General features: G+C 42.2%; 7 pseudogenes; all 7 read right to left on the reverse strand.

Moving 5' to 3' along the window:
• Nucleotides 1-3,532: 3,532 nt before the first annotated feature.
• On the reverse strand, nt 3,533-5,821 carry LOC120323947 (annotated as a pseudogene).
• Nucleotides 5,822-11,265: 5,444 nt separating this feature from the next.
• On the reverse strand, nt 11,266-12,315 carry LOC120323953 (annotated as a pseudogene).
• Nucleotides 12,316-21,082: 8,767 nt separating this feature from the next.
• On the reverse strand, nt 21,083-23,371 carry LOC120323948 (annotated as a pseudogene).
• Nucleotides 23,372-28,935: 5,564 nt separating this feature from the next.
• On the reverse strand, nt 28,936-29,985 carry LOC120323954 (annotated as a pseudogene).
• Nucleotides 29,986-38,696: 8,711 nt separating this feature from the next.
• On the reverse strand, nt 38,697-41,006 carry LOC113995916 (annotated as a pseudogene).
• A 5,520-nt stretch (nt 41,007-46,526) lies between these two features.
• On the reverse strand, nt 46,527-47,576 carry LOC120323955 (annotated as a pseudogene).
• Nucleotides 47,577-56,287: 8,711 nt separating this feature from the next.
• On the reverse strand, nt 56,288-58,591 carry LOC120323946 (annotated as a pseudogene).
• Between the last annotated feature and the right edge of the window lie 3,843 nt (nt 58,592-62,434).

Consider the following 62,434-nt stretch of genomic DNA (forward strand, 5'->3'; position numbering starts at 1 on the left):
ACGGTGGGTATAATGGGGAGGAGGACGGCAGTAGCTGTTGAAATGAGTTGAATGAGTAGATGGCCTGCTGTGAGGTTAGCTGTGAGGCGGACTCCCAAGGCTACGGGGCGAATGAGGAGGCTTGTTGTTTCAATTATAATGAGGGCAGGGATTAGGGGCGTAGGGGTACCTGCTGGTAGGAGGTGACCTAGAGAAGCTGAAGGTTGGTTTCGTAGGCCCGTTAGTAGGGTGGCGAATCATAAAGGAAAGGCGAGGGCTAGGTTTATTGATAATTGAGTAGTAGGTGTGAATGTATAGGGTAGGAGGCCTAATAGGTTAATTATTAGCAGTATAGTTATGAGTGATGATAAAATTAGAGCCCATTTGTGGCCTTTCTTGTTTAATGGGGATATTAGTTGTTTTGTGATTAGGTGGAAGAATCAGAGTTGAAGAGTTGAAAGACGGTTTGTGACTCATCGACTGCTAGGAGATGGAAGTAGGAGAGTAGGGAATAACAGTGAGATGAGGATAAGGGGGATTCCGAGGAGTGTTGGGCTTATGAATTGATCAAAGAAGCTTAGGTTCATGGTCAGTTTCAGGGGTGGGTTTTTATAGTGGGTAGTGTTTTGTTAGAGGGCGGGTTAGTTGGAGTAAATTGTAAGAGTTTAGGTTGAAGGATGAGGGAGAAGGTGAATCATGAAGCAAGCATAATGAAGAGTCAGGGTGCTGGGTTTAATTGGGGCATGTCGTTAAGGAGGGTGAGTAGTCCTCTTTCTCTAGCTTAAAAGGCTAGTGCTGGTTCATAGCTTCTTAACGATTAGGATGTTAGAAGTGAAGATCAGTTTTCGAAGTCTGCTAGAGGGGCTGATTCTACTACGATGGGTATGAAGCTGTGGTTAGCTCCACAGATTTCTGAGCATTGACCATAGAAGATTCCAGGACGGGTTGTGATAAAAGAAGTTTGATTCAGTCGTCCTGGAATTGCATCGGTTTTTACACCAAGGCTAGGAACAGCTCAGGAGTGGAGGACATCGTCAGCTGTGACAATGATTCGAATTGGGGATTCTATTGGAATAACGATGCGGTTGTCAACTTCTAGGAGACGGAAATGGCCAAGGGGTAAGTCTACAGTTGGTAATATGTAAGAGTCAAAAGATAGGTCTTTAAAATCTGTATACTCGTAGGATCAATATCATTGATGGCCGATAGCTTTAAGAGTAAGGTCAGGCTCGTCGATTTCATCTATTATGTAGAGGATTTGAAGGGATGGGAGGGCTAGCATGATTAGGACGATGGCGGGTAAAATTGTTCAGACAAGTTCTACTTCTTGTGCATCGACAGTATTAGAGGATAGTTTTTCTATGAGTATAAGAGCTAGGAGGTATAGGACTAGGCTACAAATGGCTAGTGCGACTATTAGGGCGTGGTCGTGAAATTCAATAAGTTCTTCTATAATAGGGGATGAGGCGTCTTGAAAACCAAGTTGAGAGTGATTGGCCATAGTTTGGGAGATGGGATGTACTGGGTTTTCACCTGTGATTTAGTCTTGACAAGACTATGTAATGGTTTTACTAACAACCCATAAGAAAGAAGCATGAGTGGTTTGATGCGGTTGGCTTGAAACCAGCTTGTGAGGGTTCGACTCCTTCCTTTCTTGTACTTGAACAAAAGCTGGTTCTTCGAAGGTATGGTAGGGGGGAGGGCAGCCGTGAATTCATTCAATGTTTGTGGAAGTAAGTTCTGGCTGTACTACTTTACGTTTGGATGCAAGGGCTTCTCAGATAATAAATATTAGTATAATCACGGCAACTATGGAGATGAGAGAGCCGATGGAGGATAAGGTATTTCATAGGGTGTAAGCATCTGGGTAATCTGAGTATCGTCGTGGTATGCCAGCAAGGCCTAGGAAATGTTGTGGAAAGAATGTTAGGTTAACTCCAAAGAATATTACTCCAAAGTGGGCTTTGGCTCATGTAGTGTGAAGGGTATAGCCTGTGAAGAGAGGGAATCAATGTGTAAAGCCAGCTAAAATGGCAAATACTGCTCCTATGGATAGGACATAGTGGAAGTGTGCAACTACATAATATGTGTCATGTAAAGCAATGTCTAGAGAGGAGTTGGCGAGAACGATGCCTGTTAGTCCACCAATGGTGAAAAGGAAGATAAAGCCTAGGGCTCATAGTATAGGTGGGTTTCATTTAATTGTTCCGCCGTGCAGAGTAGCGAGTCAGCTGAAGACTTTAATGCCAGTAGGAATTGCAATAATTATGGTGGCGGATGTAAAGTAGGCTCGGGTGTCTACGTCTATTCCAACTGTGAATATGTGATGAGCTCATACAATGAAGCCTAGGAAGCCAATGGATAGTATGGCTCAGACTATGCCTATGTAGCCAAAAGGTTCTTTTTTTCCAGCGTAGTAGGCTACGACATGGGAGATAATTCCGAATCCTGGTAAGATAAGAATGTAGACTTCTGGATGGCCGAAAAACCAGAATAAGTGTTGGTATAAAATTGGGTCTCCGCCTCCTGCAGGGTCGAAGAATGTGGTGTTTAGGTTACGGTCTGTTAGGAGTATTGTAATGCCAGCGGCGAGGACTGGTAGAGAGAGGAGAAGTAATACTGCAGTAATTAAGACGGATCAAACGAATAAGGGGGTTTGGTATTGTGAAAGGGCAGGTGGTTTTATATTAATTGCCGTAGTGATAAAGTTGATTGCTCCGAGAATAGAAGAGACACCTGCTAGGTGAAGAGAGAAGATGGCGAGGTCTACTGATGCGCCTGCGTGGGCTAGATTTCCAGCTAGGGGTGGGTATACTGTTCATCCTGTTCCAGCCCCGGCTTCTACTGTAGAGGATGCTAGGAGTAGGAGAAAGGATGGGGGAAGAAGTCAGAAGCTTATATTATTTATTCGAGGGAATGCTATATCGGGGGCACCAATTATTAATGGAACTAGTCAATTGCCAAACCCTCCGATTATAATGGGTATTACTATGAAGAAAATTATAACAAAGGCATGTGCGGTGACGATTACATTATAGATTTGGTCGTCACCTAAAAGGGTTCCCGGTTGTCCTAATTCTGCTCGAATAAGAAGGCTTAGGGCTGTGCCGATTATACCAGCTCATGCACCAAAAATAAGGTAGAGTGTGCCGATATCTTTGTGATTGGTGGAGAATAATCAACGGTTGATGAAAGTCATAGGTAAGATGGCTGAGTGTTGAAGCGTTAGGCTGTAGTCCTTTTTACAGAGGTTTGATTCCTCTTCTTATCGATTCTGTAGTGAAGTTCATGTTGAGTTGCAAGCTCATTGATGTGCATTAGATATGCGCCGGAATCTGGTAGGCAGAAGCCTGTTGGTTAGGGCATTTAGCTGTTAACTAAAGTTTTATGGGATCAAGGCCCATCTGTCTAGGAAGAGGTTCTAGCTTAGTTAAAGCATCTGAGTTGCATTCAGGAGATACAGGTTAATATCCTGTGGATCTTAGCAGGAACTAAGGGGGATTAACCCTTATCTAAGGCTTTGAAGGCCTTTGGTTTGAATAACCTAAGTTCCTAGGGGATTGTGAATATTATGGGGGATAGTGGTAGGAGTAAAATTGATAGAGTAGTGAAGGTTGTGGTTAGGGGGTTGGTTGGTTTGTTAGTTTGCCATTGTTTTATATAGTTAGTGGAGTTTGGGGGTAGTGTGATGGTTGCACAGTAGGCTAGGCGTAGGTAGAAGAAAAGTCCGAGTAAGGAGAGTAAGGCAATAGTTGTGGCTGTTATAGTCAATTCTTGTTTAGTCAGTTCTTGAATAATTAATCATTTAGGTAGGAATCCTGTCAGAGGAGGGAGACCTGCGAGGGAGAGGAGGGTGAGTATAAAAATTGTAGATAATGAGGGGATCTTAGTTCATGTGGTTATCACGGTGGATAATTTAAAGGTGTTGGTTGTGTTAAGAATGAAGAAGATAGCGGAAGTTGTGATAGTGTAGAGATAGAAGGTAATTAAGGTCAGATTGGGGTTATAGTTGAGAATAATAGTTATTCATCCAAGATGAGCGATGGATGAGAAAGCCAAGACTTTACGAGTTTGTGTCTGATTAAGTCCTATTCAACCTCCTAGGGCTGCTGAAGCGATAGCTATTAGGGATAGGAGGGTAGAGTCAAGTGATGGGGAGGTAAGATAAAATAAGGTAATTGGTGGAAATTTTATGATTGTGGCCAGTAGGAGGCATGTTGTTATGGAAGAACCTTGAAGGACTTCTGGAAATCAGAAGTGGAATGGGACTAAGCCTAGTTTGATAGAAATTGCAATTGTTAATAATATGCATGATATGGGATGGGTTAGTTGGGTGATATCCCATTGGCCAGAAAATCATGCGTTGGTCATGCTGGAAAATAAGAGCAGTGTGGATGCGGTTGCTTGGGTTAGAAAATACTTAGTAGAGGCTTCAATGGCTCGTGGGTGGTGGTTTTTAGAGATTAAGGGGAGAATAGCTAGAGTATTAATTTCTAAACCGACTCATGCTGTTATTCAATGGTTGCTTGAAATTGTAATAGAGGTCCCCAGGAGTAAGCTTATTGTGGAGATTAATTTGGCTTGAGGATTCATTAGTAGGGGAAGGGGTTGAACCATCATTTTCGGGGTATGGGCCCGATAGCTTAATTAGCTGACCTTACTAGAGAATAATATAGAGGGAGTATGGAGGATTTTGATTCCTTTAGTGTAGGTTCGATTCCTACTTTTCTAAGTCTAGGAAATGAGAGGATTGGTGTACCTCTATGTTCACTTTATCATAGTGACCCTTGTAGGTTCAGGCACATTTCCTTGAGGTGCCTTAGGTAGGGGGGTAAGCCTGCATACGAGATGGGGAGGCTGGTGTGCCATAGGCATAAGGCTAGTGTTAGGGGTAAGAAGTTTTTTCAGAGTAAATGTATGAGTTGATCATAGCGGAATCGAGGGTAGGAGGCTCGGATTCATAAGAAGCCTGCGGAAAGGAGAAGGGTTTTTGTGGCTAGAGTCAAAGGGAAGAGCTCTTGAGGGAGGTTAAGTGAGTTAGGATTTAGGAATAAAATGGTTGTGAGTGCATTTATTAGTATAATATTGGCATACTCAGCGAGAAAGAATAAGGCGAATGGGCCTGCGGCATATTCTACATTAAATCCCGAAACTAGTTCAGATTCCCCCTCTGTGAGGTCAAATGGGGCACGATTTGTTTCAGCAAGTGAGGAGATGTACCATATTATTGCTAAAGGTCAGGAGGAGAAAATGAGGTAAAGGGGTTCTTGAGTTGTAGCAAGGGTGTTAAGGGTGTAGTTACCGCTTAGAATAATTACAGATAGGAGAATAATAGCCAGGGTGACTTCGTAGGAAATGGTTTGTGCGACTGCTCGGAGGGCGCCAATTAGGGCATATTTTGAGTTGGAAGCTCATCCTGATCATAGGATTGAGTAAACTGCTAGGCTGGATAGGGCTAGGAGGAAAAGTATTCCCAGGTTTAGGTCAGAGAGGGGAAAGGGTAGAGGGAGGGGTACTCAGATTGTAATTGCTAGGAGAAGGGCTAGGATAGGAGTAGCTATAAATAAATAGGGGGATGAAGTCGATGGACGGATTGGTTCTTTGATAAATAGTTTTACCCCATCTGCTATGGGCTGTAGGAGACCAAATGGCCCTACAATGTTGGGTCCTTTTCGAGCTTGTATATAACTTAAGACTTTACGTTCAACTAGGGTAAGAAATGCTACGGCGATGAGGATGGATAGAGCATAGGATAATGATATGATGAGGTAAGTCAGAGCAGAGTGAACTACCATATGTTTAATGTGGAGCTAGGGAGAGGATTTGAACCTCTGGGTAAAGGGCTTAAGCCTTCTGCATTTACCAAGCTCTGCCACGCTAGCGGTCCTTTTCTAGGAAGAGGTATATGGTAGAGCTCTGAGTAATTCAGTTGGGTTCATTACTGGGTGCGAAGGCGTGCTTGTGGCATAGGCCTTACTTCTTCGGTCCTTTCGTACTAGAAGGAGTTATAGCATAGATAGAAACCGACCTGGATTGCTCCGGTCTGAACTCAGATCACGTAGGACTATTAATCGTTGAACAAACGAACCCTTGGTAGCGGTTGCACCACTAGGATGTCCTGATCCAACATCGAGGTCGTAAACCTCCTTGTCGATGTGGGCTCTTGAAGGAGATTGCGCTGTTATCCCTGGGGTAGCTAGGTTCATTAATCAATTGTATTGGGTCTGGTTACTATTAGTACGTTGATGAGTAGTTCTTGGTCAAGATGGGTTGTCTGGTTTTTGGAGGTTGAGTTTATCTCCAAGGTCGCCCCAACCAAAAAATGCATACCAATAAAATCCTAGGGGAGTGAGTCCTGTGGAGGGTTATTGTTTATGGAGGGTGGTAGCAGATTTTAAAGTTCCACAGGGTCTTCTTGTCTTATGAAGTTATTCCTGCTTTTGCACGGGAAGATCAATTTCACTGATTATCTGTAGGAGACAGCTAAGACCTCGTTAAGCCATTCATACAGGTCCCAATTTATGGGACAATTGATTGCGCTACCTTTGCACGGTTAGGATACCGCGGCCGTTGAACGTATTGTCACTGGGCAGGTTTCACCTTTAATACTTGGTTTAGCTAAAGGCTATGTTTTTGGTAAACAGTCGGGCCTTGGATTTGCCTAGTTCCTTTTACAGATTTTAATCATCTTTGAGAGGCGCTCCGTAGGTGGGTTAACAGAATCTTGGATATAGGGCCTTGTTAGGGTTAGAAGATATCCTGTGGTTTGTTAATAATGAGATAATGTAAGCTTGCGCCATAGAGGGAGTCCCTAGTTACTTATTTTAGCATTAATTCTCTTATTTATTATAAGTTGGCCTATTGGGGATGAGGGAGTCATAAGAAGGTTTGGATTTTTAGGTGTTGAGCTTTGACGCACTCTTTAATGATGGCTGCTTGAAGGCCCACAATGAAGATACAATTTAATTTATCCGCTGGGGGAGAGTGTATTCTTTTTTAAAGGAGCTGTACCTCCTTTAAATAACCCTTAATTCGTCTCATGAAGGCTGAGTGTGGTCCTAGGGGGTGAATTAAGAGAGAACTAAGATTCGTTTCATAGGCAACCAGCTATCACCCAGCTCGGTTGGCTTTTCACCCCTACTAACGAGTCATCCCACTCTTTTGCAACAGAGACGGGTTTGCTCAGTGAATAGCTGCTCGTAAGTAGCTCGCTTGGGTTTCGGGGGGGCAAGCTTAAATTGACGTTTTGCTTGGGAAATTCTTGCTAAATCATGATGCAAAAGGTACAAGGATTAGTCTTTGCTGTTTAATGCTTGGCTTGTCATTGCTATTTCATTTTTCCCTTACGGTACATAATCTCTATCGCGTCTTGAGTTGACCTTTCTATCGCCTATACTAGGTTGAATGAGAGAATGCTTTGATTTAGTGGGCGGCATGATTTAGTTAATACAATTTGGTAAAAGAGCTAGAGCTAGGCTTCAAGGCGATCTGGTACAAACAGATATCTTTCAGGTGTAAGCTGAATGCTTTAATTATAGCTACGTCTTGATAGACTAAGTGCACCTTCCGGTACACTTACCTTGTTACGACTTGCCTCATCTCTAGCTTTAGAAGTCATTATGAATAAAATTAGGCATAGCTTGTGAGGAGGGTGACGGGCGGTATGTACGTGCTTCAGAGCCAGTTTAAAGGAGGCATCATTATCCTGCTTTACTGCTAAATCCGCCTTTTAGGAGTGATTTCACACTTCTTGTCGTAAGGTTTTCTATGTTAGAAAATGTAGCCCATTTCTACCATCTCATAGGCTATACCTCGACCTGTCTTACTAGCGGGGGGGTTGCTATTGTGCTCACTGCTGTACCCTCAGTTTAGGGGTGGGCTGACGACGGCGGTATATAGGCTGATTTGGCTAGGGATGGTTGGATGTATCGTGGGTTATCGATTATAGAACAGGCTCCTCTAGGTGGGTTTGGAGCACCGCCAAGTCCTTAGAGTTTTAAGCGTTTGTGCTCGTAGTTCTCAGGCGGATGCTTAAGTGGCAAAAGCATCAGGATTTAGGGCCAGGCATAGTGGGGTATCTAATCCCAGTTTGTGTCCTGGCTTTCGTGGAGTTTTGTTGGTCATAGAGCTAAGGTCATTTTATGGAAGTATTAGATGCATCTTATGCTTATAACAGCTTGGTTGCATTTCAGCCTTAGTTTAAGTGATAATGAAAAACCACTCTTTACGCCGTATAAAGTTAATTTGGGTTTCTTGTGTGACCGCGGTGGCTGGCACAAGATTTACCAACCCTGATAAGTTGCTTTAACTAAGTCAAGTTTACACTTATTGCTTAATATTAATTACTGCTGAGTACCCGTGGGGGTGTGGCTAGGCAAGGCGTTTTGGGCTACAATCTGGATGGTGTGCCTGATGCCTGCTCCTGCTGTCTTTTTAAGGTATTGAGGGCATTTTCACTGGAATGCGGATACTTGCATGTATATATTTGGCAAGAACTAACTGTAAGGTTAGGACTAAGTCTTTTTTGTCCTTGGGTATGTGTAATAGCCGTCTTAACATCTTCAGTGTTATGCTTTATTGTAAGCTACAAGAACCTAAGTTATTTTGGGTTTAGTGGTTGTTATTGGGGTTTACGTTTTAGTTGTGGAACTGGTAAATGTAGGTTTGAGATTGGCTTGGTTAGTGGATTTTTGGTCGTGGGAGGTGATTTAATGGATAACAAAAATATGTTGATTGGGGAGTTGGAGGTGTGAGGAGGAGTTTGATTGGTTGTATGGAGCAGATGAGTTTGTTAAGGTTGTATGTTCTTGTAGTTGAAATTACAACGGTGGTTTTTCAGGCCAAAGGTCTTGGATAGAGGCCAAGCAGGAATTGTTATGACGTATTTTATACTTTTTTTAAGTGTTAGTTTTGTTTTGGGGGGGTTAGCAGTTGCTTCTAATCCTTCTCCTTATTATGCAGTAGTGGGACTAGTGTTGGCGTCTATTGTGGGGTGTGGATGGTTGATGAGTTTAGGGGTGTCTTTCGTGTCGTTAGTATTGTTCTTGGTATATTTGGGCGGAATGTTAGTGGTTTTTGTATATTCAGTTTCATTAGCAGCAGATCCGTTTCCTGAGACTTGGGGGGATTGGCGGGTTGTGGGGTATGGTGTTGGGTTAGTTTTAGCGTTGGGGGGAGGGGCATTTATTATAGGGTTATCCGAGTTACGGTGATTAGGGTTGGGTACGGTGGATAGTGGAGGTGTTTCGTTTGTTCGGTTAGATTTTGAGGGTGCGGCTATGTTTTATTCTTGGGGGGTGGGACAATTTTTAGTTGCAGGTTGGGGTCTGTTGTTAACGTTGTTTGTTGTGCTAGAGCTTGTGCGAGGGTTGTCCCGGGGGGCAATTCGGGCAGTTTAGGGGGGAGGAGGTTCAGGAAATAGTTTAATGAAAATACCAGCTTTGGGAGTTGGTGATAAAGGTTTAATTCCTTTTTTTCTGAGAGGGGAGGGAAGATTTGGGGTTAATCATTGGAGGAGTATGTAGGTGAGGTGTTGGTTGGGGTAATGAGGTTGAAAGAGGGAGGGTAGGTGATTAGGATAATTAGTTAAGTAGATAGATGAGTGGGAGGAAAATAGTGGGGTGAGTTTGTGTATAATGAACGAATGAACAAACGAATGATGAAAGGAAAATAGTGGGGTGAGTTTGTGTATAATGAACGAATGAACAAACGAATGATGAAAGGAAAATAGTGGGGTGAGTTTGTGTATAATGAACGAATGAACAAACGAATGATGAAAGGAAAATAGTGGGGTGAGTTTGTGTATAATGAACGAATGAACAAACGAATGATGAAAGGAAAATAGTGGGGTGAGTTTGTGTATAATGAACGAATGAACAAACGAATGATGAAAGGAAAATAGTGGGGTGAGTTTGTGTATAATGAACGAATGAACAAACGAATGATGAAAGGAAAATAGTGGGGTGAGTTTGTGTATAATGAACGAATGAACAAACGAATGATGAAAGGAAAATAGTGGGGTGAGTTTGTGTATAATGAACGAATGAACAAACGAATGATGAAAGGAAAATAGTGGGGTGAGTTTAGTTGGATAAAAAATTTTAACGAATTGATGATGCAAACTTAGTTAATTGGTAAATTAGGGGAATGGAATGTTTGTAAAATTTAAAATTTTTGTAAAAAATTTTTAAAACAAAAATTAATGATGAAAAGCGGAAAGGTCCCTAGATCATTGCAAAAATGACAAAATTTTTGTGATTTTTTTGCAAAATTGACAAGAAAAAATGAGAAAAATCATGTCTTGCGTGCATTAATTAAACTGCAACTTGATGAGAGACGTAATTGAAGAGCCAAGCCAATAGCGCCTGACGGTGAATCAGTGCAACAGCATGAGACCGAGTAGCATCCTGCATACCATATCATTAATTTACACGCGAAAGTGAGAAAACCGCTCGCCGACCATAAGGCGCACACGTCCACCATATATGGTAGCCCACTGGCGGAGCACTCTGAAGGGCTTATTGAGATCTACCCCAAAAAAAAAAACCAAAAGTTTAGAAAAGAGAAAATGCCGCGATCACGAGGTCCGAGTTGGCCAAGCATCCCCAACCATTAGTAACGGAGCGCAAGTTTAGGAAAATTAAGCAAGTTATGGCCCTGACCGAGGAACCAGAGGCGACAAAGAGCAAGTTATGAGAGCGGGTTTTTAGGGGCAGAAGAAAGAATACACCTGAAGCTGGACATGATAAACATTACTAACGCCGGGTTGCTGGTTTCTCGTGAGGGGTACGATTAATAAATAACCCAGCACTTCTTGGTCAGCGCGTAGAGCAAGGTTAAGTGGTGAGGGGTCCTGAACGGTGGATTCTAGGTCCTGTGACGTTCCTCGTATTGTAAAGGAATTTATGCGAAAATTAACGAGTTTAGGTTTTAGTTCGTTTAGCGGAATTATTCCTAGAACATGACATGGTATGGGGTTAAGTAGAAATGTGCCTAGGTATGTTTATGTCTTGGTTTGGGTTGTATGGGAGAAAGCATGAAAATTTGGTTGGTTTTGCAATAATGGTGTACCCGATTTTCCTACATGGATGTTATGTCTAATGTGGTGGAGAATGTAATGCAAAGTAGTACATACCATAGGGTATGGGGGGGAGGGGGGGGCCCCTCCCCTTGATGGTCGTATTGATTAGAAAGTTGGGGTGCTTGAATATTTTTAGAAAACTCTAAGAAGGGGGTGACCTTCAATCTTTGGTTTACAAGACCAATGTTTTTTATAAACTATTAGAGTAGTTAGAGGTTAAGTATCTTATTTTCTAGGAGACTGGTAATGGGGAATAGAATAAGAATAATTGTGAAGTAAGTAGCTGAGGCAAGTTGTCCAATGATGATAAATGGATGTTCAACCGGTTGACTACCAATTCATGTGAGGATTAGGAGGTTTGTCACTAAGATTCAAAATAGGAGTTGAGAAAGAGGTCGGAAGGTTATTGTTCGTTGTTTTGACATGTGGAGAAATGGGGTTAAAAATAGAATTAGGACGGAGGCAGCGAGGGCTAGGACTCCTCCTAGTTTGTTGGGGATTGATCGTAGAATAGCATATGCAAATAGGAAATATCATTCGGGTTTAATATGAGGAGGTGTAACTAATGGATTTGCAGGAGTAAAATTTTCTGGGTCTCCTAAAAGGTTAGGGGAGAATATAGCAAGTGTTATTAGTGGGATGAGAAGGAATAAAAGGCCTAGAATATCTTTTACTGAGAAGTAGGGGTGGAATGGGATTTTATCACAATCTGAATGGATGCCTAGGGGGTTGTTTGAGCCTGTTTCGTGTAAAAAAGTTAGATGAATGAAGGTGAGGCCTGCAATTAAGAATGGGAGGAGGAAGTGAAGAGCAAAGAATCGGGTGAGTGTAGGATTGTCAACTGAAAATCCACCTCAAGCCCATTCTACAAGTGTTTGGCCAATGTAAGGGATAGCTGAGAATAGGTTAGTAATTACTGTGGCACCTCAGAATGATATTTGGCCTCATGGAAGGACATACCCTACAAAGGCAGTTGCTATTAAAGTAAGCAGAAGAATAATTCCTGTGTTTCAGGTTTCTTTATATAAGTAGGAACCATAGTAGAATCCTCGTCCAATGTGGAGGTAAATGCATATGAAGAAGAAGGAAGCACCGTTTGCGTGAAGGTTACGGATGAGTCAGCCGAATTGAACGTTTCGGCATGTATGGGCAACGGATGTAAATGCTAGGGTGATGTCTGCGGTGTAGTGTATTGCTAATAAGAGGCCGGTGATGATTTGGATTATTAGGCAAATACCTAGAAGAGATCCAAAGTTTCATCAGGCGGAAATGTTTGATGGTGTTGGGAGGTCAATTAGGGAGTTATTGATTATTTTTAGAAGAGGATGATGTTTTCGTAAATTAGGGGCCATTAATTCTTAGTTCTGTGTAAATAGAATTATAATTAAGATAGATAGGGCGAAGGATCCTAAATAGGTTTTGATTAGTCCAGAGTGGAAAATAGTTAGGATTTTGGATGTTTTGAGTTGAAGGGTTGCCAGTCCCTCTGGGCCTATTTTCTTATATCAGGATAAGTCAATTAAGTGGGATGCAATGTTTTGGCCGTTGCTTAGTAGCTTAGAGGAGCTAAGGCGATGTATGATTGGGTTAAAATACCCTAGGGTGTTTGAGAAGTTTATAGTCATATTTTGCTTAGGGGTGGTGAAGGTATGTGTGAGTTTTGATAGTTCTAGGGCTAGGATAATACCTAATATTGTGACAATAATGGCTGCGGTTTTTGAGGTCAGTGGTATGGTCATGGGAGGGGTTTTTACAGGGGAGATGTAAGAGGTGATTAATAATCCAGCTGTGATACTTCCAAGAGCAAGACGGGTGATTGGGTTTGTAACTGCTGGATTGTTTTCATTGATGGGGGTAATGGGAAGGACCCGGGTGTAATCAGTTTGTACTAGTAGGGTTATACGTAGGCTATATGTTGCGGTAAAGGATGTAGCTACGAGGGTTAGAAGGAGTGCCCAAGTGTTTAGGTATGAAGTGTTGAGGTTTTCAATAATAAGGTCTTTTGAGTAGAACCCTGCTAGGAATGGTGTTCCTATGAGAGCTAGATTTCCGATTGTAAGGCATGAGGTAGTTGTGGGAAGTAATTTCTGAAGTCCTCCTATTTTTCGAATATCCTGTTCACCATTAAGACTATGGATGATAGACCCGGAGCAGAGGAAGAGTATGGCTTTGAAGAAGGCATGGGTGGAGATGTGTAAGAAGGCCAGTTGAGGTAGGTTTAGGCCAATAGTAACTATTATTAGACCTAATTGGCTGGATGTAGAGAAAGCAATAATTTTTTTGATGTCGTTTTGGGTAAGAGCGCATGTAGCGGCAAATAATGTGGATAAGGCACCCATACAAAGGCACATAGTTAAGGCGATTTGATTGCTACATAATATGTGGTGAGTGCGAATAAGAAGGAAGATTCCGGCGACTACTATTGTGCTGGAATGAAGTAGGGCAGATACAGGAGTTGGTCCTTCTATAGCGGCTGGGAGCCACGGGTGGAGGCCAAATTGGGCAGGTGGAGGCCAAATTGGGCCCTGTAGCTGCTAGAATAAGCCCTATGAGAGGGAGAAGGGGTGTTTGATTTAAGGAGAATGATTGCTGAATCTCTCAGGTATTAGTAGAAGATGCTAGTCATGCTATGGAGAGAATTAATCCAATGTCTCCAATACGGTTATAAAGTACGGCTTGAAGTGCAGCGGTATTGGCTTCTGCTCGGCCATGTCATCATCCAATTAGGAGGAAGGATATAATTCCAACTCCTTCTCAGCCGATAAATAGAAGAAATAGGTTGTTAGCGATGATTAGGATGAGTATAGCGATAAGAAAGATTAGGAGGTAAAGAGAGAATTTTGTGGTGTAAGGTTCTGAAGCTATGTATCATGTTGCAAATTGTAGAATAGCTCATGTTACGAATAGTGCAATGGGGAAAAATATTAAGGAGTATTGATCTATTTTAAGGTTAAGGGGAATTTTAAAGTTTGTAATGAATTTTCATTCTCAATAGAAAGTAGTGTTTTCCATGTTAGAATAGATGGAAAGGATTATAGGAATTAAACTGATTATAAAGGAAGTTTTAACAGTATGTATAATAGTAGATGGGGAGTTCTGGTAGTTTTTAGATAGAAGGGGGAGTAGAATAGGGGTAAAAAGAATGGTTAAGGTTAGGAATATGGATGTATTAAGAATTAATGGGAGGTCCATTACTTTTACTTGGATTTGCACCAAGATAAATGGCTCCTAAGACCAGTGGATTGCTATTATCCTTTAAAAGTAAGGGGGCTGAGGTCTTAAGCTCAGATGCAAGAGTTAGCAGTTCTTGTTGGTTAAACCTCCCCTCGGCAGGCAAGAAGAGTTTAACTTCTATTTTTAGGATCACAGTCTAATGTTTGGTTTAAAACTATGCTTGCATGTGGGGATTCCTGAGATTAGCTCTGGTTTTAAAATAAGGAGGAGGGAGGGTAGGATGTGAAGTGTTATAAGAAGATGTTCTCGTGTATTCGAGTTTTGGGTGGTAGTAATGTAAGTTGGAGTTGGTCCTCGTTGGGTTATAAGGAGTATGTAGAGGGTATAGGCTGCAGTCAATAAGGTTGCGGCTCCGGTCAGGATAATGGTAAAGGTAGATCAGTTGAAGAGAGCAATTATGATAGTTAATTCAGCTATTAGATTGGTGGTTGGAGGAAGGGCCATATTAGTTAGGTTGGCTAGAAGCCATCAGATTCCTGTGAGAGGTAAGAGGGGTTGTAGGCCTCGTGTTAGGAGGAGAGTGCGGCTATGTATGCGTTCATAATTTGTATTAGCTAGGCAAAATAGTATGGAAGAGGTAAGTCCATGTGAAATTATCAGGATTATGGCTCCTGAAAAGGATCAGTGGGTTTGGATTATTGTTGCAGCAATGACTAAGCCTATGTGGCTTACTGAGGAGTAGGCAATTAGTGATTTAAGATCGATTTGGCGCAGGCAGATAGAACTTGTTATTAATGCTCCTCATAGGGCTAAGGTTAAGAAGGGGTAGTGAAGGTAGTCTAGAAGGGAATTTGTGATTATTGAAACACGTATAATACCATAACCTCCAAGTTTGAGGAGGAGTGCAGCTAGAAGTATAGATCCTGCGATTGGTGCTTCTACATGGGCTTTTGGGAGTCATAGGTGAAGTCCATAAAGAGGAGCTTTTACTATGAAAGCGAGTAGTAGGGCTAGGCTTGATATGAGGCCTGTTCAAGAATCTGTAAGAGAGGGGTGTGAAAGTTTTATTAGGGTAATATGTATGGTTCCTGTTTGAGTGTGAAGATATAAGATGGCAACTAGTAGGGGAAGAGAACTAATTAGTGTATAAAATAAGAGGTAAATTCCAGCACTTAAACGTTCTGGTTGGCTGCCTCATCGTGTAATTAGAATTAGGGTGGGGATTAGGGTGGCTTCAAACGCGATATAGAATAATATCAATTCTAGAGCTGAAAAGGCTAGGATGATAAATGGCTGAGTAAGGATTATGGTTGTGATAAAGATATACTTTCGTGTAGGAGGTTCTTGTTGGAGGTGGTTTTGGCTAGCTAAAATTATAAGAGGAAGAAGTCAGCAGGATAGGACTAGTAGGGGGGATGAGATTTGGTCGGTGCCGAGTCATGGGGATAAGTTCTTGGTAGGGTAGTAGGTTAAAGGAAGTCATTGTAAGCTGGCTGCTGCGATTAGGAAGCTATGAAAAGTAACATTAAATCATAAAAATTTTGAGGGTGATAAGAGGGTTATGGGGAGTAATATAATTGTGGGGAGAATGACTTTTAGCATTGCAGGAGGTTTAGATTGTGTAAATGATCTGAGCCATGAGTTCGGGTGGAGGCTACTAGGATTGCTAGGCCGGCGCCTGCTTCACAGGCTGAGAATGCTAGTATGAGAACAGGCATTAAGGAAGGGGAGGTTGTTTGGGTTTGGATAGGCCACATGGATAGTGCAATGTATATAGATAATAGTATGCTTTCTAAGCATAGTAAGGCGGAAATTAAGTGTATTCGATGAAAAGCTAACCCTAGACTACTTAGGGTGAAGGCAGAGTAGAAGCTTAAGTGTAGGAAGGTCATTAAGAAAGTCACGGAGTAGGACTGTGGTCTGTTGAGCCGAAATCAACTGTCTTTATTAGACTAACTTTCTGTAGTTACTCTGCTCATTCTAAGCCCCCTTGAATTCATTCATAGATTAATCCAAGCGTGAGGAGTAAGATGATAGCGAAGGTCGAGGTCAGAGTGGTAAGGGGAGAGAGGAGTTGAGTGGCCCATGGTAGAGGTAGTAGGAGGGCAATTTCCAGGTCGAACAAGAGAAATAGGATTGCAACAAGGAAGAATCGGATTGAAAAGGGGAGGCGGGCGGAGCCTAGCGGGTCAAAGCCACATTCGTATGGGGATAGTTTTTCTGAATCTGGGTTTATTTGAGCCAGTCAAAGGTTCAATGAGGTTAGAATAATACATAGTGATAGAGAGATTATAAATATAAAGAGGATTATGTTAATTGCCTTTCTCTGGCTTTTATCCAGATTTTAGAGATTGGAAGTCAATTGTAATAAATATACTAGAAGGGCAAGATCCTCATCAGTAGATTGTTATGTAGAGGAATAGTCAGATAATATCAACAAAATGTCAGTATCAAGCCGCTGCTTCAAAGCCAAAGTGGTGGTTGGGTGTAAAGTGGTATTTGATGAGACGGAGGAGGCAGATTAGGAGGAAGGATGATCCGATGATTACATGGAGGCCGTGGAATCCTGTAGCCACGAAGAAGGTAGATCCATAAACTCCATCGGCAATTGAGAATGGGGCTTCATAATATTCTATTGCTTGAAGTGCAGTAAAGTAAAATCCCAGTAAGACCGTTATAAGTAGGGCCTGAGTAGCTTGGTTTCGATTACCCTCTGTAATGCTGTGGTGGGCTCATGTGACGGTAACTCCTGAGGCCAGGAGAATGGCAGTATTAAGTAGGGGAACTTCTATTGGATTGAGGGGTTTGATTCCCATAGGGGGTCATTGCCCTCCAAGTTCTGGGGTAGGGACTAGGCTGGAGTGGAAGAATGCTCAGAAAAATCCTAGGAAGAAGAAGGCTTCAGATGTAATGAATAAAATTATTCCGTAGCGTAAGCCCTTTTGGACTGTAAGGGTGTGGTGGCCTTGGAATGTGCTTTCTCGTACGATATCACGTCATCATTGGATTATTACTAGAATTATGGAAAGTAGGCCTAGAAGTAAGAGTAATATGGAATTGTGATGAAATCATATGGCCAATCCGGAGGTAGTAAGGAGAGCAGCTGCTGCTCCGGAAATGGGTCAAGGGCTTGGGTCTACTATGTGGAAGGAGTGGGCTTGGTGTGTCATTAGGGGTTAAATGTTTTCTTGTAAGTAAAGGCTTAATAGGAGAACAAAGACATAGGCTTGGATTATTGCTACGGCTACTTCTAGAATTGTTAAGAGGAGAAGAATAACTATAGTTAGGAAGGATACGGTGGGTATAATGGGGAGGAGGACGGCAGTAGCTGTTGAAATGAGTTGAATGAGTAGATGTCCTGCTGTGAGGTTAGCTGTGAGGCGGACTCCCAAGGCTACGGGGCGAATGAGGAGGCTTGTTGTTTCAATTATAATGAGGGCAGGGATTAGGGGCGTAGGGGTACCTTCTGGTAGGAGGTGACCTAGAGAAGCTGAAGGTTGGTTTCGTAGGCCCGTTAGTAGGGTGGCGAATCATAAAGGAAAGGCGAGGGCTAGGTTTATTGATAATTGAGTAGTAGGTGTGAATGTATAGGGTAGGAGGCCTAATAGGTTAATTATTAGCAGTATAGTTATGAGTGATGATAAAATTAGAGCCCATTTGTGGCCTTTCTTGTTTAATGGGGATATTAGTTGTTTTGTGATTAGGTGGAAGAATCAGAGTTGAAGAGTTGAAAGACGGTTTGTGACTCATCGACTGCTAGGAGATGGAAGTAGGAGAGTAGGGAATAACAGTGAGATGAGGATAAGGGGGATTCCGAGGAGTGTTGGGCTTATGAATTGATCAAAGAAGCTTAGGTTCATGGTCAGTTTCAGGGGTGGGTTTTTATAGTGGGTAGTGTTTTGTTAGAGGGCGGGTTAGTTGGAGTAAATTGTAAGAGTTTAGGTTGAAGGATGAGGGAGAAGGTGAATCATGAAGCAAGCATAATGAAGAGTCAGGGTGCTGGGTTTAATTGGGGCATGTCGTTAAGGAGGGTGAGTAGTCCTCTTTCTCTAGCTTAAAAGGCTAGTGCTGGTTCATAGCTTCTTAACGATTAGGATGTTAGAAGTGAAGATCAGTTTTCGAAGTCTGCTAGAGGGGCTGATTCTACTACGATGGGTATGAAGCTGTGGTTAGCTCCACAGATTTCTGAGCATTGACCATAGAAGATTCCAGGACGGGTTGTGATAAAAGAAGTTTGATTCAGTCGTCCTGGAATTGCATCGGTTTTTACACCAAGGCTAGGAACAGCTCAGGAGTGGAGGACATCGTCAGCTGTGACAATGATTCGAATTGGGGATTCTATTGGAATAACGATGCGGTTGTCAACTTCTAGGAGACGGAAATGGCCAAGGGGTAAGTCTACAGTTGGTAATATGTAAGAGTCAAAAGATAGGTCTTTAAAATCTGTATACTCGTAGGATCAATATCATTGATGGCCGATAGCTTTAAGAGTAAGGTCAGGCTCGTCGATTTCATCTATTATGTAGAGGATTTGAAGGGATGGGAGGGCTAGCATGATTAGGACGATGGCGGGTAAAATTGTTCAGACAAGTTCTACTTCTTGTGCATCGACAGTATTAGAGGATAGTTTTTCTATGAGTATAAGAGCTAGGAGGTATAGGACTAGGCTTGGCTAGTCTATGAGTATAAGAGCCTAGGGGCTAGTGCGACTATTAGGGCGTGGTCGTGAAATTCAATAAGTTCTTCTATAATAGGGGATGAGGCGTCTTGAAAACCAAGTTGAGAGTGATTGGCCATAGTTTGGGAGATGGGATGTACTGGGTTTTCACCTGTGATTTAGTCTTGACAAGACTATGTAATGGTTTTACTAACAACCCATAAGAAAGAAGCATGAGTGGTTTGATGCGGTTGGCTTGAAACCAGCTTGTGAGGGTTCGACTCCTTCCTTTCTTGTACTTGAACAAAAGCTGGTTCTTCGAAGGTATGGTAGGGGGGAGGGCAGCCGTGAATTCATTCAATGTTTGTGGAAGTAAGTTCTGGCTGTACTACTTTACGTTTGGATGCAAGGGCTTCTCAGATAATAAATATTAGTATAATCACGGCAACTATGGAGATGAGAGAGCCGATGGAGGATAAGGTATTTCATAGGGTGTAAGCATCTGGGTAATCTGAGTATCGTCGTGGTATGCCAGCAAGGCCTAGGAAATGTTGTGGAAAGAATGTTAGGTTAACTCCAAAGAATATTACTCCAAAGTGGGCTTTGGCTCATGTAGTGTGAAGGGTATAGCCTGTGAAGAGAGGGAATCAATGTGTAAAGCCAGCTAAAATGGCAAATACTGCTCCTATGGATAGGACATAGTGGAAGTGTGCAACTACATAATATGTGTCATGTAAAGCAATGTCTAGAGAGGAGTTGGCGAGAACGATGCCTGTTAGTCCACCAATGGTGAAAAGGAAGATAAAGCCTAGGGCTCATAGTATAGGTGGGTTTCATTTAATTGTTCCGCCGTGCAGAGTAGCGAGTCAGCTGAAGACTTTAATGCCAGTAGGAATTGCAATAATTATGGTGGCGGATGTAAAGTAGGCTCGGGTGTCTACGTCTATTCCAACTGTGAATATGTGATGAGCTCATACAATGAAGCCTAGGAAGCCAATGGATAGTATGGCTCAGACTATGCCTATGTAGCCAAAAGGTTCTTTTTTTCCAGCGTAGTAGGCTACGACATGGGAGATAATTCCGAATCCTGGTAAGATAAGAATGTAGACTTCTGGATGGCCGAAAAACCAGAATAAGTGTTGGTATAAAATTGGGTCTCCGCCTCCTGCAGGGTCGAAGAATGTGGTGTTTAGGTTACGGTCTGTTAGGAGTATTGTAATGCCAGCGGCGAGGACTGGTAGAGAGAGGAGAAGTAATACTGCAGTAATTAAGACGGATCAAACGAATAAGGGGGTTTGGTATTGTGAAAGGGCAGGTGGTTTTATATTAATTGCCGTAGTGATAAAGTTGATTGCTCCGAGAATAGAAGAGACACCTGCTAGGTGAAGAGAGAAGATGGCGAGGTCTACTGATGCGCCTGCGTGGGCTAGATTTCCAGCTAGGGGTGGGTATACTGTTCATCCTGTTCCAGCCCCGGCTTCTACTGTAGAGGATGCTAGGAGTAGGAGAAAGGATGGGGGAAGAAGTCAGAAGCTTATATTATTTATTCGAGGGAATGCTATATCGGGGGCACCAATTATTAATGGAACTAGTCAATTGCCAAACCCTCCGATTATAATGGGTATTACTATGAAGAAAATTATAACAAAGGCATGTGCGGTGACGATTACATTATAGATTTGGTCGTCACCTAAAAGGGTTCCCGGTTGTCCTAATTCTGCTCGAATAAGAAGGCTTAGGGCTGTGCCGATTATACCAGCTCATGCACCAAAAATAAGGTAGAGTGTGCCGATATCTTTGTGATTGGTGGAGAATAATCAACGGTTGATGAAAGTCATAGGTAAGATGGCTGAGTGTTGAAGCGTTAGGCTGTAGTCCTTTTTACAGAGGTTTGATTCCTCTTCTTATCGATTCTGTAGTGAAGTTCATGTTGAGTTGCAAGCTCATTGATGTGCATTAGATATGCGCCGGAATCTGGTAGGCAGAAGCCTGTTGGTTAGGGCATTTAGCTGTTAACTAAAGTTTTATGGGATCAAGGCCCATCTGTCTAGGAAGAGGTTCTAGCTTAGTTAAAGCATCTGAGTTGCATTCAGGAGATACAGGTTAATATCCTGTGGATCTTAGCAGGAACTAAGGGGGATTAACCCTTATCTAAGGCTTTGAAGGCCTTTGGTTTGAATAACCTAAGTTCCTAGGGGATTGTGAATATTATGGGGGATAGTGGTAGGAGTAAAATTGATAGAGTAGTGAAGGTTGTGGTTAGGGGGTTGGTTGGTTTGTTAGTTTGCCATTGTTTTATATAGTTAGTGGAGTTTGGGGGTAGTGTGATGGTTGCACAGTAGGCTAGGCGTAGGTAGAAGAAAAGTCCGAGTAAGGAGAGTAAGGCAATAGTTGTGGCTGTTATAGTCAATTCTTGTTTAGTCAGTTCTTGAATAATTAATCATTTAGGTAGGAATCCTGTCAGAGGAGGGAGACCTGCGAGGGAGAGGAGGGTGAGTATAAAAATTGTAGATAATGAGGGGATCTTAGTTCATGTGGTTATCACGGTGGATAATTTAAAGGTGTTGGTTGTGTTAAGAATGAAGAAGATAGCGGAAGTTGTGATAGTGTAGAGATAGAAGGTAATTAAGGTCAGATTGGGGTTATAGTTGAGAATAATAGTTATTCATCCAAGATGAGCGATGGATGAGAAAGCCAAGACTTTACGAGTTTGTGTCTGATTAAGTCCTATTCAACCTCCTAGGGCTGCTGAAGCGATAGCTATTAGGGATAGGAGGGTAGAGTCAAGTGATGGGGAGGTAAGATAAAATAAGGTAATTGGTGGAAATTTTATGATTGTGGCCAGTAGGAGGCATGTTGTTATGGAAGAACCTTGAAGGACTTCTGGAAATCAGAAGTGGAATGGGACTAAGCCTAGTTTGATAGAAATTGCAATTGTTAATAATATGCATGATATGGGATGGGTTAGTTGGGTGATATCCCATTGGCCAGAAAATCATGCGTTGGTCATGCTGGAAAATAAGAGCAGTGTGGATGCGGTTGCTTGGGTTAGAAAATACTTAGTAGAGGCTTCAATGGCTCGTGGGTGGTGGTTTTTAGAGATTAAGGGGAGAATAGCTAGAGTATTAATTTCTAAACCGACTCATGCTGTTATTCAATGGTTGCTTGAAATTGTAATAGAGGTCCCCAGGAGTAAGCTTATTGTGGAGATTAATTTGGCTTGAGGATTCATTAGTAGGGGAAGGGGTTGAACCATCATTTTCGGGGTATGGGCCCGATAGCTTAATTAGCTGACCTTACTAGAGAATAATATAGAGGGAGTATGGAGGATTTTGATTCCTTTAGTGTAGGTTCGATTCCTACTTTTCTAAGTCTAGGAAATGAGAGGATTGGTGTACCTCTATGTTCACTTTATCATAGTGACCCTTGTAGGTTCAGGCACATTTCCTTGAGGTGCCTTAGGTAGGGGGGTAAGCCTGCATACGAGATGGGGAGGCTGGTGTGCCATAGGCATAAGGCTAGTGTTAGGGGTAAGAAGTTTTTTCAGAGTAAATGTATGAGTTGATCATAGCGGAATCGAGGGTAGGAGGCTCGGATTCATAAGAAGCCTGCGGAAAGGAGAAGGGTTTTTGTGGCTAGAGTCAAAGGGAAGAGCTCTTGAGGGAGGTTAAGTGAGTTAGGATTTAGGAATAAAATGGTTGTGAGTGCATTTATTAGTATAATATTGGCATACTCAGCGAGAAAGAATAAGGCGAATGGGCCTGCGGCATATTCTACATTAAATCCCGAAACTAGTTCAGATTCCCCCTCTGTGAGGTCAAATGGGGCACGATTTGTTTCAGCAAGTGAGGAGATGTACCATATTATTGCTAAAGGTCAGGAGGAGAAAATGAGGTAAAGGGGTTCTTGAGTTGTAGCAAGGGTGTTAAGGGTGTAGTTACCGCTTAGAATAATTACAGATAGGAGAATAATAGCCAGGGTGACTTCGTAGGAAATGGTTTGTGCGACTGCTCGGAGGGCGCCAATTAGGGCATATTTTGAGTTGGAAGCTCATCCTGATCATAGGATTGAGTAAACTGCTAGGCTGGATAGGGCTAGGAGGAAAAGTATTCCCAGGTTTAGGTCAGAGAGGGGAAAGGGTAGAGGGAGGGGTACTCAGATTGTAATTGCTAGGAGAAGGGCTAGGATAGGAGTAGCTATAAATAAATAGGGGGATGAAGTCGATGGACGGATTGGTTCTTTGATAAATAGTTTTACCCCATCTGCTATGGGCTGTAGGAGACCAAATGGCCCTACAATGTTGGGTCCTTTTCGAGCTTGTATATAACTTAAGACTTTACGTTCAACTAGGGTAAGAAATGCTACGGCGATGAGGATGGATAGAGCATAGGATAATGATATGATGAGGTAAGTCAGAGCAGAGTGAACTACCATATGTTTAATGTGGAGCTAGGGAGAGGATTTGAACCTCTGGGTAAAGGGCTTAAGCCTTCTGCATTTACCAAGCTCTGCCACGCTAGCGGTCCTTTTCTAGGAAGAGGTATATGGTAGAGCTCTGAGTAATTCAGTTGGGTTCATTACTGGGTGCGAAGGCGTGCTTGTGGCATAGGCCTTACTTCTTCGGTCCTTTCGTACTAGAAGGAGTTATAGCATAGATAGAAACCGACCTGGATTGCTCCGGTCTGAACTCAGATCACGTAGGACTATTAATCGTTGAACAAACGAACCCTTGGTAGCGGTTGCACCACTAGGATGTCCTGATCCAACATCGAGGTCGTAAACCTCCTTGTCGATGTGGGCTCTTGAAGGAGATTGCGCTGTTATCCCTGGGGTAGCTAGGTTCATTAATCAATTGTATTGGGTCTGGTTACTATTAGTACGTTGATGAGTAGTTCTTGGTCAAGATGGGTTGTCTGGTTTTTGGAGGTTGAGTTTATCTCCAAGGTCGCCCCAACCAAAAAATGCATACCAATAAAATCCTAGGGGAGTGAGTCCTGTGGAGGGTTATTGTTTATGGAGGGTGGTAGCAGATTTTAAAGTTCCACAGGGTCTTCTTGTCTTATGAAGTTATTCCTGCTTTTGCACGGGAAGATCAATTTCACTGATTATCTGTAGGAGACAGCTAAGACCTCGTTAAGCCATTCATACAGGTCCCAATTTATGGGACAATTGATTGCGCTACCTTTGCACGGTTAGGATACCGCGGCCGTTGAACGTATTGTCACTGGGCAGGTTTCACCTTTAATACTTGGTTTAGCTAAAGGCTATGTTTTTGGTAAACAGTCGGGCCTTGGATTTGCCTAGTTCCTTTTACAGATTTTAATCATCTTTGAGAGGCGCTCCGTAGGTGGGTTAACAGAATCTTGGATATAGGGCCTTGTTAGGGTTAGAAGATATCCTGTGGTTTGTTAATAATGAGATAATGTAAGCTTGCGCCATAGAGGGAGTCCCTAGTTACTTATTTTAGCATTAATTCTCTTATTTATTATAAGTTGGCCTATTGGGGATGAGGGAGTCATAAGAAGGTTTGGATTTTTAGGTGTTGAGCTTTGACGCACTCTTTAATGATGGCTGCTTGAAGGCCCACAATGAAGATACAATTTAATTTATCCGCTGGGGGAGAGTGTATTCTTTTTTAAAGGAGCTGTACCTCCTTTAAATAACCCTTAATTCGTCTCATGAAGGCTGAGTGTGGTCCTAGGGGGTGAATTAAGAGAGAACTAAGATTCGTTTCATAGGCAACCAGCTATCACCCAGCTCGGTTGGCTTTTCACCCCTACTAACGAGTCATCCCACTCTTTTGCAACAGAGACGGGTTTGCTCAGTGAATAGCTGCTCGTAAGTAGCTCGCTTGGGTTTCGGGGGGGCAAGCTTAAATTGACGTTTTGCTTGGGAAATTCTTGCTAAATCATGATGCAAAAGGTACAAGGATTAGTCTTTGCTGTTTAATGCTTGGCTTGTCATTGCTATTTCATTTTTCCCTTACGGTACATAATCTCTATCGCGTCTTGAGTTGACCTTTCTATCGCCTATACTAGGTTGAATGAGAGAATGCTTTGATTTAGTGGGCGGCATGATTTAGTTAATACAATTTGGTAAAAGAGCTAGAGCTAGGCTTCAAGGCGATCTGGTACAAACAGATATCTTTCAGGTGTAAGCTGAATGCTTTAATTATAGCTACGTCTTGATAGACTAAGTGCACCTTCCGGTACACTTACCTTGTTACGACTTGCCTCATCTCTAGCTTTAGAAGTCATTATGAATAAAATTAGGCATAGCTTGTGAGGAGGGTGACGGGCGGTATGTACGTGCTTCAGAGCCAGTTTAAAGGAGGCATCATTATCCTGCTTTACTGCTAAATCCGCCTTTTAGGAGTGATTTCACACTTCTTGTCGTAAGGTTTTCTATGTTAGAAAATGTAGCCCATTTCTACCATCTCATAGGCTATACCTCGACCTGTCTTACTAGCGGGGGGGTTGCTATTGTGCTCACTGCTGTACCCTCAGTTTAGGGGTGGGCTGACGACGGCGGTATATAGGCTGATTTGGCTAGGGATGGTTGGATGTATCGTGGGTTATCGATTATAGAACAGGCTCCTCTAGGTGGGTTTGGAGCACCGCCAAGTCCTTAGAGTTTTAAGCGTTTGTGCTCGTAGTTCTCAGGCGGATGCTTAAGTGGCAAAAGCATCAGGATTTAGGGCCAGGCATAGTGGGGTATCTAATCCCAGTTTGTGTCCTGGCTTTCGTGGAGTTTTGTTGGTCATAGAGCTAAGGTCATTTTATGGAAGTATTAGATGCATCTTATGCTTATAACAGCTTGGTTGCATTTCAGCCTTAGTTTAAGTGATAATGAAAAACCACTCTTTACGCCGTATAAAGTTAATTTGGGTTTCTTGTGTGACCGCGGTGGCTGGCACAAGATTTACCAACCCTGATAAGTTGCTTTAACTAAGTCAAGTTTACACTTATTGCTTAATATTAATTACTGCTGAGTACCCGTGGGGGTGTGGCTAGGCAAGGCGTTTTGGGCTACAATCTGGATGGTGTGCCTGATGCCTGCTCCTGCTGTCTTTTTAAGGTATTGAGGGCATTTTCACTGGAATGCGGATACTTGCATGTATATATTTGGCAAGAACTAACTGTAAGGTTAGGACTAAGTCTTTTTTGTCCTTGGGTATGTGTAATAGCCGTCTTAACATCTTCAGTGTTATGCTTTATTGTAAGCTACAAGAACCTAAGTTATTTTGGGTTTAGTGGTTGTTATTGGGGTTTACGTTTTAGTTGTGGAACTGGTAAATGTAGGTTTGAGATTGGCTTGGTTAGTGGATTTTTGGTCGTGGGAGGTGATTTAATGGATAACAAAAATATGTTGATTGGGGAGTTGGAGGTGTGAGGAGGAGTTTGATTGGTTGTATGGAGCAGATGAGTTTGTTAAGGTTGTATGTTCTTGTAGTTGAAATTACAACGGTGGTTTTTCAGGCCAAAGGTCTTGGATAGAGGCCAAGCAGGAATTGTTATGACGTATTTTATACTTTTTTTAAGTGTTAGTTTTGTTTTGGGGGGGTTAGCAGTTGCTTCTAATCCTTCTCCTTATTATGCAGTAGTGGGACTAGTGTTGGCGTCTATTGTGGGGTGTGGATGGTTGATGAGTTTAGGGGTGTCTTTCGTGTCGTTAGTATTGTTCTTGGTATATTTGGGCGGAATGTTAGTGGTTTTTGTATATTCAGTTTCATTAGCAGCAGATCCGTTTCCTGAGACTTGGGGGGATTGGCGGGTTGTGGGGTATGGTGTTGGGTTAGTTTTAGCGTTGGGGGGAGGGGCATTTATTATAGGGTTATCCGAGTTACGGTGATTAGGGTTGGGTACGGTGGATAGTGGAGGTGTTTCGTTTGTTCGGTTAGATTTTGAGGGTGCGGCTATGTTTTATTCTTGGGGGGTGGGACAATTTTTAGTTGCAGGTTGGGGTCTGTTGTTAACGTTGTTTGTTGTGCTAGAGCTTGTGCGAGGGTTGTCCCGGGGGGCAATTCGGGCAGTTTAGGGGGGAGGAGGTTCAGGAAATAGTTTAATGAAAATACCAGCTTTGGGAGTTGGTGATAAAGGTTTAATTCCTTTTTTTCTGAGAGGGGAGGGAAGATTTGGGGTTAATCATTGGAGGAGTATGTAGGTGAGGTGTTGGTTGGGGTAATGAGGTTGAAAGAGGGAGGGTAGGTGATTAGGATAATTAGTTAAGTAGATAGATGAGTGGGAGGAAAATAGTGGGGTGAGTTTGTGTTTGTGTATAATGAACGAATGAACAAACGAATGATGAAAGGAAAATAGTGGGGTGAGTTTGTGTATAATGAACGAATGAACAAACGAATGATGAAAGGAAAATAGTGGGGTGAGTTTGTGTATAATGAACGAATGAACAAACGAATGATGAAAGGAAAATAGTGGGGTGAGTTTGTGTATAATGAACGAATGAACAAACGAATGATGAAAGGAAAATAGTGGGGTGAGTTTGTGTATAATGAACGAATGAACAAACGAATGATGAAAGGAAAATAGTGGGGTGAGTTTGTGTATAATGAACGAATGAACAAACGAATGATGAAAGGAAAATAGTGGGGTGAGTTTGTGTATAATGAACGAATGAACAAACGAATGATGAAAGGAAAATAGTGGGGTGAGTTTGTGTATAATGAACGAATGAACAAACGAATGATGAAAGGAAAATAGTGGGGTGAGTTTGTGTATAATGAACGAATGAACAAACGAATGATGAAAGGAAAATAGTGGGGTGAGTTTGTGTATAATGAACGAATGAACAAACGAATGATGAAAGGAAAATAGTGGGGTGAGTTTAGTTGGATAAAAAATTTTAACGAATTGATGATGCAAACTTAGTTAATTGGTAAATTAGGGGAATGGAATGTTTGTAAAATTTAAAATTTTTGTAAAAAATTTTTAAAACAAAAATTAATGATGAAAAGCGGAAAGGTCCCTAGATCATTGCAAAAATGACAAAATTTTTGTGATTTTTTTGCAAAATTGACAAGAAAAAATGAGAAAAATCATGTCTTGCGTGCATTAATTAAACTGCAACTTGATGAGAGACGTAATTGAAGAGCCAAGCCAATAGCGCCTGACGGTGAATCAGTGCAACAGCATGAGACCGAGTAGCATCCTGCATACCATATCATTAATTTACACGCGAAAGTGAGAAAACCGCTCGCCGACCATAAGGCGCACACGTCCACCATATATGGTAGCCCACTGGCGGAGCACTCTGAAGGGCTTATTGAGATCTACCCCAAAAAAAAAAACCAAAAGTTTAGAAAAGAGAAAATGCCGCGATCACGAGGTCCGAGTTGGCCAAGCATCCCCAACCATTAGTAACGGAGCGCAAGTTTAGGAAAATTAAGCAAGTTATGGCCCTGACCGAGGAACCAGAGGCGACAAAGAGCAAGTTATGAGAGCGGGTTTTTAGGGGCAGAAGAAAGAATACACCTGAAGCTGGACATGATAAACATTACTAACGCCGGGTTGCTGGTTTCTCGTGAGGGGTACGATTAATAAATAACCCAGCACTTCTTGGTCAGCGCGTAGAGCAAGGTTAAGTGGTGAGGGGTCCTGAACGGTGGATTCTAGGTCCTGTGACGTTCCTCGTATTGTAAAGGAATTTATGCGAAAATTAACGAGTTTAGGTTTTAGTTCGTTTAGCGGAATTATTCCTAGAACATGACATGGTATGGGGTTAAGTAGAAATGTGCCTAGGTATGTTTATGTCTTGGTTTGGGTTGTATGGGAGAAAGCATGAAAATTTGGTTGGTTTTGCAATAATGGTGTACCCGATTTTCCTACATGGATGTTATGTCTAATGTGGTGGAGAATGTAATGCAAAGTAGTACATACCATAGGGTATGGGGGGGAGGGGGGGGCCCCTCCCCTTGATGGTCGTATTGATTAGAAAGTTGGGGTGCTTGAATATTTTTAGAAAACTCTAAGAAGGGGGTGACCTTCAATCTTTGGTTTACAAGACCAATGTTTTTTATAAACTATTAGAGTAGTTAGAGGTTAAGTATCTTATTTTCTAGGAGACTGGTAATGGGGAATAGAATAAGAATAATTGTGAAGTAAGTAGCTGAGGCAAGTTGTCCAATGATGATAAATGGATGTTCAACCGGTTGACTACCAATTCATGTGAGGATTAGGAGGTTTGTCACTAAGATTCAAAATAGGAGTTGAGAAAGAGGTCGGAAGGTTATTGTTCGTTGTTTTGACATGTGGAGAAATGGGGTTAAAAATAGAATTAGGACGGAGGCAGCGAGGGCTAGGACTCCTCCTAGTTTGTTGGGGATTGATCGTAGAATAGCATATGCAAATAGGAAATATCATTCGGGTTTAATATGAGGAGGTGTAACTAATGGATTTGCAGGAGTAAAATTTTCTGGGTCTCCTAAAAGGTTAGGGGAGAATATAGCAAGTGTTATTAGTGGGATGAGAAGGAATAAAAGGCCTAGAATATCTTTTACTGAGAAGTAGGGGTGGAATGGGATTTTATCACAATCTGAATGGATGCCTAGGGGGTTGTTTGAGCCTGTTTCGTGTAAAAAAGTTAGATGAATGAAGGTGAGGCCTGCAATTAAGAATGGGAGGAGGAAGTGAAGAGCAAAGAATCGGGTGAGTGTAGGATTGTCAACTGAAAATCCACCTCAAGCCCATTCTACAAGTGTTTGGCCAATGTAAGGGATAGCTGAGAATAGGTTAGTAATTACTGTGGCACCTCAGAATGATATTTGGCCTCATGGAAGGACATACCCTACAAAGGCAGTTGCTATTAAAGTAAGCAGAAGAATAATTCCTGTGTTTCAGGTTTCTTTATATAAGTAGGAACCATAGTAGAATCCTCGTCCAATGTGGAGGTAAATGCATATGAAGAAGAAGGAAGCACCGTTTGCGTGAAGGTTACGGATGAGTCAGCCGAATTGAACGTTTCGGCATGTATGGGCAACGGATGTAAATGCTAGGGTGATGTCTGCGGTGTAGTGTATTGCTAATAAGAGGCCGGTGATGATTTGGATTATTAGGCAAATACCTAGAAGAGATCCAAAGTTTCATCAGGCGGAAATGTTTGATGGTGTTGGGAGGTCAATTAGGGAGTTATTGATTATTTTTAGAAGAGGATGATGTTTTCGTAAATTAGGGGCCATTAATTCTTAGTTCTGTGTAAATAGAATTATAATTAAGATAGATAGGGCGAAGGATCCTAAATAGGTTTTGATTAGTCCAGAGTGGAAAATAGTTAGGATTTTGGATGTTTTGAGTTGAAGGGTTGCCAGTCCCTCTGGGCCTATTTTCTTATATCAGGATAAGTCAATTAAGTGGGATGCAATGTTTTGGCCGTTGCTTAGTAGCTTAGAGGAGCTAAGGCGATGTATGATTGGGTTAAAATACCCTAGGGTGTTTGAGAAGTTTATAGTCATATTTTGCTTAGGGGTGGTGAAGGTATGTGTGAGTTTTGATAGTTCTAGGGCTAGGATAATACCTAATATTGTGACAATAATGGCTGCGGTTTTTGAGGTCAGTGGTATGGTCATGGGAGGGGTTTTTACAGGGGAGATGTAAGAGGTGATTAATAATCCAGCTGTGATACTTCCAAGAGCAAGACGGGTGATTGGGTTTGTAACTGCTGGATTGTTTTCATTGATGGGGGTAATGGGAAGGACCCGGGTGTAATCAGTTTGTACTAGTAGGGTTATACGTAGGCTATATGTTGCGGTAAAGGATGTAGCTACGAGGGTTAGAAGGAGTGCCCAAGTGTTTAGGTATGAAGTGTTGAGGTTTTCAATAATAAGGTCTTTTGAGTAGAACCCTGCTAGGAATGGTGTTCCTATGAGAGCTAGATTTCCGATTGTAAGGCATGAGGTAGTTGTGGGAAGTAATTTCTGAAGTCCTCCTATTTTTCGAATATCCTGTTCACCATTAAGACTATGGATGATAGACCCGGAGCAGAGGAAGAGTATGGCTTTGAAGAAGGCATGGGTGGAGATGTGTAAGAAGGCCAGTTGAGGTAGGTTTAGGCCAATAGTAACTATTATTAGACCTAATTGGCTGGATGTAGAGAAAGCAATAATTTTTTTGATGTCGTTTTGGGTAAGAGCGCATGTAGCGGCAAATAATGTGGATAAGGCACCCATACAAAGGCACATAGTTAAGGCGATTTGATTGCTACATAATATGTGGTGAGTGCGAATAAGAAGGAAGATTCCGGCGACTACTATTGTGCTGGAATGAAGTAGGGCAGATACAGGAGTTGGTCCTTCTATAGCGGCTGGGAGCCACGGGTGGAGGCCAAATTGGGCAGATTTTCCTGTAGCTGCTAGAATAAGCCCTATGAGAGGGAGAAGGGGTGTTTGATTTAAGGAGAATGATTGCTGAATCTCTCAGGTATTAGTAGAAGATGCTAGTCATGCTATGGAGAGAATTAATCCAATGTCTCCAATACGGTTATAAAGTACGGCTTGAAGTGCAGCGGTATTGGCTTCTGCTCGGCCATGTCATCATCCAATTAGGAGGAAGGATATAATTCCAACTCCTTCTCAGCCGATAAATAGAAGAAATAGGTTGTTAGCGATGATTAGGATGAGTATAGCGATAAGAAAGATTAGGAGGTAAAGAGAGAATTTTGTGGTGTAAGGTTCTGAAGCTATGTATCATGTTGCAAATTGTAGAATAGCTCATGTTACGAATAGTGCAATGGGGAAAAATATTAAGGAGTATTGATCTATTTTAAGGTTAAGGGGAATTTTAAAGTTTGTAATGAATTTTCATTCTCAATAGAAAGTAGTGTTTTCCATGTTAGAATAGATGGAAAGGATTATAGGAATTAAACTGATTATAAAGGAAGTTTTAACAGTATGTATAATAGTAGATGGGGAGTTCTGGTAGTTTTTAGATAGAAGGGGGAGTAGAATAGGGGTAAAAAGAATGGTTAAGGTTAGGAATATGGATGTATTAAGAATTAATGGGAGGTCCATTACTTTTACTTGGATTTGCACCAAGATAAATGGCTCCTAAGACCAGTGGATTGCTATTATCCTTTAAAAGTAAGGGGGCTGAGGTCTTAAGCTCAGATGCAAGAGTTAGCAGTTCTTGTTGGTTAAACCTCCCCTCGGCAGGCAAGAAGAGTTTAACTTCTATTTTTAGGATCACAGTCTAATGTTTGGTTTAAAACTATGCTTGCATGTGGGGATTCCTGAGATTAGCTCTGGTTTTAAAATAAGGAGGAGGGAGGGTAGGATGTGAAGTGTTATAAGAAGATGTTCTCGTGTATTCGAGTTTTGGGTGGTAGTAATGTAAGTTGGAGTTGGTCCTCGTTGGGTTATAAGGAGTATGTAGAGGGTATAGGCTGCAGTCAATAAGGTTGCGGCTCCGGTCAGGATAATGGTAAAGGTAGATCAGTTGAAGAGAGCAATTATGATAGTTAATTCAGCTATTAGATTGGTGGTTGGAGGAAGGGCCATATTAGTTAGGTTGGCTAGAAGCCATCAGATTCCTGTGAGAGGTAAGAGGGGTTGTAGGCCTCGTGTTAGGAGGAGAGTGCGGCTATGTATGCGTTCATAATTTGTATTAGCTAGGCAAAATAGTATGGAAGAGGTAAGTCCATGTGAAATTATCAGGATTATGGCTCCTGAAAAGGATCAGTGGGTTTGGATTATTGTTGCAGCAATGACTAAGCCTATGTGGCTTACTGAGGAGTAGGCAATTAGTGATTTAAGATCGATTTGGCGCAGGCAGATAGAACTTGTTATTAATGCTCCTCATAGGGCTAAGGTTAAGAAGGGGTAGTGAAGGTAGTCTAGAAGGGAATTTGTGATTATTGAAACACGTATAATACCATAACCTCCAAGTTTGAGGAGGAGTGCAGCTAGAAGTATAGATCCTGCGATTGGTGCTTCTACATGGGCTTTTGGGAGTCATAGGTGAAGTCCATAAAGAGGAGCTTTTACTATGAAAGCGAGTAGTAGGGCTAGGCTTGATATGAGGCCTGTTCAAGAATCTGTAAGAGAGGGGTGTGAAAGTTTTATTAGGGTAATATGTATGGTTCCTGTTTGAGTGTGAAGATATAAGATGGCAACTAGTAGGGGAAGAGAACTAATTAGTGTATAAAATAAGAGGTAAATTCCAGCACTTAAACGTTCTGGTTGGCTGCCTCATCGTGTAATTAGAATTAGGGTGGGGATTAGGGTGGCTTCAAACGCGATATAGAATAATATCAATTCTAGAGCTGAAAAGGCTAGGATGATAAATGGCTGAGTAAGGATTATGGTTGTGATAAAGATATACTTTCGTGTAGGAGGTTCTTGTTGGAGGTGGTTTTGGCTAGCTAAAATTATAAGAGGAAGAAGTCAGCAGGATAGGACTAGTAGGGGGGATGAGATTTGGTCGGTGCCGAGTCATGGGGATAAGTTCTTGGTAGGGTAGTAGGTTAAAGGAAGTCATTGTAAGCTGGCTGCTGCGATTAGGAAGCTATGAAAAGTAACATTAAATCATAAAAATTTTGAGGGTGATAAGAGGGTTATGGGGAGTAATATAATTGTGGGGAGAATGACTTTTAGCATTGCAGGAGGTTTAGATTGTGTAAATGATCTGAGCCATGAGTTCGGGTGGAGGCTACTAGGATTGCTAGGCCGGCGCCTGCTTCACAGGCTGAGAATGCTAGTATGAGAACAGGCATTAAGGAAGGGGAGGTTGTTTGGGTTTGGATAGGCCACATGGATAGTGCAATGTATATAGATAATAGTATGCTTTCTAAGCATAGTAAGGCGGAAATTAAGTGTATTCGATGAAAAGCTAACCCTAGACTACTTAGGGTGAAGGCAGAGTAGAAGCTTAAGTGTAGGAAGGTCATTAAGAAAGTCACGGAGTAGGACTGTGGTCTGTTGAGCCGAAATCAACTGTCTTTATTAGACTAACTTTCTGTAGTTACTCTGCTCATTCTAAGCCCCCTTGAATTCATTCATAGATTAATCCAAGCGTGAGGAGTAAGATGATAGCGAAGGTCGAGGTCAGAGTGGTAAGGGGAGAGAGGAGTTGAGTGGCCCATGGTAGAGGTAGTAGGAGGGCAATTTCCAGGTCGAACAAGAGAAATAGGATTGCAACAAGGAAGAATCGGATTGAAAAGGGGAGGCGGGCGGAGCCTAGCGGGTCAAAGCCACATTCGTATGGGGATAGTTTTTCTGAATCTGGGTTTATTTGAGCCAGTCAAAGGTTCAATGAGGTTAGAATAATACATAGTGATAGAGAGATTATAAATATAAAGAGGATTATGTTAATTGCCTTTCTCTGGCTTTTATCCAGATTTTAGAGATTGGAAGTCAATTGTAATAAATATACTAGAAGGGCAAGATCCTCATCAGTAGATTGTTATGTAGAGGAATAGTCAGATAATATCAACAAAATGTCAGTATCAAGCCGCTGCTTCAAAGCCAAAGTGGTGGTTGGGTGTAAAGTGGTATTTGATGAGACGGAGGAGGCAGATTAGGAGGAAGGATGATCCGATGATTACATGGAGGCCGTGGAATCCTGTAGCCACGAAGAAGGTAGATCCATAAACTCCATCGGCAATTGAGAATGGGGCTTCATAATATTCTATTGCTTGAAGTGCAGTAAAGTAAAATCCCAGTAAGACCGTTATAAGTAGGGCCTGAGTAGCTTGGTTTCGATTACCCTCTGTAATGCTGTGGTGGGCTCATGTGACGGTAACTCCTGAGGCCAGGAGAATGGCAGTATTAAGTAGGGGAACTTCTATTGGATTGAGGGGTTTGATTCCCATAGGGGGTCATTGCCCTCCAAGTTCTGGGGTAGGGACTAGGCTGGAGTGGAAGAATGCTCAGAAAAATCCTAGGAAGAAGAAGGCTTCAGATGTAATGAATAAAATTATTCCGTAGCGTAAGCCCTTTTGGACTGTAAGGGTGTGGTGGCCTTGGAATGTGCTTTCTCGTACGATATCACGTCATCATTGGATTATTACTAGAATTATGGAAAGTAGGCCTAGAAGTAAGAGTAATATGGAATTGTGATGAAATCATATGGCCAATCCGGAGGTAGTAAGGAGAGCAGCTGCTGCTCCGGAAATGGGTCAAGGGCTTGGGTCTACTATGTGGAAGGAGTGGGCTTGGTGTGTCATTAGGGGTTAAATGTTTTCTTGTAAGTAAAGGCTTAATAGGAGAACAAAGACATAGGCTTGGATTATTGCTACGGCTACTTCTAGAATTGTTAAGAGGAGAAGAATAACTATAGTTAGGAAGGATACGGTGGGTATAATGGGGAGGAGGACGGCAGTAGCTGTTGAAATGAGTTGAATGAGTAGATGTCCTGCTGTGAGGTTAGCTGTGAGGCGGACTCCCAAGGCTACGGGGCGAATGAGGAGGCTTGTTGTTTCAATTATAATGAGGGCAGGGATTAGGGGCGTAGGGGTACCTTCTGGTAGGAGGTGACCTAGAGAAGCTGAAGGTTGGTTTCGTAGGCCCGTTAGTAGGGTGGCGAATCATAAAGGAAAGGCGAGGGCTAGGTTTATTGATAATTGAGTAGTAGGTGTGAATGTATAGGGTAGGAGGCCTAATAGGTTAATTATTAGCAGTATAGTTATGAGTGATGATAAAATTAGAGCCCATTTGTGGCCTTTCTTGTTTAATGGGGATATTAGTTGTTTTGTGATTAGGTGGAAGAATCAGAGTTGAAGAGTTGAAAGACGGTTTGTGACTCATCGACTGCTAGGAGATGGAAGTAGGAGAGTAGGGAATAACAGTGAGATGAGGATAAGGGGGATTCCGAGGAGTGTTGGGCTTATGAATTGATCAAAGAAGCTTAGGTTCATGGTCAGTTTCAGGGGTGGGTTTTTATAGTGGGTAGTGTTTTGTTAGAGGGCGGGTTAGTTGGAGTAAATTGTAAGAGTTTAGGTTGAAGGATGAGGGAGAAGGTGAATCATGAAGCAAGCATAATGAAGAGTCAGGGTGCTGGGTTTAATTGGGGCATGTCGTTAAGGAGGGTGAGTAGTCCTCTTTCTCTAGCTTAAAAGGCTAGTGCTGGTTCATAGCTTCTTAACGATTAGGATGTTAGAAGTGAAGATCAGTTTTCGAAGTCTGCTAGAGGGGCTGATTCTACTACGATGGGTATGAAGCTGTGGTTAGCTCCACAGATTTCTGAGCATTGACCATAGAAGATTCCAGGACGGGTTGTGATAAAAGAAGTTTGATTCAGTCGTCCTGGAATTGCATCGGTTTTTACACCAAGGCTAGGAACAGCTCAGGAGTGGAGGACATCGTCAGCTGTGACAATGATTCGAATTGGGGATTCTATTGGAATAACGATGCGGTTGTCAACTTCTAGGAGACGGAAATGGCCAAGGGGTAAGTCTACAGTTGGTAATATGTAAGAGTCAAAAGATAGGTCTTTAAAATCTGTATACTCGTAGGATCAATATCATTGATGGCCGATAGCTTTAAGAGTAAGGTCAGGCTCGTCGATTTCATCTATTATGTAGAGGATTTGAAGGGATGGGAGGGCTAGCATGATTAGGACGATGGCGGGTAAAATTGTTCAGACAAGTTCTACTTCTTGTGCATCGACAGTATTAGAGGATAGTTTTTCTATGAGTATAAGAGCTAGGAGGTATAGGACTAGGCTACAAATGGCTAGTGCGACTATTAGGGCGTGGTCGTGAAATTCAATAAGTTCTTCTATAATAGGGGATGAGGCGTCTTGAAAACCAAGTTGAGAGTGATTGGCCATAGTTTGGGAGATGGGATGTACTGGGTTTTCACCTGTGATTTAGTCTTGACAAGACTATGTAATGGTTTTACTAACAACCCATAAGAAAGAAGCATGAGTGGTTTGATGCGGTTGGCTTGAAACCAGCTTGTGAGGGTTCGACTCCTTCCTTTCTTGTACTTGAACAAAAGCTGGTTCTTCGAAGGTATGGTAGGGGGGAGGGCAGCCGTGAATTCATTCAATGTTTGTGGAAGTAAGTTCTGGCTGTACTACTTTACGTTTGGATGCAAGGGCTTCTCAGATAATAAATATTAGTATAATCACGGCAACTATGGAGATGAGAGAGCCGATGGAGGATAAGGTATTTCATAGGGTGTAAGCATCTGGGTAATCTGAGTATCGTCGTGGTATGCCAGCAAGGCCTAGGAAATGTTGTGGAAAGAATGTTAGGTTAACTCCAAAGAATATTACTCCAAAGTGGGCTTTGGCTCATGTAGTGTGAAGGGTATAGCCTGTGAAGAGAGGGAATCAATGTGTAAAGCCAGCTAAAATGGCAAATACTGCTCCTATGGATAGGACATAGTGGAAGTGTGCAACTACATAATATGTGTCATGTAAAGCAATGTCTAGAGAGGAGTTGGCGAGAACGATGCCTGTTAGTCCACCAATGGTGAAAAGGAAGATAAAGCCTAGGGCTCATAGTATAGGTGGGTTTCATTTAATTGTTCCGCCGTGCAGAGTAGCGAGTCAGCTGAAGACTTTAATGCCAGTAGGAATTGCAATAATTATGGTGGCGGATGTAAAGTAGGCTCGGGTGTCTACGTCTATTCCAACTGTGAATATGTGATGAGCTCATACAATGAAGCCTAGGAAGCCAATGGATAGTATGGCTCAGACTATGCCTATGTAGCCAAAAGGTTCTTTTTTTCCAGCGTAGTAGGCTACGACATGGGAGATAATTCCGAATCCTGGTAAGATAAGAATGTAGACTTCTGGATGGCCGAAAAACCAGAATAAGTGTTGGTATAAAATTGGGTCTCCGCCTCCTGCAGGGTCGAAGAATGTGGTGTTTAGGTTACGGTCTGTTAGGAGTATTGTAATGCCAGCGGCGAGGACTGGTAGAGAGAGGAGAAGTAATACTGCAGTAATTAAGACGGATCAAACGAATAAGGGGGTTTGGTATTGTGAAAGGGCAGGTGGTTTTATATTAATTGCCGTAGTGATAAAGTTGATTGCTCCGAGAATAGAAGAGACACCTGCTAGGTGAAGAGAGAAGATGGCGAGGTCTACTGATGCGCCTGCGTGGGCTAGATTTCCAGCTAGGGGTGGGTATACTGTTCATCCTGTTCCAGCCCCGGCTTCTACTGTAGAGGATGCTAGGAGTAGGAGAAAGGATGGGGGAAGAAGTCAGAAGCTTATATTATTTATTCGAGGGAATGCTATATCGGGGGCACCAATTATTAATGGAACTAGTCAATTGCCAAACCCTCCGATTATAATGGGTATTACTATGAAGAAAATTATAACAAAGGCATGTGCGGTGACGATTACATTATAGATTTGGTCGTCACCTAAAAGGGTTCCCGGTTGTCCTAATTCTGCTCGAATAAGAAGGCTTAGGGCTGTGCCGATTATACCAGCTCATGCACCAAAAATAAGGTAGAGTGTGCCGATATCTTTGTGATTGGTGGAGAATAATCAACGGTTGATGAAAGTCATAGGTAAGATGGCTGAGTGTTGAAGCGTTAGGCTGTAGTCCTTTTTACAGAGGTTTGATTCCTCTTCTTATCGATTCTGTAGTGAAGTTCATGTTGAGTTGCAAGCTCATTGATGTGCATTAGATATGCGCCGGAATCTGGTAGGCAGAAGCCTGTTGGTTAGGGCATTTAGCTGTTAACTAAAGTTTTATGGGATCAAGGCCCATCTGTCTAGGAAGAGGTTCTAGCTTAGTTAAAGCATCTGAGTTGCATTCAGGAGATACAGGTTAATATCCTGTGGATCTTAGCAGGAACTAAGGGGGATTAACCCTTATCTAAGGCTTTGAAGGCCTTTGGTTTGAATAACCTAAGTTCCTAGGGGATTGTGAATATTATGGGGGATAGTGGTAGGAGTAAAATTGATAGAGTAGTGAAGGTTGTGGTTAGGGGGTTGGTTGGTTTGTTAGTTTGCCATTGTTTTATATAGTTAGTGGAGTTTGGGGGTAGTGTGATGGTTGCACAGTAGGCTAGGCGTAGGTAGAAGAAAAGTCCGAGTAAGGAGAGTAAGGCAATAGTTGTGGCTGTTATAGTCAATTCTTGTTTAGTCAGTTCTTGAATAATTAATCATTTAGGTAGGAATCCTGTCAGAGGAGGGAGACCTGCGAGGGAGAGGAGGGTGAGTATAAAAATTGTAGATAATGAGGGGATCTTAGTTCATGTGGTTATCACGGTGGATAATTTAAAGGTGTTGGTTGTGTTAAGAATGAAGAAGATAGCGGAAGTTGTGATAGTGTAGAGATAGAAGGTAATTAAGGTCAGATTGGGGTTATAGTTGAGAATAATAGTTATTCATCCAAGATGAGCGATGGATGAGAAAGCCAAGACTTTACGAGTTTGTGTCTGATTAAGTCCTATTCAACCTCCTAGGGCTGCTGAAGCGATAGCTATTAGGGATAGGAGGGTAGAGTCAAGTGATGGGGAGGTAAGATAAAATAAGGTAATTGGTGGAAATTTTATGATTGTGGCCAGTAGGAGGCATGTTGTTATGGAAGAACCTTGAAGGACTTCTGGAAATCAGAAGTGGAATGGGACTAAGCCTAGTTTGATAGAAATTGCAATTGTTAATAATATGCATGATATGGGATGGGTTAGTTGGGTGATATCCCATTGGCCAGAAAATCATGCGTTGGTCATGCTGGAAAATAAGAGCAGTGTGGATGCGGTTGCTTGGGTTAGAAAATACTTAGTAGAGGCTTCAATGGCTCGTGGGTGGTGGTTTTTAGAGATTAAGGGGAGAATAGCTAGAGTATTAATTTCTAAACCGACTCATGCTGTTATTCAATGGTTGCTTGAAATTGTAATAGAGGTCCCCAGGAGTAAGCTTATTGTGGAGATTAATTTGGCTTGAGGATTCATTAGTAGGGGAAGGGGTTGAACCATCATTTTCGGGGTATGGGCCCGATAGCTTAATTAGCTGACCTTACTAGAGAATAATATAGAGGGAGTATGGAGGATTTTGATTCCTTTAGTGTAGGTTCGATTCCTACTTTTCTAAGTCTAGGAAATGAGAGGATTGGTGTACCTCTATGTTCACTTTATCATAGTGACCCTTGTAGGTTCAGGCACATTTCCTTGAGGTGCCTTAGGTAGGGGGGTAAGCCTGCATACGAGATGGGGAGGCTGGTGTGCCATAGGCATAAGGCTAGTGTTAGGGGTAAGAAGTTTTTTCAGAGTAAATGTATGAGTTGATCATAGCGGAATCGAGGGTAGGAGGCTCGGATTCATAAGAAGCCTGCGGAAAGGAGAAGGGTTTTTGTGGCTAGAGTCAAAGGGAAGAGCTCTTGAGGGAGGTTAAGTGAGTTAGGATTTAGGAATAAAATGGTTGTGAGTGCATTTATTAGTATAATATTGGCATACTCAGCGAGAAAGAATAAGGCGAATGGGCCTGCGGCATATTCTACATTAAATCCCGAAACTAGTTCAGATTCCCCCTCTGTGAGGTCAAATGGGGCACGATTTGTTTCAGCAAGTGAGGAGATGTACCATATTATTGCTAAAGGTCAGGAGGAGAAAATGAGGTAAAGGGGTTCTTGAGTTGTAGCAAGGGTGTTAAGGGTGTAGTTACCGCTTAGAATAATTACAGATAGGAGAATAATAGCCAGGGTGACTTCGTAGGAAATGGTTTGTGCGACTGCTCGGAGGGCGCCAATTAGGGCATATTTTGAGTTGGAAGCTCATCCTGATCATAGGATTGAGTAAACTGCTAGGCTGGATAGGGCTAGGAGGAAAAGTATTCCCAGGTTTAGGTCAGAGAGGGGAAAGGGTAGAGGGAGGGGTACTCAGATTGTAATTGCTAGGAGAAGGGCTAGGATAGGAGTAGCTATAAATAAATAGGGGGATGAAGTCGATGGACGGATTGGTTCTTTGATAAATAGTTTTACCCCATCTGCTATGGGCTGTAGGAGACCAAATGGCCCTACAATGTTGGGTCCTTTTCGAGCTTGTATATAACTTAAGACTTTACGTTCAACTAGGGTAAGAAATGCTACGGCGATGAGGATGGATAGAGCATAGGATAATGATATGATGAGGTAAGTCAGAGCAGAGTGAACTACCATATGTTTAATGTGGAGCTAGGGAGAGGATTTGAACCTCTGGGTAAAGGGCTTAAGCCTTCTGCATTTACCAAGCTCTGCCACGCTAGCGGTCCTTTTCTAGGAAGAGGTATATGGTAGAGCTCTGAGTAATTCAGTTGGGTTCATTACTGGGTGCGAAGGCGTGCTTGTGGCATAGGCCTTACTTCTTCGGTCCTTTCGTACTAGAAGGAGTTATAGCATAGATAGAAACCGACCTGGATTGCTCCGGTCTGAACTCAGATCACGTAGGACTATTAATCGTTGAACAAACGAACCCTTGGTAGCGGTTGCACCACTAGGATGTCCTGATCCAACATCGAGGTCGTAAACCTCCTTGTCGATGTGGGCTCTTGAAGGAGATTGCGCTGTTATCCCTGGGGTAGCTAGGTTCATTAATCAATTGTATTGGGTCTGGTTACTATTAGTACGTTGATGAGTAGTTCTTGGTCAAGATGGGTTGTCTGGTTTTTGGAGGTTGAGTTTATCTCCAAGGTCGCCCCAACCAAAAAATGCATACCAATAAAATCCTAGGGGAGTGAGTCCTGTGGAGGGTTATTGTTTATGGAGGGTGGTAGCAGATTTTAAAGTTCCACAGGGTCTTCTTGTCTTATGAAGTTATTCCTGCTTTTGCACGGGAAGATCAATTTCACTGATTATCTGTAGGAGACAGCTAAGACCTCGTTAAGCCATTCATACAGGTCCCAATTTATGGGACAATTGATTGCGCTACCTTTGCACGGTTAGGATACCGCGGCCGTTGAACGTATTGTCACTGGGCAGGTTTCACCTTTAATACTTGGTTTAGCTAAAGGCTATGTTTTTGGTAAACAGTCGGGCCTTGGATTTGCCTAGTTCCTTTTACAGATTTTAATCATCTTTGAGAGGCGCTCCGTAGGTGGGTTAACAGAATCTTGGATATAGGGCCTTGTTAGGGTTAGAAGATATCCTGTGGTTTGTTAATAATGAGATAATGTAAGCTTGCGCCATAGAGGGAGTCCCTAGTTACTTATTTTAGCATTAATTCTCTTATTTATTATAAGTTGGCCTATTGGGGATGAGGGAGTCATAAGAAGGTTTGGATTTTTAGGTGTTGAGCTTTGACGCACTCTTTAATGATGGCTGCTTGAAGGCCCACAATGAAGATACAATTTAATTTATCCGCTGGGGGAGAGTGTATTCTTTTTTAAAGGAGCTGTACCTCCTTTAAATAACCCTTAATTCGTCTCATGAAGGCTGAGTGTGGTCCTAGGGGGTGAATTAAGAGAGAACTAAGATTCGTTTCATAGGCAACCAGCTATCACCCAGCTCGGTTGGCTTTTCACCCCTACTAACGAGTCATCCCACTCTTTTGCAACAGAGACGGGTTTGCTCAGTGAATAGCTGCTCGTAAGTAGCTCGCTTGGGTTTCGGGGGGGCAAGCTTAAATTGACGTTTTGCTTGGGAAATTCTTGCTAAATCATGATGCAAAAGGTACAAGGATTAGTCTTTGCTGTTTAATGCTTGGCTTGTCATTGCTATTTCATTTTTCCCTTACGGTACATAATCTCTATCGCGTCTTGAGTTGACCTTTCTATCGCCTATACTAGGTTGAATGAGAGAATGCTTTGATTTAGTGGGCGGCATGATTTAGTTAATACAATTTGGTAAAAGAGCTAGAGCTAGGCTTCAAGGCGATCTGGTACAAACAGATATCTTTCAGGTGTAAGCTGAATGCTTTAATTATAGCTACGTCTTGATAGACTAAGTGCACCTTCCGGTACACTTACCTTGTTACGACTTGCCTCATCTCTAGCTTTAGAAGTCATTATGAATAAAATTAGGCATAGCTTGTGAGGAGGGTGACGGGCGGTATGTACGTGCTTCAGAGCCAGTTTAAAGGAGGCATCATTATCCTGCTTTACTGCTAAATCCGCCTTTTAGGAGTGATTTCACACTTCTTGTCGTAAGGTTTTCTATGTTAGAAAATGTAGCCCATTTCTACCATCTCATAGGCTATACCTCGACCTGTCTTACTAGCGGGGGGGTTGCTATTGTGCTCACTGCTGTACCCTCAGTTTAGGGGTGGGCTGACGACGGCGGTATATAGGCTGATTTGGCTAGGGATGGTTGGATGTATCGTGGGTTATCGATTATAGAACAGGCTCCTCTAGGTGGGTTTGGAGCACCGCCAAGTCCTTAGAGTTTTAAGCGTTTGTGCTCGTAGTTCTCAGGCGGATGCTTAAGTGGCAAAAGCATCAGGATTTAGGGCCAGGCATAGTGGGGTATCTAATCCCAGTTTGTGTCCTGGCTTTCGTGGAGTTTTGTTGGTCATAGAGCTAAGGTCATTTTATGGAAGTATTAGATGCATCTTATGCTTATAACAGCTTGGTTGCATTTCAGCCTTAGTTTAAGTGATAATGAAAAACCACTCTTTACGCCGTATAAAGTTAATTTGGGTTTCTTGTGTGACCGCGGTGGCTGGCACAAGATTTACCAACCCTGATAAGTTGCTTTAACTAAGTCAAGTTTACACTTATTGCTTAATATTAATTACTGCTGAGTACCCGTGGGGGTGTGGCTAGGCAAGGCGTTTTGGGCTACAATCTGGATGGTGTGCCTGATGCCTGCTCCTGCTGTCTTTTTAAGGTATTGAGGGCATTTTCACTGGAATGCGGATACTTGCATGTATATATTTGGCAAGAACTAACTGTAAGGTTAGGACTAAGTCTTTTTTGTCCTTGGGTATGTGTAATAGCCGTCTTAACATCTTCAGTGTTATGCTTTATTGTAAGCTACAAGAACCTAAGTTATTTTGGGTTTAGTGGTTGTTATTGGGGTTTACGTTTTAGTTGTGGAACTGGTAAATGTAGGTTTGAGATTGGCTTGGTTAGTGGATTTTTGGTCGTGGGAGGTGATTTAATGGATAACAAAAATATGTTGATTGGGGAGTTGGAGGTGTGAGGAGGAGTTTGATTGGTTGTATGGAGCAGATGAGTTTGTTAAGGTTGTATGTTCTTGTAGTTGAAATTACAACGGTGGTTTTTCAGGCCAAAGGTCTTGGATAGAGGCCAAGCAGGAATTGTTATGACGTATTTTATACTTTTTTTAAGTGTTAGTTTTGTTTTGGGGGGGTTAGCAGTTGCTTCTAATCCTTCTCCTTATTATGCAGTAGTGGGACTAGTGTTGGCGTCTATTGTGGGGTGTGGATGGTTGATGAGTTTAGGGGTGTCTTTCGTGTCGTTAGTATTGTTCTTGGTATATTTGGGCGGAATGTTAGTGGTTTTTGTATATTCAGTTTCATTAGCAGCAGATCCGTTTCCTGAGACTTGGGGGGATTGGCGGGTTGTGGGGTATGGTGTTGGGTTAGTTTTAGCGTTGGGGGGAGGGGCATTTATTATAGGGTTATCCGAGTTACGGTGATTAGGGTTGGGTACGGTGGATAGTGGAGGTGTTTCGTTTGTTCGGTTAGATTTTGAGGGTGCGGCTATGTTTTATTCTTGGGGGGTGGGACAATTTTTAGTTGCAGGTTGGGGTCTGTTGTTAACGTTGTTTGTTGTGCTAGAGCTTGTGCGAGGGTTGTCCCGGGGGGCAATTCGGGCAGTTTAGGGGGGAGGAGGTTCAGGAAATAGTTTAATGAAAATACCAGCTTTGGGAGTTGGTGATAAAGGTTTAATTCCTTTTTTTCTGAGAGGGGAGGGAAGATTTGGGGTTAATCATTGGAGGAGTATGTAGGTGAGGTGTTGGTTGGGGTAATGAGGTTGAAAGAGGGAGGGTAGGTGATTAGGATAATTAGTTAAGTAGATAGATGAGTGGGAGGAAAATAGTGGGGTGAGTTTGTGTATAATGAACGAATGAACAAACGAATGATGAAAGGAAAATAGTGGGGTGAGTTTGTGTATAATGAACGAATGAACAAACGAATGATGAAAGGAAAATAGTGGGGTGAGTTTGTGTATAATGAACGAATGAACAAACGAATGATGAAAGGAAAATAGTGGGGTGAGTTTGTGTATAATGAACGAATGAACAAACGAATGATGAAAGGAAAATAGTGGGGTGAGTTTGTGTATAATGAACGAATGAACAAACGAATGATGAAAGGAAAATAGTGGGGTGAGTTTGTGTATAATGAACGAATGAACAAACGAACAATGAACAAACGTATAATGAACGAATGAACAAACGAATGATGAAAGGAAAATAGTGGGGTGAGTTTGTGTATAATGAACGAATGAACAAACGAATGATGAAAGGAAAATAGTGGGGTGAGTTTGTGTATAATGAACGAATGAACAAACGAATGATGAAAGGAAAATAGTGGGGTGAGTTGAACAAACGAATGATGAAAGGAAAATAGTGGGGTGAGTTTAGTTGGATAAAAAATTTTAACGAATTGATGATGCAAACTTAGTTAATTGGTAAATTAGGGGAATGGAATGTTTGTAAAATTTAAAATTTTTGTAAAAAATTTTTAAAACAAAAATTAATGATGAAAAGCGGAAAGGTCCCTAGATCATTGCAAAAATGACAAAATTTTTGTGATTTTTTTGCAAAATTGACAAGAAAAAATGAGAAAAATCATGTCTTGCGTGCATTAATTAAACTGCAACTTGATGAGAGACGTAATTGAAGAGCCAAGCCAATAGCGCCTGACGGTGAATCAGTGCAACAGCATGAGACCGAGTAGCATCCTGCATACCATATCATTAATTTACACGCGAAAGTGAGAAAACCGCTCGCCGACCATAAGGCGCACACGTCCACCATATATGGTAGCCCACTGGCGGAGCACTCTGAAGGGCTTATTGAGATCTACCCCAAAAAAAAAAACCAAAAGTTTAGAAAAGAGAAAATGCCGCGATCACGAGGTCCGAGTTGGCCAAGCATCCCCAACCATTAGTAACGGAGCGCAAGTTTAGGAAAATTAAGCAAGTTATGGCCCTGACCGAGGAACCAGAGGCGACAAAGAGCAAGTTATGAGAGCGGGTTTTTAGGGGCAGAAGAAAGAATACACCTGAAGCTGGACATGATAAACATTACTAACGCCGGGTTGCTGGTTTCTCGTGAGGGGTACGATTAATAAATAACCCAGCACTTCTTGGTCAGCGCGTAGAGCAAGGTTAAGTGGTGAGGGGTCCTGAACGGTGGATTCTAGGTCCTGTGACGTTCCTCGTATTGTAAAGGAATTTATGCGAAAATTAACGAGTTTAGGTTTTAGTTCGTTTAGCGGAATTATTCCTAGAACATGACATGGTATGGGGTTAAGTAGAAATGTGCCTAGGTATGTTTATGTCTTGGTTTGGGTTGTATGGGAGAAAGCATGAAAATTTGGTTGGTTTTGCAATAATGGTGTACCCGATTTTCCTACATGGATGTTATGTCTAATGTGGTGGAGAATGTAATGCAAAGTAGTACATACCATAGGGTATGGGGGGGAGGGGGGGGCCCCTCCCCTTGATGGTCGTATTGATTAGAAAGTTGGGGTGCTTGAATATTTTTAGAAAACTCTAAGAAGGGGGTGACCTTCAATCTTTGGTTTACAAGACCAATGTTTTTTATAAACTATTAGAGTAGTTAGAGGTTAAGTATCTTATTTTCTAGGAGACTGGTAATGGGGAATAGAATAAGAATAATTGTGAAGTAAGTAGCTGAGGCAAGTTGTCCAATGATGATAAATGGATGTTCAACCGGTTGACTACCAATTCATGTGAGGATTAGGAGGTTTGTCACTAAGATTCAAAATAGGAGTTGAGAAAGAGGTCGGAAGGTTATTGTTCGTTGTTTTGACATGTGGAGAAATGGGGTTAAAAATAGAATTAGGACGGAGGCAGCGAGGGCTAGGACTCCTCCTAGTTTGTTGGGGATTGATCGTAGAATAGCATATGCAAATAGGAAATATCATTCGGGTTTAATATGAGGAGGTGTAACTAATGGATTTGCAGGAGTAAAATTTTCTGGGTCTCCTAAAAGGTTAGGGGAGAATATAGCAAGTGTTATTAGTGGGATGAGAAGGAATAAAAGGCCTAGAATATCTTTTACTGAGAAGTAGGGGTGGAATGGGATTTTATCACAATCTGAATGGATGCCTAGGGGGTTGTTTGAGCCTGTTTCGTGTAAAAAAGTTAGATGAATGAAGGTGAGGCCTGCAATTAAGAATGGGAGGAGGAAGTGAAGAGCAAAGAATCGGGTGAGTGTAGGATTGTCAACTGAAAATCCACCTCAAGCCCATTCTACAAGTGTTTGGCCAATGTAAGGGATAGCTGAGAATAGGTTAGTAATTACTGTGGCACCTCAGAATGATATTTGGCCTCATGGAAGGACATACCCTACAAAGGCAGTTGCTATTAAAGTAAGCAGAAGAATAATTCCTGTGTTTCAGGTTTCTTTATATAAGTAGGAACCATAGTAGAATCCTCGTCCAATGTGGAGGTAAATGCATATGAAGAAGAAGGAAGCACCGTTTGCGTGAAGGTTACGGATGAGTCAGCCGAATTGAACGTTTCGGCATGTATGGGCAACGGATGTAAATGCTAGGGTGATGTCTGCGGTGTAGTGTATTGCTAATAAGAGGCCGGTGATGATTTGGATTATTAGGCAAATACCTAGAAGAGATCCAAAGTTTCATCAGGCGGAAATGTTTGATGGTGTTGGGAGGTCAATTAGGGAGTTATTGATTATTTTTAGAAGAGGATGATGTTTTCGTAAATTAGGGGCCATTAATTCTTAGTTCTGTGTAAATAGAATTATAATTAAGATAGATAGGGCGAAGGATCCTAAATAGGTTTTGATTAGTCCAGAGTGGAAAATAGTTAGGATTTTGGATGTTTTGAGTTGAAGGGTTGCCAGTCCCTCTGGGCCTATTTTCTTATATCAGGATAAGTCAATTAAGTGGGATGCAATGTTTTGGCCGTTGCTTAGTAGCTTAGAGGAGCTAAGGCGATGTATGATTGGGTTAAAATACCCTAGGGTGTTTGAGAAGTTTATAGTCATATTTTGCTTAGGGGTGGTGAAGGTATGTGTGAGTTTTGATAGTTCTAGGGCTAGGATAATACCTAATATTGTGACAATAATGGCTGCGGTTTTTGAGGTCAGTGGTATGGTCATGGGAGGGGTTTTTACAGGGGAGATGTAAGAGGTGATTAATAATCCAGCTGTGATACTTCCAAGAGCAAGACGGGTGATTGGGTTTGTAACTGCTGGATTGTTTTCATTGATGGGGGTAATGGGAAGGACCCGGGTGTAATCAGTTTGTACTAGTAGGGTTATACGTAGGCTATATGTTGCGGTAAAGGATGTAGCTACGAGGGTTAGAAGGAGTGCCCAAGTGTTTAGGTATGAAGTGTTGAGGTTTTCAATAATAAGGTCTTTTGAGTAGAACCCTGCTAGGAATGGTGTTCCTATGAGAGCTAGATTTCCGATTGTAAGGCATGAGGTAGTTGTGGGAAGTAATTTCTGAAGTCCTCCTATTTTTCGAATATCCTGTTCACCATTAAGACTATGGATGATAGACCCGGAGCAGAGGAAGAGTATGGCTTTGAAGAAGGCATGGGTGGAGATGTGTAAGAAGGCCAGTTGAGGTAGGTTTAGGCCAATAGTAACTATTATTAGACCTAATTGGCTGGATGTAGAGAAAGCAATAATTTTTTTGATGTCGTTTTGGGTAAGAGCGCATGTAGCGGCAAATAATGTGGATAAGGCACCCATACAAAGGCACATAGTTAAGGCGATTTGATTGCTACATAATATGTGGTGAGTGCGAATAAGAAGGAAGATTCCGGCGACTACTATTGTGCTGGAATGAAGTAGGGCAGATACAGGAGTTGGTCCTTCTATAGCGGCTGGGAGCCACGGGTGGAGGCCAAATTGGGCAGATTTTCCTGTAGCTGCTAGAATAAGCCCTATGAGAGGGAGAAGGGGTGTTTGATTTAAGGAGAATGATTGCTGAATCTCTCAGGTATTAGTAGAAGATGCTAGTCATGCTATGGAGAGAATTAATCCAATGTCTCCAATACGGTTATAAAGTACGGCTTGAAGTGCAGCGGTATTGGCTTCTGCTCGGCCATGTCATCATCCAATTAGGAGGAAGGATATAATTCCAACTCCTTCTCAGCCGATAAATAGAAGAAATAGGTTGTTAGCGATGATTAGGATGAGTATAGCGATAAGAAAGATTAGGAGGTAAAGAGAGAATTTTGTGGTGTAAGGTTCTGAAGCTATGTATCATGTTGCAAATTGTAGAATAGCTCATGTTACGAATAGTGCAATGGGGAAAAATATTAAGGAGTATTGATCTATTTTAAGGTTAAGGGGAATTTTAAAGTTTGTAATGAATTTTCATTCTCAATAGAAAGTAGTGTTTTCCATGTTAGAATAGATGGAAAGGATTATAGGAATTAAACTGATTATAAAGGAAGTTTTAACAGTATGTATAATAGTAGATGGGGAGTTCTGGTAGTTTTTAGATAGAAGGGGGAGTAGAATAGGGGTAAAAAGAATGGTTAAGGTTAGGAATATGGATGTATTAAGAATTAATGGGAGGTCCATTACTTTTACTTGGATTTGCACCAAGATAAATGGCTCCTAAGACCAGTGGATTGCTATTATCCTTTAAAAGTAAGGGGGCTGAGGTCTTAAGCTCAGATGCAAGAGTTAGCAGTTCTTGTTGGTTAAACCTCCCCTCGGCAGGCAAGAAGAGTTTAACTTCTATTTTTAGGATCACAGTCTAATGTTTGGTTTAAAACTATGCTTGCATGTGGGGATTCCTGAGATTAGCTCTGGTTTTAAAATAAGGAGGAGGGAGGGTAGGATGTGAAGTGTTATAAGAAGATGTTCTCGTGTATTCGAGTTTTGGGTGGTAGTAATGTAAGTTGGAGTTGGTCCTCGTTGGGTTATAAGGAGTATGTAGAGGGTATAGGCTGCAGTCAATAAGGTTGCGGCTCCGGTCAGGATAATGGTAAAGGTAGATCAGTTGAAGAGAGCAATTATGATAGTTAATTCAGCTATTAGATTGGTGGTTGGAGGAAGGGCCATATTAGTTAGGTTGGCTAGAAGCCATCAGATTCCTGTGAGAGGTAAGAGGGGTTGTAGGCCTCGTGTTAGGAGGAGAGTGCGGCTATGTATGCGTTCATAATTTGTATTAGCTAGGCAAAATAGTATGGAAGAGGTAAGTCCATGTGAAATTATCAGGATTATGGCTCCTGAAAAGGATCAGTGGGTTTGGATTATTGTTGCAGCAATGACTAAGCCTATGTGGCTTACTGAGGAGTAGGCAATTAGTGATTTAAGATCGATTTGGCGCAGGCAGATAGAACTTGTTATTAATGCTCCTCATAGGGCTAAGGTTAAGAAGGGGTAGTGAAGGTAGTCTAGAAGGGAATTTGTGATTATTGAAACACGTATAATACCATAACCTCCAAGTTTGAGGAGGAGTGCAGCTAGAAGTATAGATCCTGCGATTGGTGCTTCTACATGGGCTTTTGGGAGTCATAGGTGAAGTCCATAAAGAGGAGCTTTTACTATGAAAGCGAGTAGTAGGGCTAGGCTTGATATGAGGCCTGTTCAAGAATCTGTAAGAGAGGGGTGTGAAAGTTTTATTAGGGTAATATGTATGGTTCCTGTTTGAGTGTGAAGATATAAGATGGCAACTAGTAGGGGAAGAGAACTAATTAGTGTATAAAATAAGAGGTAAATTCCAGCACTTAAACGTTCTGGTTGGCTGCCTCATCGTGTAATTAGAATTAGGGTGGGGATTAGGGTGGCTTCAAACGCGATATAGAATAATATCAATTCTAGAGCTGAAAAGGCTAGGATGATAAATGGCTGAGTAAGGATTATGGTTGTGATAAAGATATACTTTCGTGTAGGAGGTTCTTGTTGGAGGTGGTTTTGGCTAGCTAAAATTATAAGAGGAAGAAGTCAGCAGGATAGGACTAGTAGGGGGGATGAGATTTGGTCGGTGCCGAGTCATGGGGATAAGTTCTTGGTAGGGTAGTAGGTTAAAGGAAGTCATTGTAAGCTGGCTGCTGCGATTAGGAAGCTATGAAAAGTAACATTAAATCATAAAAATTTTGAGGGTGATAAGAGGGTTATGGGGAGTAATATAATTGTGGGGAGAATGACTTTTAGCATTGCAGGAGGTTTAGATTGTGTAAATGATCTGAGCCATGAGTTCGGGTGGAGGCTACTAGGATTGCTAGGCCGGCGCCTGCTTCACAGGCTGAGAATGCTAGTATGAGAACAGGCATTAAGGAAGGGGAGGTTGTTTGGGTTTGGATAGGCCACATGGATAGTGCAATGTATATAGATAATAGTATGCTTTCTAAGCATAGTAAGGCGGAAATTAAGTGTATTCGATGAAAAGCTAACCCTAGACTACTTAGGGTGAAGGCAGAGTAGAAGCTTAAGTGTAGGAAGGTCATTAAGAAAGTCACGGAGTAGGACTGTGGTCTGTTGAGCCGAAATCAACTGTCTTTATTAGACTAACTTTCTGTAGTTACTCTGCTCATTCTAAGCCCCCTTGAATTCATTCATAGATTAATCCAAGCGTGAGGAGTAAGATGATAGCGAAGGTCGAGGTCAGAGTGGTAAGGGGAGAGAGGAGTTGAGTGGCCCATGGTAGAGGTAGTAGGAGGGCAATTTCCAGGTCGAACAAGAGAAATAGGATTGCAACAAGGAAGAATCGGATTGAAAAGGGGAGGCGGGCGGAGCCTAGCGGGTCAAAGCCACATTCGTATGGGGATAGTTTTTCTGAATCTGGGTTTATTTGAGCCAGTCAAAGGTTCAATGAGGTTAGAATAATACATAGTGATAGAGAGATTATAAATATAAAGAGGATTATGTTAATTGCCTTTCTCTGGCTTTTATCCAGATTTTAGAGATTGGAAGTCAATTGTAATAAATATACTAGAAGGGCAAGATCCTCATCAGTAGATTGTTATGTAGAGGAATAGTCAGATAATATCAACAAAATGTCAGTATCAAGCCGCTGCTTCAAAGCCAAAGTGGTGGTTGGGTGTAAAGTGGTATTTGATGAGACGGAGGAGGCAGATTAGGAGGAAGGATGATCCGATGATTACATGGAGGCCGTGGAATCCTGTAGCCACGAAGAAGGTAGATCCATAAACTCCATCGGCAATTGAGAATGGGGCTTCATAATATTCTATTGCTTGAAGTGCAGTAAAGTAAAATCCCAGTAAGACCGTTATAAGTAGGGCCTGAGTAGCTTGGTTTCGATTACCCTCTGTAATGCTGTGGTGGGCTCATGTGACGGTAACTCCTGAGGCCAGGAGAATGGCAGTATTAAGTAGGGGAACTTCTATTGGATTGAGGGGTTTGATTCCCATAGGGGGTCATTGCCCTCCAAGTTCTGGGGTAGGGACTAGGCTGGAGTGGAAGAATGCTCAGAAAAATCCTAGGAAGAAGAAGGCTTCAGATGTAATGAATAAAATTATTCCGTAGCGTAAGCCCTTTTGGACTGTAAGGGTGTGGTGGCCTTGGAATGTGCTTTCTCGTACGATATCACGTCATCATTGGATTATTACTAGAATTATGGAAAGTAGGCCTAGAAGTAAGAGTAATATGGAATTGTGATGAAATCATATGGCCAATCCGGAGGTAGTAAGGAGAGCAGCTGCTGCTCCGGAAATGGGTCAAGGGCTTGGGTCTACTATGTGGAAGGAGTGGGCTTGGTGTGTCATTAGGGGTTAAATGTTTTCTTGTAAGTAAAGGCTTAATAGGAGAACAAAGACATAGGCTTGGATTATTGCTACGGCTACTTCTAGAATTGTTAAGAGGAGAAGAATAACTATAGTTAGGAAGGATACGGTGGGTATAATGGGGAGGAGGACGGCAGTAGCTGTTGAAATGAGTTGAATGAGTAGATGTCCTGCTGTGAGGTTAGCTGTGAGGCGGACTCCCAAGGCTACGGGGCGAATGAGGAGGCTTGTTGTTTCAATTATAATGAGGGCAGGGATTAGGGGCGTAGGGGTACCTTCTGGTAGGAGGTGACCTAGAGAAGCTGAAGGTTGGTTTCGTAGGCCCGTTAGTAGGGTGGCGAATCATAAAGGAAAGGCGAGGGCTAGGTTTATTGATAATTGAGTAGTAGGTGTGAATGTATAGGGTAGGAGGCCTAATAGGTTAATTATTAGCAGTATAGTTATGAGTGATGATAAAATTAGAGCCCATTTGTGGCCTTTCTTGTTTAATGGGGATATTAGTTGTTTTGTGATTAGGTGGAAGAATCAGAGTTGAAGAGTTGAAAGACGGTTTGTGACTCATCGACTGCTAGGAGATGGAAGTAGGAGAGTAGGGAATAACAGTGAGATGAGGATAAGGGGGATTCCGAGGAGTGTTGGGCTTATGAATTGATCAAAGAAGCTTAGGTTCATGGTCAGTTTCAGGGGTGGGTTTTTATAGTGGGTAGTGTTTTGTTAGAGGGCGGGTTAGTTGGAGTAAATTGTAAGAGTTTAGGTTGAAGGATGAGGGAGAAGGTGAATCATGAAGCAAGCATAATGAAGAGTCAGGGTGCTGGGTTTAATTGGGGCATGTCGTTAAGGAGGGTGAGTAGTCCTCTTTCTCTAGCTTAAAAGGCTAGTGCTGGTTCATAGCTTCTTAACGATTAGGATGTTAGAAGTGAAGATCAGTTTTCGAAGTCTGCTAGAGGGGCTGATTCTACTACGATGGGTATGAAGCTGTGGTTAGCTCCACAGATTTCTGAGCATTGACCATAGAAGATTCCAGGACGGGTTGTGATAAAAGAAGTTTGATTCAGTCGTCCTGGAATTGCATCGGTTTTTACACCAAGGCTAGGAACAGCTCAGGAGTGGAGGACATCGTCAGCTGTGACAATGATTCGAATTGGGGATTCTATTGGAATAACGATGCGGTTGTCAACTTCTAGGAGACGGAAATGGCCAAGGGGTAAGTCTACAGTTGGTAATATGTAAGAGTCAAAAGATAGGTCTTTAAAATCTGTATACTCGTAGGATCAATATCATTGATGGCCGATAGCTTTAAGAGTAAGGTCAGGCTCGTCGATTTCATCTATTATGTAGAGGATTTGAAGGGATGGGAGGGCTAGCATGATTAGGACGATGGCGGGTAAAATTGTTCAGACAAGTTCTACTTCTTGTGCATCGACAGTATTAGAGGATAGTTTTTCTATGAGTATAAGAGCTAGGAGGTATAGGACTAGGCTACAAATGGCTAGTGCGACTATTAGGGCGTGGTCGTGAAATTCAATAAGTTCTTCTATAATAGGGGATGAGGCGTCTTGAAAACCAAGTTGAGAGTGATTGGCCATAGTTTGGGAGATGGGATGTACTGGGTTTTCACCTGTGATTTAGTCTTGACAAGACTATGTAATGGTTTTACTAACAACCCATAAGAAAGAAGCATGAGTGGTTTGATGCGGTTGGCTTGAAACCAGCTTGTGAGGGTTCGACTCCTTCCTTTCTTGTACTTGAACAAAAGCTGGTTCTTCGAAGGTATGGTAGGGGGGAGGGCAGCCGTGAATTCATTCAATGTTTGTGGAAGTAAGTTCTGGCTGTACTACTTTACGTTTGGATGCAAGGGCTTCTCAGATAATAAATATTAGTATAATCACGGCAACTATGGAGATGAGAGAGCCGATGGAGGATAAGGTATTTCATAGGGTGTAAGCATCTGGGTAATCTGAGTATCGTCGTGGTATGCCAGCAAGGCCTAGGAAATGTTGTGGAAAGAATGTTAGGTTAACTCCAAAGAATATTACTCCAAAGTGGGCTTTGGCTCATGTAGTGTGAAGGGTATAGCCTGTGAAGAGAGGGAATCAATGTGTAAAGCCAGCTAAAATGGCAAATACTGCTCCTATGGATAGGACATAGTGGAAGTGTGCAACTACATAATATGTGTCATGTAAAGCAATGTCTAGAGAGGAGTTGGCGAGAACGATGCCTGTTAGTCCACCAATGGTGAAAAGGAAGATAAAGCCTAGGGCTCATAGTATAGGTGGGTTTCATTTAATTGTTCCGCCGTGCAGAGTAGCGAGTCAGCTGAAGACTTTAATGCCAGTAGGAATTGCAATAATTATGGTGGCGGATGTAAAGTAGGCTCGGGTGTCTACGTCTATTCCAACTGTGAATATGTGATGAGCTCATACAATGAAGCCTAGGAAGCCAATGGATAGTATGGCTCAGACTATGCCTATGTAGCCAAAAGGTTCTTTTTTTCCAGCGTAGTAGGCTACGACATGGGAGATAATTCCGAATCCTGGTAAGATAAGAATGTAGACTTCTGGATGGCCGAAAAACCAGAATAAGTGTTGGTATAAAATTGGGTCTCCGCCTCCTGCAGGGTCGAAGAATGTGGTGTTTAGGTTACGGTCTGTTAGGAGTATTGTAATGCCAGCGGCGAGGACTGGTAGAGAGAGGAGAAGTAATACTGCAGTAATTAAGACGGATCAAACGAATAAGGGGGTTTGGTATTGTGAAAGGGCAGGTGGTTTTATATTAATTGCCGTAGTGATAAAGTTGATTGCTCCGAGAATAGAAGAGACACCTGCTAGGTGAAGAGAGAAGATGGCGAGGTCTACTGATGCGCCTGCGTGGGCTAGATTTCCAGCTAGGGGTGGGTATACTGTTCATCCTGTTCCAGCCCCGGCTTCTACTGTAGAGGATGCTAGGAGTAGGAGAAAGGATGGGGGAAGAAGTCAGAAGCTTATATTATTTATTCGAGGGAATGCTATATCGGGGGCACCAATTATTAATGGAACTAGTCAATTGCCAAACCCTCCGATTATAATGGGTATTACTATGAAGAAAATTATAACAAAGGCATGTGCGGTGACGATTACATTATAGATTTGGTCGTCACCTAAAAGGGTTCCCGGTTGTCCTAATTCTGCTCGAATAAGAAGGCTTAGGGCTGTGCCGATTATACCAGCTCATGCACCAAAAATAAGGTAGAGTGTGCCGATATCTTTGTGATTGGTGGAGAATAATCAACGGTTGATGAAAGTCATAGGTAAGATGGCTGAGTGTTGAAGCGTTAGGCTGTAGTCCTTTTTACAGAGGTTTGATTCCTCTTCTTATCGATTCTGTAGTGAAGTTCATGTTGAGTTGCAAGCTCATTGATGTGCATTAGATATGCGCCGGAATCTGGTAGGCAGAAGCCTGTTGGTTAGGGCATTTAGCTGTTAACTAAAGTTTTATGGGATCAAGGCCCATCTGTCTAGGAAGAGGTTCTAGCTTAGTTAAAGCATCTGAGTTGCATTCAGGAGATACAGGTTAATATCCTGTGGATCTTAGCAGGAACTAAGGGGGATTAACCCTTATCTAAGGCTTTGAAGGCCTTTGGTTTGAATAACCTAAGTTCCTAGGGGATTGTGAATATTATGGGGGATAGTGGTAGGAGTAAAATTGATAGAGTAGTGAAGGTTGTGGTTAGGGGGTTGGTTGGTTTGTTAGTTTGCCATTGTTTTATATAGTTAGTGGAGTTTGGGGGTAGTGTGATGGTTGCACAGTAGGCTAGGCGTAGGTAGAAGAAAAGTCCGAGTAAGGAGAGTAAGGCAATAGTTGTGGCTGTTATAGTCAATTCTTGTTTAGTCAGTTCTTGAATAATTAATCATTTAGGTAGGAATCCTGTCAGAGGAGGGAGACCTGCGAGGGAGAGGAGGGTGAGTATAAAAATTGTAGATAATGAGGGGATCTTAGTTCATGTGGTTATCACGGTGGATAATTTAAAGGTGTTGGTTGTGTTAAGAATGAAGAAGATAGCGGAAGTTGTGATAGTGTAGAGATAGAAGGTAATTAAGGTCAGATTGGGGTTATAGTTGAGAATAATAGTTATTCATCCAAGATGAGCGATGGATGAGAAAGCCAAGACTTTACGAGTTTGTGTCTGATTAAGTCCTATTCAACCTCCTAGGGCTGCTGAAGCGATAGCTATTAGGGATAGGAGGGTAGAGTCAAGTGATGGGGAGGTAAGATAAAATAAGGTAATTGGTGGAAATTTTATGATTGTGGCCAGTAGGAGGCATGTTGTTATGGAAGAACCTTGAAGGACTTCTGGAAATCAGAAGTGGAATGGGACTAAGCCTAGTTTGATAGAAATTGCAATTGATGCTATGAAGTAATGGCCATGCAGTTGGGTGATATCCCATTGGCCAGAAAATCATGCGTTGGTCATGCTGGAAAATAAGAGCAGTGTGGATGCGGTTGCTTGGGTTAGAAAATACTTAGTAGAGGCTTCAATGGCTCGTGGGTGGTGGTTTTTAGAGATTAAGGGGAGAATAGCTAGAGTATTAATTTCTAAACCGACTCATGCTGTTATTCAATGGTTGCTTGAAATTGTAATAGAGGTCCCCAGGAGTAAGCTTATTGTGGAGATTAATTTGGCTTGAGGATTCATTAGTAGGGGAAGGGGTTGAACCATCATTTTCGGGGTATGGGCCCGATAGCTTAATTAGCTGACCTTACTAGAGAATAATATAGAGGGAGTATGGAGGATTTTGATTCCTTTAGTGTAGGTTCGATTCCTACTTTTCTAAGTCTAGGAAATGAGAGGATTGGTGTACCTCTATGTTCACTTTATCATAGTGACCCTTGTAGGTTCAGGCACATTTCCTTGAGGTGCCTTAGGTAGGGGGGTAAGCCTGCATACGAGATGGGGAGGCTGGTGTGCCATAGGCATAAGGCTAGTGTTAGGGGTAAGAAGTTTTTTCAGAGTAAATGTATGAGTTGATCATAGCGGAATCGAGGGTAGGAGGCTCGGATTCATAAGAAGCCTGCGGAAAGGAGAAGGGTTTTTGTGGCTAGAGTCAAAGGGAAGAGCTCTTGAGGGAGGTTAAGTGAGTTAGGATTTAGGAATAAAATGGTTGTGAGTGCATTTATTAGTATAATATTGGCATACTCAGCGAGAAAGAATAAGGCGAATGGGCCTGCGGCATATTCTACATTAAATCCCGAAACTAGTTCAGATTCCCCCTCTGTGAGGTCAAATGGGGCACGATTTGTTTCAGCAAGTGAGGAGATGTACCATATTATTGCTAAAGGTCAGGAGGAGAAAATGAGGTAAAGGGGTTCTTGAGTTGTAGCAAGGGTGTTAAGGGTGTAGTTACCGCTTAGAATAATTACAGATAGGAGAATAATAGCCAGGGTGACTTCGTAGGAAATGGTTTGTGCGACTGCTCGGAGGGCGCCAATTAGGGCATATTTTGAGTTGGAAGCTCATCCTGATCATAGGATTGAGTAAACTGCTAGGCTGGATAGGGCTAGGAGGAAAAGTATTCCCAGGTTTAGGTCAGAGAGGGGAAAGGGTAGAGGGAGGGGTACTCAGATTGTAATTGCTAGGAGAAGGGCTAGGATAGGAGTAGCTATAAATAAATAGGGGGATGAAGTCGATGGACGGATTGGTTCTTTGATAAATAGTTTTACCCCATCTGCTATGGGCTGTAGGAGACCAAATGGCCCTACAATGTTGGGTCCTTTTCGAGCTTGTATATAACTTAAGACTTTACGTTCAACTAGGGTAAGAAATGCTACGGCGATGAGGATGGATAGAGCATAGGATAATGATATGATGAGGTAAGTCAGAGCAGAGTGAACTACCATATGTTTAATGTGGAGCTAGGGAGAGGATTTGAACCTCTGGGTAAAGGGCTTAAGCCTTCTGCATTTACCAAGCTCTGCCACGCTAGCGGTCCTTTTCTAGGAAGAGGTATATGGTAGAGCTCTGAGTAATTCAGTTGGGTTCATTACTGGGTGCGAAGGCGTGCTTGTGGCATAGGCCTTACTTCTTCGGTCCTTTCGTACTAGAAGGAGTTATAGCATAGATAGAAACCGACCTGGATTGCTCCGGTCTGAACTCAGATCACGTAGGACTATTAATCGTTGAACAAACGAACCCTTGGTAGCGGTTGCACCACTAGGATGTCCTGATCCAACATCGAGGTCGTAAACCTCCTTGTCGATGTGGGCTCTTGAAGGAGATTGCGCTGTTATCCCTGGGGTAGCTAGGTTCATTAATCAATTGTATTGGGTCTGGTTACTATTAGTACGTTGATGAGTAGTTCTTGGTCAAGATGGGTTGTCTGGTTTTTGGAGGTTGAGTTTATCTCCAAGGTCGCCCCAACCAAAAAATGCATACCAATAAAATCCTAGGGGAGTGAGTCCTGTGGAGGGTTATTGTTTATGGAGGGTGGTAGCAGATTTTAAAGTTCCACAGGGTCTTCTTGTCTTATGAAGTTATTCCTGCTTTTGCACGGGAAGATCAATTTCACTGATTATCTGTAGGAGACAGCTAAGACCTCGTTAAGCCATTCATACAGGTCCCAATTTATGGGACAATTGATTGCGCTACCTTTGCACGGTTAGGATACCGCGGCCGTTGAACGTATTGTCACTGGGCAGGTTTCACCTTTAATACTTGGTTTAGCTAAAGGCTATGTTTTTGGTAAACAGTCGGGCCTTGGATTTGCCTAGTTCCTTTTACAGATTTTAATCATCTTTGAGAGGCGCTCCGTAGGTGGGTTAACAGAATCTTGGATATAGGGCCTTGTTAGGGTTAGAAGATATCCTGTGGTTTGTTAATAATGAGATAATGTAAGCTTGCGCCATAGAGGGAGTCCCTAGTTACTTATTTTAGCATTAATTCTCTTATTTATTATAAGTTGGCCTATTGGGGATGAGGGAGTCATAAGAAGGTTTGGATTTTTAGGTGTTGAGCTTTGACGCACTCTTTAATGATGGCTGCTTGAAGGCCCACAATGAAGATACAATTTAATTTATCCGCTGGGGGAGAGTGTATTCTTTTTTAAAGGAGCTGTACCTCCTTTAAATAACCCTTAATTCGTCTCATGAAGGCTGAGTGTGGTCCTAGGGGGTGAATTAAGAGAGAACTAAGATTCGTTTCATAGGCAACCAGCTATCACCCAGCTCGGTTGGCTTTTCACCCCTACTAACGAGTCATCCCACTCTTTTGCAACAGAGACGGGTTTGCTCAGTGAATAGCTGCTCGTAAGTAGCTCGCTTGGGTTTCGGGGGGGCAAGCTTAAATTGACGTTTTGCTTGGGAAATTCTTGCTAAATCATGATGCAAAAGGTACAAGGATTAGTCTTTGCTGTTTAATGCTTGGCTTGTCATTGCTATTTCATTTTTCCCTTACGGTACATAATCTCTATCGCGTCTTGAGTTGACCTTTCTATCGCCTATACTAGGTTGAATGAGAGAATGCTTTGATTTAGTGGGCGGCATGATTTAGTTAATACAATTTGGTAAAAGAGCTAGAGCTAGGCTTCAAGGCGATCTGGTACAAACAGATATCTTTCAGGTGTAAGCTGAATGCTTTAATTATAGCTACGTCTTGATAGACTAAGTGCACCTTCCGGTACACTTACCTTGTTACGACTTGCCTCATCTCTAGCTTTAGAAGTCATTATGAATAAAATTAGGCATAGCTTGTGAGGAGGGTGACGGGCGGTATGTACGTGCTTCAGAGCCAGTTTAAAGGAGGCATCATTATCCTGCTTTACTGCTAAATCCGCCTTTTAGGAGTGATTTCACACTTCTTGTCGTAAGGTTTTCTATGTTAGAAAATGTAGCCCATTTCTACCATCTCATAGGCTATACCTCGACCTGTCTTACTAGCGGGGGGGTTGCTATTGTGCTCACTGCTGTACCCTCAGTTTAGGGGTGGGCTGACGACGGCGGTATATAGGCTGATTTGGCTAGGGATGGTTGGATGTATCGTGGGTTATCGATTATAGAACAGGCTCCTCTAGGTGGGTTTGGAGCACCGCCAAGTCCTTAGAGTTTTAAGCGTTTGTGCTCGTAGTTCTCAGGCGGATGCTTAAGTGGCAAAAGCATCAGGATTTAGGGCCAGGCATAGTGGGGTATCTAATCCCAGTTTGTGTCCTGGCTTTCGTGGAGTTTTGTTGGTCATAGAGCTAAGGTCATTTTATGGAAGTATTAGATGCATCTTATGCTTATAACAGCTTGGTTGCATTTCAGCCTTAGTTTAAGTGATAATGAAAAACCACTCTTTACGCCGTATAAAGTTAATTTGGGTTTCTTGTGTGACCGCGGTGGCTGGCACAAGATTTACCAACCCTGATAAGTTGCTTTAACTAAGTCAAGTTTACACTTATTGCTTAATATTAATTACTGCTGAGTACCCGTGGGGGTGTGGCTAGGCAAGGCGTTTTGGGCTACAATCTGGATGGTGTGCCTGATGCCTGCTCCTGCTGTCTTTTTAAGGTATTGAGGGCATTTTCACTGGAATGCGGATACTTGCATGTATATATTTGGCAAGAACTAACTGTAAGGTTAGGACTAAGTCTTTTTTGTCCTTGGGTATGTGTAATAGCCGTCTTAACATCTTCAGTGTTATGCTTTATTGTAAGCTACAAGAACCTAAGTTATTTTGGGTTTAGTGGTTGTTATTGGGGTTTACGTTTTAGTTGTGGAACTGGTAAATGTAGGTTTGAGATTGGCTTGGTTAGTGGATTTTTGGTCGTGGGAGGTGATTTAATGGATAACAAAAATATGTTGATTGGGGAGTTGGAGGTGTGAGGAGGAGTTTGATTGGTTGTATGGAGCAGATGAGTTTGTTAAGGTTGTATGTTCTTGTAGTTGAAATTACAACGGTGGTTTTTCAGGCCAAAGGTCTTGGATAGAGGCCAAGCAGGAATTGTTATGACGTATTTTATACTTTTTTTAAGTGTTAGTTTTGTTTTGGGGGGGTTAGCAGTTGCTTCTAATCCTTCTCCTTATTATGCAGTAGTGGGACTAGTGTTGGCGTCTATTGTGGGGTGTGGATGGTTGATGAGTTTAGGGGTGTCTTTCGTGTCGTTAGTATTGTTCTTGGTATATTTGGGCGGAATGTTAGTGGTTTTTGTATATTCAGTTTCATTAGCAGCAGATCCGTTTCCTGAGACTTGGGGGGATTGGCGGGTTGTGGGGTATGGTGTTGGGTTAGTTTTAGCGTTGGGGGGAGGGGCATTTATTATAGGGTTATCCGAGTTACGGTGATTAGGGTTGGGTACGGTGGATAGTGGAGGTGTTTCGTTTGTTCGGTTAGATTTTGAGGGTGCGGCTATGTTTTATTCTTGGGGGGTGGGACAATTTTTAGTTGCAGGTTGGGGTCTGTTGTTAACGTTGTTTGTTGTGCTAGAGCTTGTGCGAGGGTTGTCCCGGGGGGCAATTCGGGCAGTTTAGGGGGGAGGAGGTTCAGGAAATAGTTTAATGAAAATACCAGCTTTGGGAGTTGGTGATAAAGGTTTAATTCCTTTTTTTCTGAGAGGGGAGGGAAGATTTGGGGTTAATCATTGGAGGAGTATGTAGGTGAGGTGTTGGTTGGGGTAATGAGGTTGAAAGAGGGAGGGTAGGTGATTAGGATAATTAGTTAAGTAGATAGATGAGTGGGAGGAAAATAGTGGGGTGAGTTTGTGTATAATGAACGAATGAACAAACGAATGATGAAAGGAAAATAGTGGGGTGAGTGTT

The sequence above is a fragment of the Pipra filicauda genome, unplaced genomic scaffold (assembly GCF_003945595.2).
Source record: "Pipra filicauda isolate LSUMZ 115617 unplaced genomic scaffold, ASM394559v2 scaffold385_size793830_pilon, whole genome shotgun sequence".
Taxonomy (NCBI): domain Eukaryota; kingdom Metazoa; phylum Chordata; class Aves; order Passeriformes; family Pipridae; genus Pipra; species Pipra filicauda.